Consider the following 66187-nt stretch of genomic DNA (forward strand, 5'->3'; position numbering starts at 1 on the left):
TCCAGCCCCAGCCTCCCTGGGCTGCAGCCACAGCACCTCCAGGCTGGTGCTGCTCCCCTCAGCCCAGCTCCTGTCCATCCTCCCCAGCAGAGATGGAGCTGGGAGGGTGGATGGTGGTGAGGTCCAGCCTCTTGCTTGGAGGAGAGAATGGCCAGTTGTGCCTCAGGCTCCCAGGCAGGGCACATCCCTGTGCTGCCTCCTGCAGCCTGGTCACTTTGTCACGTAAGACATGAGTGATGGCCCCACTGAAAACCACCAAACTTGTTCCATTTCTTACCCAACCAGCTCAAAACAAGTCTGAGAGGGAACAACCACGTGGTGGTTCCCCAACTGGGAGCTTCTGCCAGGCTGGTGGCAGCAGCCACATACCCACCACCTGCTCTGCCCACTCCAAAGCCACCCTGAGGTCAGAAATCACCCCTCAAGCTCTGAGGGAAGCAGGAACCTCCCACTGCAGCCACCAGCTGAGACACAATGGGAGAGGGAAAGTGTTTCCAGGTCTCTCAGGCTGTGTTTTAGTGACTGCACTCCATGCCAGCCAAGCACATACAGGCTCAACCAGTGACCTTCCCACTGCCACCCTCTTCCCAAGCTCAGGATCCCGGTGGCAGAAGCTTCTGGTTCAACCTCTGGCTGTGGCTGAGCTATTAACCCTGATATACAGGTCCTGAGATAAAGCCTGGTCCCACAGGCACCCGCCCAGCGAGATGAAAGGCAGCACCCGGCTGCCCCGGCTCTGCTGCCCAAGCCGAGGAGCAAAAACATTCCAGGTGAGTTGCTCAGCCCTGGCAGCCCTGGCAAAGGCCCTGGCAGCCCTGGCAAAGGCCCTGGCAGCATTGGTAAAGGCTGCTGCCATCCACCCAGGGGATGTTTTCTCCAATCAACTTGTTATTCCAAAACAGATGAAGAAACCCCAAACCATGGGCACAGGGAGGAGCTTTGGGGCTGCTGGAGAGAGGAACCAAAGCTCTGCTGGTGCCAGCACCTGGGGAAGAGGCCAGTGCAGGGCCAGCAAGATGCTGAGGGGCTGGAACATGTGTGTGAGGAGGAAAGGCTGCAGCCCTGGGGCTGTTCAACTGGGGAAGAGAAGCCTGAGCTCAGGGGGCCCTTCTCAGTGCCAGTGTTTGGTGTGTGGTGGCCAGTGGCAGGACAAGGGGTAACAGGCACAGGCTGGCACACAGGCAGTGCCCCTGGCACAGGAGGAGAAAGTCCTTTGGTGCTGAGGTGAGGGAGCCCTGGCCCAGGCTGCCCAGGGAGGGTGTGGAGGCTCCTTCTCAGGAGGTTTCCAACCCCAGCTGGACACGTTCTTGTGCCCCTGAGCCAGGGGAAGCTGCTTGAGCAGAGGCTGGATGAGCTCTGCAGGGCCCTTCCAGCCCCCCCCATTCAGGGACTCTATGACATGATCCTATGCCAAGGAGGGAGGGCAGCACCTCCCTCAGCCTCCCTTGACCTGTCCAAAGCTGGAGCCCCCCAAGCTGTTAAGCTGTGTATCTCCCCTGAGGTGGGTTCCCCATCTCCTGCTCTGGTGTCTGCCAGAGCAAGGTCCTGACACACGTCAGGGAGCCTCACTGCCTGCCCAGCCTTCCTGCCACAGAAAGAGGCAGCAGTTGGCAGCTGTTCCACATCACCCAGGCTCCAGCCATGCTTTCAGCAACAACTGTTTCCCTGAGAGGGGTGTCAGCCCTGTGCCAGGCTGCCCAGGGAGCTGGGGGAGTGCCCAGCCCTGGAGGGATCCCAAAGCCCTGGAGCTGAGGTGCTGAGGGCTGTGGGTCAGTGCTGGGCTGGGCAGGGTGAGGGGAGGGCTGGGACTGCAGCAGCTTCAAGGCCTTTGCCAACCCAAATGATTCCATGATCCCTCCTGCCACTCTGCCCTGGGCTCTGCCACAGCAGCTCCAGCCAAGCAGAAACCTCCCCCACAGCCACCTCTCACCCTGACACACAGCCCTGCTCTGTGCCCAGGCTGCCTGACCAGACCAAAAGTGAGGCTCATGGCACCAGCCAGAGCCAGGTCTTTGCCCCTCTGGTGCCTCTGCTGAGCTTGGCCAGAGGCTGCAGGTAGGTCACCACCCACACTGGGCACATTCTTTTCATTCTCCAAGGTCCAGTTCTGTCCCAAAGTGAGTCACAAACACACCTGGATATTTGTCTCTCCTTTTTTTTCTCTCCTTTTTAATTAGCTGTACTTTAAATAGCTTTGAAATACATTTTTCTCCCTCAAACATTTGTTTTTCCTGTGTATTATTCAAGCCCACTGATATCAGGCTGGTCCCTGCTCTGCCACACACACACCCACACAACCCAGTTCTGATGGCAACATGTTGAAATCCCCTCAGGCTTGAGCTGGGCAGGACTGCAACAGGGAGAGAGGGTGTTAAAAACATCCAAAAGATCAGGTCAGGATGCTTCAACCCTGCAGCCAACCACTCCATCATCTCAGTGGATCTGCTTTAGCAGGAAGGTTTGGACTAAATGATCTCTAAAGGTCCCTTCCAACCTCTACCACTGTGTGTACCATTGCTGCTCACACACCTGCAGGCACTGGCCACGGTGGAGTCTGATGCTCAAGAGCACATGGGAGGAGCTCAGATAAACCCAGCCTGGCCTGGGAGTAGAAAAAGCCCAAGCACTGGAGTCTCCAGAGAGCTGCTTTAGGCTGGAGTTTGCCTCAAATCATGCAGAACATCCTCCTTGGGCTGAAACGTCCCTTTATTTCACAGCAGTAATAATTTAAAATTATAAAAACCCCTTTTCAGTGTTGAGTAGCAGAAGGGTGAGGTTACAAAGAAAAAGAAACAGGGCTTGGATGAGGAAAGGGATGAAGGGAAGGGGAAATAAAAAGGCAAGGTTGAGAGGGAGGGGTCTACTTCCAGAGTTCATCTTTTCCTTGACAGCTATCGGCCCTCCCCAGCCTTCAGTTTTAAGACTTCCAAGTCTCCAGAGAAGAAGAGAGGGAGGATCTGAGGGGAGGAGGAGCAAAAGGAAAGGGGAAAACCAAAGAATCTCCAAATTCCAAACCATCCAAAAGCAAAAAGAACCTTTCCCCAGTCCCAACAGCACCTCGGGGGCCTCGGCCGCAGCCTCCCACGGCCAGAAGTCCACGTGGCAAACGGATGTTGGTGAGGGAAGTCAAACCCTTGCCCACCTTCCTCCCATCACTGAACATGAGGCTTCTCATCTCTGAAGGACCCAGAGTCTCCAATGTCTTCAGAACACAAGAAGGGCATTCAGGAGGGAAAGGGAGAGGGTGGGAGGGGGTTGTTTTGCCCCCTGCTCCCCCCCTGGCTCTGCTGGCGTTGGCTGGGGAGGGAGGGAGGAGGATTTGAGGGCCCCAGGGACAGAGAGAGGGGACTGAGATTCAGGAGTTGTTCGATGAGTTTTCATTACTTGGTGAGCTGGAGGAAGAGGAGGAGGAGGAGGATGAGAAGTTCATCCCTGTGAGTCCTGGGGGGTTTGTGGCAGTGTTTTGTCCACTGAGGCTTTTCCGGCACACGGGACACGTGTCGTGCTTTGGAGAGCAGACAAAACCAAAAGAGATGGGGGTTAGAAACACATGAGAGAGCAGGGGGGAAACAAAAAGGCTCTGAGGAAACTCCTGTTCACACTTAAGCTTCATCACAGAGGGATGAAAAGGTTTAAAAAGCAGGGGAAAAGTGAATCAGAGCAAAGCCCCAAGTTGATGTCAGCACCAACCTGTTCCAGCCAAGGGACGATGCAGCTGTTGTGGAAGAGGTGATTGCAGGGTAACTGCCGGACGTTCTCACCCACTGTGTAGTCTTCTTTACACACAGGACACTCTAACCCAGAATCTGCAGCACAAAGGGAAAGTCAAAACCCAGTTAAACCATCAAGGGGAGACTCAAAAGCACCTGACTCAAGGGCGTGCGGGGACAGGACAGGTGATGGATGCAAAGGGAAACAGGGGAGGTTTGGGTGAGACCTCAGGAAGATTGTTCTTCCCTGGGAGGGTGGTGAGGACCTGAGATAGGTTGCTCAGAGAGGCTGTGGCTGCCTCATCCCTACAAGTGTCCAAAGTTGGAACAGAGTGGGCTAGTGGAAGGTGTCCAGGCAGGGGGCTGGAACATGATGAGTCCAACCCAAACCAGTCTGGGAGTCTATGACCTGATATCCCATCACTTTTCCCTCCTTCCCCCACCACTTCTCCATCCCTGCAGAGATGAAAGCTTGGTGTTTGCAGCTCCTACCACCATCACCCCACCTCTCACTGCCTGGGGTTTCCTTCATTATTCCCTTCCTCTTTCCTTTTTGATCTCTGTTCACACTGAACTTCTCACAGCACTTTCCTTCCTGAGGGCAAATCCATCCAGTCTACACTGCTCCTCTTTGGGTGTGAGGATAACACAGCAACACTTCAGCTGTCTCCCCTCTTTGAAATGTTTTAGGCCTTGGAAGTACCAGCAGACAAAACCAAACTCCCAAGAAAACATTGAAGAGAGCTCTGAGTGAGCTCTGTGTGGAGCAGACACACACCTACGTGTTCCTGGGCGATCTGTACGGTGGGGAGGGCTTGGATCTTCTCCTTGTCTGCTGGTGGTGGTCCAGTGTTTTCAAACTGATTTAGTAACTGAGAAAAACAACATAGAATCATAAAATCACTTTGGTTGGCAAAGCCCTTGAAGCTGCTGCAGTCCCAGCCCTCCCCTCACCCTGCCCAGCCCAGCACTGACCCACAGCCCTCAGCACCTCAGCTCCATGGTTAGGAAGCTCCATGGCAGGGGCTGCCACTCCCCTGCTGATCCAAGCCAGGATGCCCTTGGCCTTCTTGCCCCACTGGGTATGCTGCTGGCTCCTGACACCAACTCCCTCAGGCCCTTTCCCTCCAGCAGCTTTCCAGCCCCTCTGTCCCAGCCTGGAGCGGTGCCTGGTCTTGGGGTGGCCCAAAGGCAGGATCCAGCACTTGCCCTTGTTCAGACTCATCCCATTGCCTTTGACCCATGGCTCCAGCCAGGCCAAGGCCCTCTTGCAGAGCTTTCCTGCCCTCACACAGCTCTACACTCCCACCCAGCTTTGTGTCATCTTGAACTTACTGAGGAGCACTCAATTCCCTCACTCAGATCATTGATAAAAGTCATTAAACAGAACAGTCTCCAACACTGAGCCCTGGAGAACACCAAAGACCACAGACAGATGAAGGCATCTCAGCAGCACACCAACTCCTCTTCATTTCCCAGTATACCCCAGTATAATGCCAATTTTACCTGTGTAATAATTGCATCCAAGCCGTTGGCACCCCAGGCATAGTCCATTGGATTTGAATGCAAGACTCCCCTTTGAAGAAGGACAACAATTACATTTGAGAGCAGGAACAACAACACTGTCACAAAGAGCAGCACAGCTTCCAACTCACCAAGGACCCAGTCCTAGGTTTGGTATTGTTGTAGGTGCAATAATTCCATTGACCAGCTGCTGGATGATTCTGAAAACCAAGAAGAGCAGGATTCTGTCAGAATTAGTGTCTGTGAGCTCTCAGCCCACAAACCTGACCTGCAGTGGTTAAACATGCTGATTGGTGTGGCATCAGCAGGGGAAGGGGACAAATACACTGCAGCAATTGCATCTTAGGAACTGATTATTCATTGCTAAAGAGAAGCTTTGATATTTTATTCATGGAGGGGGGTGATGGGATGAAGCTGGAACACAGAAAGTTCCATTTAAACATAAGGACAAACTATTTCAGTGTTTCAGTGAGGGAGCCCTGGCCCAGGCTGCCCAGGGAGGGTGTGGAGGCTCCTTCTTAGGTCTCAAAAAGCTACCTGGGCATGTTTCTATGTGGCATGATCTAGGTGGGACCTGCTTTAGCAGGGGGGTTGGTCTGGATGAGCTCTAAAGGTCCCTTCCAACACTCAGCATGCTGGGATTCTATGGCTGCAGCTGGAGCAACATCAGCTCCCTTGTTTTCCCTCATGTTGAGCATATTCTGGCAGCACCTGCTAAGGACCAGGGAATGCTTCCTCATCACAGCTTTAATAGCCAAAACTCCACATCCCATTGCCACCACACTTGTGTGAAACAGCCCTGAGAAACTCAAAGCAAGAGCTTGCCCAGAGCTGCAGGCCCATCAGCCTGACCACACATAGAGCCACGCTGGGAGTCGTCTGTAAGACCCCACTCCTCACTGAGAGCAAGGGATGGGCTGATCTGCAGCTAAATCACATCAGTGAAATAACAAACCAAAGCTCTGGGCTTTCTCCACAGGGACCTGGTGGTTTGTTACTCACCCCTCCAGCGTGGGAACCCCCTCGTGCCTGCCAGCGGCACGGCGTGTGGCCAGGCGGGCGCGCGGCTGCCTGGCGCTGTATCGGTGCCGGGACTGATGCTCCCGCTCCCGGCGGTTCTCAGAGTCCCTGTTGTCTTCTGGCTGCACGTTGGACCCAAAGGGAAACTCAAAGGTGTCATCAAAGATCCCAAAGGCAAACTGGCCATAGCCCTGTGGCAAGGTGAACAAGTGCTGATCCACGTTCTGGAGGGAGAGGGTGGAGAGGATTGGTTGTGACACAGAGGAAAACGGCTCTTGGGTTTCAAATAATCCCTGAGTGTGGGGCTGGAAGGGCCCTGCAGAGCTCATCCTGGCCCTGCCCCTGCTACAGCTGGTTCCCCTGGCTCAGGGGGCACAGGAATGTGTCCAGCTGGGGTTGGAAACCTCCTGAGAAGGAGCCTCCACACCCTCCCTGGGCAGCCTGGGCCAGGGCTCCCTCAGCTCAGCACCAAAGGACTTGCTCCTCCTGTGCCAGGGGCACTGCCTGTGTGCCAGCCTCTGTCTGTTACCCACTGGCCACCACACAACAAACACTGGCCCCATCCTCTCAGCATCCACCCTGTAGGGATTGATCAGCATTGGGAAGGGCCCCCTGAGCTCAGGCTTCTCTTCTCCAGTTGAACAGCCCCAGGGCTGCAGCCTTTCCTCCTCACACATGTTCCATCCCCTCAGCATCTTGGTGTCCCTGCACTAGCCTCTCTCCAGCAGTTCCCTGTCTCTCTGCAACTGGGGAGCCCAGAACTGGCCCCAGGACTCCAGATGAGGCCTCAGCAGGGCAGAGCAGAGTGGGAGCAGAACCTCCCTTGCCCTGCTGCCCACACTCTCCCTCATGCCCCCCAGGCTGCCATTGGCTCTTGCCCACGAGGGCACATTGCTGCTCATGTGTATTTGCTGCCCACCAGCACTCCCAGGTCCCTCTCCTGGAGCAGCTCTCCAGCAGCCTGTACTGCCCTATGGAATGGTTCTCACTGCTCACACCTGGCATTTCAGCAGCTGCCCAGTACAGCCTAATCTCTTCTGACCCCCAGCAGCTCCCCAGCCTTGGCTGACATGGGTGGCTCAGAACCCCCTCACAAGCAGCCCAGTGAGGAGCACAGACTGAGCCTGCATATGAAGGTAAGAAAGAACCCCAGCTTCCCTGGTTTCTCTTTAACTGCTGCCCTTTAAGCTGAGGCTACCACATAGCAACACAGCCAGACAGCTCATTAAACTCCAGCTTAGCCCCCTCACAAGCAGAACAAGCTACAGGTGATGGTCCTATTTAAAACACACACAGAGATTTCAGGAGCAGCACGTGGATGATGTTAATAAACCCCTTTCCCAGATTTTGTCATAACCTGGGGAACAGTCAAACAATGGAAAAAGCACTTTGTTGGGAGAGACAGAGGACATACCTCAAAAGGATGCCTGCTCTGGTCACTGGCTGATGTAGAGGAGCTGGTCTCATTGTCAGCATTCCTGTGAAGAATGGAGAGCAATGGTGAGCCTCAGAAAAGGTTTTCCCTGCAGAGGGGAGCGAGGGACAGGAGTCTGACAGGGAAAGCAGACACCTCAGGGGCTCAGTAATGGCACACAGAAAGCAACTGACTTCTTTTTGTGCAGAGCCAGAGGAAAAAGAGACCTGGGAGGTCTGCTCACCTTCCCTTCCTAGGGCAGGGCCATCCTCAGCTGTTGCTTTGCTTTGTCCACAGCAATGTGGGGCTTTCCCCTCCCTGCAACCTTCATTTTCCCTCATCTCTTCTTCCCCTCCTAGATTCTGACTTCATGAAGCTACAGAGAAGTCACTGAACCACGATGTCAAGCAAGGATTCCCTGCCCAATCCACCTCAAACAAACCTGCTAATCCTCTGGAGTACCAGGAAGAGGAGACTTAAGGTACAAACCCTGGTCTCCATGAGCCAAACATGCTTAAGTCTAATCTTGAATCAAAGGAAGTTCTCTATTGCAGAGGCACGTGACCAAACAGGACAGATGACTAGGAAAACTCTTAATGCTGTCATGCTTCTGCTTTTAGAGAGCTGCAGGAACATTTACTGCTCAGTATCCAGGCTTATGCTTTGACATTCATGGTGCTAAACCCCTCAGGTTCAGCAGTTACACGAGTCTCTCAAGGATGCAGCAAATCAACTGTATGTTGGGATTAGCCAGGACTGATTTTCAGCCTCTAAGGTTGGTGTAGTCAGACCAAATATCACCTTGTCAGCACAGAAACCTTGGTCTGTGAAGACCACTGCTCTCAGCATGCAGCAACACACTCCTGGCACACCCCCTGTGCAGCTCAGACTGTCCTGGCACCGAACACTTGCAGGCTGCTGGTCCCCCATGACACAGCCTGACATGTTTTAAGATATTTCTCCTCTCCTCTTGCCTGTTTTGACACTGCCAGAGAACAGTTCCACTACTGAGTCAGCAGTGAAGCACGTGAACACAGATCTCAGCTGCTCTCAGTGCAGAGTCCAAAGTCTCAAACTGCTTCAGAGTTATTCAGTTCTACACTCAAGCACATGTACACTCTCCATTCCTCAGATTCCTCCCTCTGAGGGTTATCTCTGTCCTGATGACTCAAAACCAGTTCAGAGCTACCACATGCCACAGGAAAAACTTCTCTACCATAGGAGTTTTTTTGTGTGTTTGTTTTAAATCAATCCATTCCTCCCCCACCCTCTGCAGCACCGTGGGACACTCAGCATTCCCATGGCTGATTTACCTCTAAGAGGCCAACTAGGCAAAACAAGCAATTCCTACCCCACAGTGACAAAAGATGAGCCAAATATTGGGCAGAAGTTATAAAAAATGGTGTCTTCAGTGTGAGAAAAAGGAGAAGAGCAAAGCAGACTGAGTTCACTGCAGGAACAAGCTGTGGGGCAACGTTACCTTGGCTCTTCAGGAAGTTCTTCAATGAAACCAGATTCACACCGTGGGCAAATATAATCCTAGGGGAGAAGAAATACTGAATGAGAGAAGAAAATGGTATGTAAATGCTGCCAAGAGTGACTTCAGGGTGGAAGTGTGTCTTCCAGCTCACTGTCTCGAATGCACAGTATCATTCCAGAGCCAAAAAGACCCCAAACCACTGATATCTGACTCCACCAGACTAGTGAGGCAAATTGTTAAGCCTGAGCTTGTTGGGAACTTGGCTTTAGAAAAGATCTGGATGACATTGATTCATCCTCAGTAGAGAGGGGGAAAAAAAGCATTTAGGGAACATCTGATGTAGTTCTGAGTGAAGTGAAAGTAAAACCACCTGCCTTCCCAGAAGAGCTTTTAGATAGCTGTGTGTTTTGGTGGCATTCCCCTGCCTCCCCCTCCTCCTGAGGTCAACCCATCGTGATGAAAGGAAGCAGGAGGGGCTAAACCACAGCATCAGCTTAGGAAGGGCTGAATGGAGAGCTGTTGCTAATGTCTGCTGGGGCTGACACCACACAGGGGGGTCAAGGAGACACAAGAGGGTCATTCTGCAGCACACAATAGCAGAGTTTGACACTCCCACGCTCAGTGCTCAGAGCAGAAAGCTGCTGCCACCCTTGTGGCTTTAACACTGGGGACTGAATGTGATGGAATAAACCCCCTGCATGTGCAGAAACAGGATTCCTCAGTCACTTCTCACAGTTCCTGGTGTCAGTGAAGCATTTACACTCCACAGATCATACCACCAGCTGTGACCCAAGATCCTGAAAGGAAATTGCTTCACTTTTCAGCTCTCTGAGAAGCAGCAGCACTGCTGAGGCTGAAGAGGAAGCAACAGACCCTGCTCAGCCACCAAGCTCAGAACCCTGTGCTGGCAAAGCCAGGCTCAGCATGGAAGAAATTTAAGAGCTTCTAAAAATAAGGCCACTTCACTAGTGCTCCCATTCAACTGGCACAGACCCTTAAACAAAGGCAATGCACTCCCCAAAAGAGAAGAGGGTGTCAGCCCTGTGGGTGTGCTCTGATAAGACATCTGGGATCACCCCAGCCACCCCAGAAGAACCTGATAAGTCCCCAGCAGAAGGCAGTGACCCACTCAGCACTGCCTCTGCCTGCCCAGTGAGATAAGGAAGCAGCAAACACCGAGGCTTAGAACCAGCCTAGAACCAGAAGCTGCTGCTCCCTTTTTAGGCACGGGACTCTAGACCTGCTGTTGTGAAACAACTGAGGTGTCTCTGCCCAACTTACACAACTTTTTGGTGTCAAGACCATTTCACCACCATCCAAACACTTCTCAGAGTTGGTTCCCAGCACATGGGAAGCCTCATGTTGAGCCATCAATCAATTGCCTCTGAAATGCCCCCTCCCTGGGTAAACTCTGAGGGCAGCCAGGCTCAGCAGAGAGCAACTTGCTCCTCTCAGCTCTATTTAAGGGAGGCTTTTGTGTGTGTGTGTGTGTGTGTGCTTATGGACACTGTGAACACAGGGATCAGCAAATTCCTCTGCAGCTGGAACAACACAAATGTCAGTTTGCTGCTTCTCAGGCTGTTTGAATCCTTCCTGTGCAGCGTGTGCCGTGGTATCTGCAGCAGCTCAGTCTGCAAGCACTAAGTGAAAACTGGATGAACTTAGACCACCCCAAAACAAGTTGATTAACTAACAATTAACAAGGCTTGAAGCAACAAAACCAGCTGTTTGCTCCCTGCCACAGCTCAGGGTGTTCAGTGCCAGATGTGCACAGCTGCCACAAGCCCAAAGCAGGGTGTTTAAGCAAAAACAAAGGGCCAACATTCCCAGGTGAGAAGCTTCAGGTCCTCAGCTGCTTTCTCCAGCTCTCCTGTGCATTGAGCAGCAATGTTATCAAGAGTTTTGTCCTCACAAATACAGGCTGTGAGATTGAGCAGCAAAAGCCTCACCTAACCAGTAAAGCCAACGGGGAGGGCGAAAGGACAAACGGCACGTCACAAAACCAAACTGATGGTGAAGACCAATGAGGAGAGAGACCAATGCTCACAACTGGGTGACTTCTAAGACTGAATAAACTGACAAAAAGCAATGCCTTAGTCCAATGGGACTCTGTAAAAAAGTTTCAGGTATGATCTTCCCAAGCAAATGTAACCTCTCACAGCACCTGGAAAGGCTATTGACAGAGAAACCTGCCTGTGGCCTAACACCACGTTTTAGGCAGTTCCTCTCCAGCTGCTAATGCTTCTTTTCTACCCACACCAGGAAGATATGACTCCTCACAAGCAGGGCTTTTCCTCATGTGCTGCACCCAGCCTACACAGCACTTCTGAAGCAAGGAGCAGAGACACCACGTACAGCTCATCTGTGCACTTGCCAACCTCCCAGAGTATCACCACAGAACCAAGGCAACCCAGAATGTCTGAATGTTGGGGGTGGGAAGGGCCCTACAGAGCCCATCCAGCCCCAGCCCCTGCTCAAGCAGCTTCCCCTGGCTCAGGGGGCACAGGAATGTGTCCAGCTGGGGTTGGAAACCTCCTGAGCAGGAGCCTCCACACCCTCCCTGGGCAGCCTGGGCCAGGGCTCCCTCACCCTTACAGTGAAGTAGTTTTTCCCTTATGTTTAACTTGCATCTTACTGAAAGAGACAAAAAAGAAACTCCCTCATTACCCAACCAGGCTTCAGAGAGCTCTGGATGAAGTGAGGTAATGGTGCAGGAGCCTGGGGGGTGGGAGGCCAGGGGACTGCAGATCTCTCTCAGGTCCATGCTGCAGGTCAGGACCCCCCCCCCGTCCCCAACCCCCCCCTGAGGCGGGGGCGCGGGGGCTTCTCCTTCCTCACAACGCGTCTGGAGCACAGGAACCACTGCGGCCTCCCAGCCAGACCTCCCCACCTCCCCGCACCCCAAAGCCGGGCCGAGAGCTTCTCCCCTCCGCGAGCTGCACCGGCCGCGCGCCGTTTCGGCCCCCAAAGGCCCCGTTTCCTCACTCCGGAGCCGACCCTGCGGCCCCTTCCAACCCCAACCGCCACACGCAGAACCGCCCACCCCCGCGGGGCCTTGGGTCCCACTCCTCCTCATGGCCCCGACCCGCACTCCGCTCCCCACCCCCGGTGCCGGCGCGGCCGCTCCTCTCCCCCCTCAGCCGCCTCAGGCCTCCCGGGGCCCCTCAGGCCTCACCCCCACGTGCCCCAACCCCCCCCCCACGGCCTCTACCCGCCTTATCCCCCCCCCTCCCCCCCGGCTCCTTCCACCGAACCGCTGTCCGAGCCCCCACCCCCGCTCACGGGCAGGCGAGGGGCGATCTCAGCCGAGCAGCAGTGGCAGAAGAACCGTCCCGGTTGCGGTGAAGCCTCCGCCATCTTCCCACCCCCCCCCCCACCCCTCCCCGCCCGCTGCCGCCTCACCTCGGCCGGCCCCGCCCAGCGACGCGCGGCGGCGCCCAACGGCGGCCGCGCACGGACAAGAAACGGCGGCGGCGGCTGAAACGCGCACTCAGGGGGCGTGGCTTCTGCAGTGGGTGGGCGTGGCTTTGCCATGGGTGGGCGTGGCTAAGGGAGGGGGCGTGGCTTAGCCTTTATAAGGAGGGCGAGCGCAGCTCCCAGCACTCAGCTCCAGCCATTCCCATTCCCATTCCCATTCCCATTCCCATTCCCATTCCCATTCCCATTCCCATTCCCATTCCCATTCCCATTCCCATTCCCATTCCCTCTTTCCCCCCTTTCTTATTTTTAACGTTCACCTCCAGGAATAAGCCTTTAAAATCTCAGCTCAGCAGTTCAATCATTTGGGGTGGGTTTTTTTTGGTTCCCCCCCCCCAAAAAAGAAACCTGAACCTCTACAAACCAAGACACCACATTGTTTTCCAGTTGGAAACCCAAAACGTGCTGTAAAATCACACCTGTCTGGTTAATTCAAGGTTGCATTTCAGAAAAGAGCCACCTCTCCCAGGTTGGGTGTTTGCCTCTGTTCTCTTGTGGGTGTTGGAGGAGGTTTTGGGGGGGTGGCAGATGAAATCTTTGGGGGGTTGAGGCTGCTCCTTCCCTGAGGCGACTCAGGAATGAGCTGGGAAATGTGTGGGAGATCTCACACAGTGCTGGGGTTCAAGCCTGGTCCCTTCCTGAGGCTGTGGCTTTTGGGGGGAGCATGGGGTTCATGTGGTCCTCACTCTGGTCCTTAGGACTGGGAGCTGTCAACGTGGTTTGGGGGTTTCAGAGTGGCAGGGCTGTGGGATTTGGGGGGTTTGAGGGTCGTGGGGCTGCAGGGGGTTGGGATTTCTGGGTGGTGAGGATAAGGGATGGATTTGGGGGTGGTAGGACTGTGGGGTTTCTGCATGGTGGGGCTGGGAGGCTGGAGAGTGATGAGACTGTGGGGTTTGGGGGTTTGGGGGTTCCTGCACGGTGAGGCTGTGGGATGCCCGGCAGGCTCCAGGGTGGCTTCCAGCAGGTGGCATCTGTGGCTCACGTTTTGCTACTCCGGCTTTACTCTGGTGATGCAGCTGCTGGGAAGGATTGGTGCAGCAGCTCAGGCGTCCTGGAAAGCAAACCCCAGGAACGCTCCCTCTAAAGGTCTCCCCGTGCCTTCGGGTGGGCTGGGACAGGGCAAAGGGGACGGGGGAGAGGTCGGTGAACTGGGAGCTGGTGGGAACCGGCCGGGTAAAGGCTCAGTAACCGGTCCCAGGCTTTTGGAAGGGGTTTGACCATTGTGTGCAAATTGCAACAGTGGGACAAATTTGCAGTCGTTTAGTCTCTGATTGATGATCCCAGCTGTTGATAAGACGTGTCAGCAATTCTTTACAAGCCATGAGGAAACCACTCCAGAGCCCTGCAACTCCCTTTTCTTTGGGAGGTGGGTCTAGACAGCCTGGCATGACCCAGCCCTGGAGCCAGACGGTGCAGAGCTGAGCCTCAGGCACTGGACTGGGCATTTCACACCTAGGAGGGAAGTTCCCTTCTATGCTGAGGCCATGGACTCGTTCCTCCTCACCTGCTTTCATGGTTGGGAGGACAAGTTGCCGCTTGATCAAATGGGTGCAGGGTGCCTGTGGGATGGGAGAGGGAAGGATCTGACTCCACTGACTTTGTCCCTCTGGAATTCCCTGACGCAGGAGCTCAACGTGGCAACACTCAGGCGGGATGCAAACGGTGGGAGGTGTCAGTGCACGTGCAGATAACCTCCAGCAAGCCCAGCTCCAGCATGCAGCACAGGAGATGGGTCCCCTGCTAGCCAGGCCTTTGGCTAATTGGGATGTGTTTGTGCAGAGAGAGGTGATCCAAGACAAGGACACTCTGCTAGGAGATCACCTTGTCCCTGAGCAGTTAGAAAGCTGCTTGTTAGACCTTCAGGTCTTCAAGAACCACCTGGGTATGTTTCTATGCAAGCTGATCTAGCTGGGACCTGCTTCTGCAGGGGGGTTGGGCTAGATGATCTCTAAAGGTCCCTTCCAACCCCACCATTCTATGATTCTATGACCTGTGACTGCTTCAGCACTCAGCCCATGCCCTGTTAACTGCAGCCTCTGGGCTTGCTCAGTCTGGACCTGGATGTCCACCCTCCACATTCCAGATGCTGAGGGTTAAGAGGGGATCCCATGCAAGAGCCCCTCTCCAGAGCCTGAGGCTCCCACTGCCCCTGGGCAGCTCTGTGTCTTCCCTTTATCCTTGGCTGCCATCCCTTCCCACAGGGGATGTGACAGTTCCTGAGCAGATTCCACCCCACCTCTGCCCTTGCTCTGGCAGGGGCTGCTCACCTCAGGAACTGAGTTTCTGGACTTGTCTGTCCCTTGCTTGCCCATTACCTCTGAGGGAGATGGGGCTGGCCAGGAGCAAATTTGAGTCACCCTGGGAAGCAAATAGCTGGGAGGATTTTCCCACGGTGCTGCAGAAAGAAGCAAACTGCACCCTCTCTTCCAAGAACACTGACGAAGAGGTGACACCTCCCAGACCAGTGTCGATTCATCATTAGATGGAGCCTGCTCCCCAGGCAGCTGGGCAGGCAAAGCCCCATCCCCAACAGGGAAAGCAGAAGGAAAGGAGGAGAATCTGGGCCAAGGGCACTAGAAAATACCTTGTGACCATCCAAAGGGACAGGATGGGGTGAGAGGCTCCTGCAGCAGCTCTGAGTTGGGTTGTTTTGTGGAGGGGGATGCAGGTGCCCTGCTGTGATGCCTGAGCTGGGCTCAGAGGTTCACCATGGGTGCTTCTGTGGGTGTTTGGGAGCAGCAGTTGCCCCTTCCACTTGGGGTTTGGTTAGGTTGGCAACTGGGGCTTTGCAGGAAAGGCAATAAACCCACCCTGCTGCTGCTCTGAGCTGTGCTGGTGTTCAGCAGGAGCCCTGTGGGAGATGCTGGAGGTCACACAGCCCAGGGTGTTGGCAGCAGCCTGTGTTGACATGGCAGAGTTTATTCAGGACCTTCTCCTGTGGCACCCACTGCTGCCACTCACATCACCCAGGCTCTGGGTGTTGGTTGATGAGCTCACAACCCAAGACATTACTTAATTCAGACAGTGCCACCGTGCCAGGTGCTGGCAGGGGGTGGCTGTGGGCTGCTGACAGGCCCTGGCATGGGTGGCTGTGCCCTGTGTGTGTGTGTGTATCTGTGTGTGTGTGTGTGTGTGTACCTGTGTGTGTGTGTGTACCTGTGTGTGTGTGTGTCCCAGGCACACAGCCCCAGTGGGACCCAATGTGCCATGAGGCCAGACTCACCCCATGGCATCAGCCTGGTGTGTGGGCACCACTGCAGATCCAGAGAGGGGCTGGTTCCCATCCAGTTCCCCTGCACAGCAGAGGAAGCTCATCACTGGGGTCACCCTGCCCAGCCCAGCACTGACCCACAGCCCTCAGCACCTCAGCTCCAGGGCTTTGGGATCCCTGCAGGGCTGGGCACTCCCCCAGCTCCCTGGGCAGCCTGGCACAGGGGCTGACACCCCTCTCAGGGAAACAGTTCTGCCTCAGCTCCAACCTCAACCTCCCCTGGGGCAACTTGAGGCTGTTTCTGCTCATCCTGTCACTTGTTACTGGGGAGCAGAGGCTGACCCCCAGCTCCCTGCAGCCTCCTGCCAGGGAGTGTCAGAGCATGCTGCTGTCTCCCCTCAGCCTCCTCTTCTCCAGCCTCAACACCCCCATTCCCTCAGCCCCTCCCCAGCCCCTTGTGCTCCAGCCCCTTCCCCAGCTCTGTGCCCGGCTCTGGCCACGCTGCAGCCCCTCAGTGTCTTTATTGCAGTGACGATCATGGAGGGATGGCTGGTAATACACTAAAGGATCTGGCTTCCCCAAGCAGTCAGTGCTGCACATGGCACCAGGGGCAGCCACCTCTGCCAGCACACCCTGGTGACTTTGGGTGCAGCTTCCAGCTCTGCTGCCAACTCCTTGGTGACTCGGGCAAGTCATTCCCTAAAGGTCTCGGCCTCTGTGGTCTCTGTAGCTAAAGCTGACTTGCTGCTGGGCTCTCCAAGCCCTGCTGTGCCAGGAGGAGGATCCAGGGGCAGCTCTGGGCACAGGTTCCATCCCATGCTCTGCCTTGAGCCCTTGAAAGCACAAGCACCTCCTGGAGCTAGAGCAGCTTCCCAACACGGTTCCTGCCAAGTGAGAAGAACTGGTGCAGCTGGTCTCCCCACTCCCCTCCACCCCACATTATATATAATTGCCTATTTTAATTAATAAATTGGAGGCCACTCAAAGGAAAGCAGCAAGATGAGCTCCAAACACTGCAGGGATTGTCTGGCAGCCCCGAGCCAGTCGTGTCCCGGCGGATTTGAATCGCTCTCCCTTTGAATTCCCTCACAGCCAGATCAGGAGATTTACATCCCCCACCTCCTCTCTCTGAGCTTTGCACCTCCAGGCTGCAGGTCCAAATCCTGCCCCAGCAACTTATCCTGCAGCTCCTGATAACCTGTGAGCAACGGGTAAGGGTTGAGCCCCATCCTCAGAGCCCAGGGAAGGGCTGGGGAGCTCTGAGGGCTGCTGGCTGAGTGCTCTGGGCTCTGGGATTTCAGCAGCAGGCTGGCAGGGGTTGGCAGGGACTGGCAGCAGTGTGACATAGTGCCCATGGCAGTGGGAAGCCCACCTGCCTCTGGGAGCAGCCATGGGGGGAGGTTCAGGGTCTCAGGGGGTTTCTTTCAGGCTCCACTAAAAATTCCCCCTTTTCTTCTGTTTTTTTTCTCTCCTTCTTTGGGGATTCTTTGGGGTTTGATTGAAACCATTGTTTTTCAAGGGCAGCTTTAATGTGAACAACATGTTTTGTTTCTCAGCTCACTGCAAGGCTGAGCTATGGAAGCAATCAAGCTCCTCACCCTAACGAGGGCTTGGGGGTGGCTGAGGGCTCCAGGGGGGTTCTGCCCTTCACTGCCTCCACCTCAGGCTACTCAGAGACTGGGATGAGGCTCCCATGGGGCCATCAGGCTGCTGGGGCTGGGTTGTCCCAGTTCAGCTCCCCTCAGCTTCAGCCCCAGTGGCTGTTGTCATCACAGCTCACAGCAGTTTCTCCTTCTCCTGCTGAGGCCTGGTGCTGTGAGGTCAGACTGTAGGAACAGTGTCAACCCACCAGCATCCATGGGACCAATGTGGGGGGGGACAGAGCCCTGGCCCAGGCTGCCCAGGGAGGGTGTGGAGGCTCCTTCCTTGGAGCTCTTCAAAACCCACCTGGACACTTTCCTGTGTGACCTGATCTAGGTGGGAGCTGCTTCTGCAGGGGGGTTGCATTGGATGAGCCCTAAAGGTCCCTTCCAACCCCCACCATGCTGGGGTTCTGTGATTCTATGACCAGTGCAGGATCAGACCCTCAGTTGGCTTCTCCCCTGACTCCAGGGGACCAGGCTGGGCCCTTGGTGGGGGGTTATGATCAGCCCTTCACTTATCACCCATCCTATGCCCTGCTGTGCTCAGCCACTTGCCTTTGCTTCCCAAACATGCTGCCCTCATCCTGGGCAGCCTCCCATGGGAGCCCTGGGCTATGTTCTGGAGCCCATCAGCCCCTGTACCCTCATGCCCTGGCTGCAGCAGCTGCATCTGGTGATGGGGTCAGCATCTCCCAGCCCTTCCCAAGCTGAGCTCTGCCTGTGATGAGTGCTGGGCTGTGCTGGATAAGACCCCCTTGGGCAGGGGTGTGCTGAGGTGTTACTGCATCCTCTGTCTGGTATCAGAGGAGGGTGACCAGGCCAGCACATTGCTCCTGGACCAAAGATCAGTAGGGCAGCCACTGCCCTTCCTGCTATCACTCTGCCTCCTCCAGCAGCAGCTCTCCACAACCTCTCTGAGGAGCCAGAGAAGCTTTAATGACCCAGGAGGTTTTAACCAGCTCTCAGCTCTGAACCCAGTTCAGCCCCACACGATTTCATTATGTTTTCCCAGCTCTGCCAGCTCTTCCCTCGAGGCTCAGTTTGGTCTTTCCTTCCTTCCACCGCTGCAGAGGAAGCATTTACACTGGGGAAACCACACACCCTGCCCTGCCTCTGACTCATGCCTTGTTTACACCATGGGCCCATGAAAGTTACTCAGAGACATGTCACACATGGGAGAGCTCAGCCATGGATGCCCAGAGCCCCCAGAGCCACTGCAGCTGACAGAGCAAGAAGCCATGCAGGTGATCCCATGGAGGTGCCTGGCACTGAGGGGATTCCTGCTGCAGCTCCTCTGGGGGTGCTTGGAGCATCCTCCTCCAGTGGGATGAAGGATATGATTTGCTCACTGGAGGATGGAGGTGCACTGCCACTGTTCCCTCTGCATACAGATACATGAGTTGCTCTCTTTCATCATCTTCCTCAGGGAGGTGTTCCCTTGTGTTTGGGAAGCACTTGTGTGGTGGGGAGTGACCCTGGTAGCAGTGCAGGGCTGTGTGGGGTTGTGTGATGCTGTGTGGGGCTGTAAGATGCTGTGTGGGGCTGTGTGATGCTGTGTGGGGCTGTAAGATGCTGTGTGAGGCTGTGTGATGCTGTGTGGGGCTGTAAGATGCTGTGTGGGGCTGTGTGATGCTGTGTGGGGCTGTATGGGGCTGTGTAGGGCTGTGTGGCTGTATGGGGCTGTAAGATGCTGTGTGGGGCTCTATGATGCTGTATGGGACTATGTAAGGATGTGTAGGGGTATGGGGCTGTATGATGCTGTGTGGGGCTCTATGATGCTGTATGGGGCTGTGTAAGAATGTGCAGGGCTGTGTGGCTGTATGGGGCTGTATGATGCTGTGTGGGGCTCTATGATGCTATATGGGGCTGTATAAGGCTGTGTGGGGCAGTTTAAGGCTATGTGGGGCTGTGTGGGGCAATGTAAGGCTGTGTGGGGCAGTGTGGGGCTATGTGGAGCTGTGTGGAGCCATGTAAGGCTGTGTGAGGCTGTGTGAGGCTCTGTGAGGCTGTGTGGGGCTGTGTGAGGCTCTGTGAGGCTGTGTAAGGCTGTGTGGGGCTGAGCAGCATCAGGAACCTTCACTCCCTCCCCAGTCAGAGGCATGTCCTGGGTGCAGTCAGCCCCTTCCCACTCCCCTCACAGTACACCCAGCTCAGGCTGGACCCTGGCAGGTGACTCAGGGCTCGTGCAGGTGTTTGGGGCTGCTGCCACCAGCCTCCCTGACCATAGTGGAGTCCTGCCAACCCCTCACCCCAGCTCCCCCCACGCCTGCCCCCCACGAGGCTCAGCCAGCCATGTGGGCAACAAGATGGTTTTGTAAGGAACTCATTAAGGCAGCTATAAATCTGTGTGTGCACAGAGAGGAGAGATGGAAACCAGAGCCAACTGCAGGCCATGGACAAGAGACATCTGTTCTTCCACTGAGAGGGGAAATGTGCTTTGTCAGACCCAGCTCCTCGTGGGCTGGGCAGCAGGGTCCTGCAGGATGGGACAGGATGGGATAGGTCAGGAAGGGATGGGATGAGACAGGACAGGATGGGATGAGACAGGACAGGATGGGACATCCCTGCTGCCTCCTGGCTCTGGCCACTGCTTTCCCACACCCCAGCCTTCCTGGTCTCTGCTTCATGGTGTTTGCACCTCCTGGCTCCACACACCACCAGCATTTCCCTGTCAAGGACAGAGCCCACAGCATCTTCCATGCAACACAGAGCAGAGCTGAGGACACCAAAACTGCAGCTATTTGGAAGAGAAGAAGTGTTAGATGAGTGTGGCTCTTGCTGGGCACAGCCAAAGCCCTGGAGAGTGGAGAGACATCCTACTGGACTCCCTGGCTGGGTGTGTGGAGGGGGCAAGGGCAGCAGAATAGCTCTGGGCTTTAGTTAAGCCTCTGACACAGTGCCTGGTGAAATCTTACCCAAATAATTCAATCCAATCAGCTGAGGTACAAGCACTTTCCCAACACACTGCCAACTGGCACAGAGACCATCAGCAAACGGCACAGAGTCAGGCTGGGGGGTGCTGCAAGACAGGACAGTGGGTGCTGCACCTTTTAAGCTCTTTCCTTCCAGCAGCATGGAAGCTCCTGAGGTAAAAGGTGTGTTAATTAGCTGCCCAGTTGCTGTGTTAGAAGCCAGAGCTGTGAAGGGAAAGGCACCACTGCAAGAAGCCATCTCACCAGTCCAGGTGTTCACAGGGTGCAGCCAGGGTGGCAAAAAGGCATTAGTGGGAGGGATCTGAGTTTGATCAGGAGGAAAACAAGCCTGGCTGATCAGATTTGGAGGGGCAGGTCTTGGGAAGATATGCAAGCTCTCCCACCCCCTTGCCCTGTGCACATGCAAGCTCTCCTGCCCTGCCCTGCCCTCCTTCATCTGCACAAGTGGAAGTGTCCCAGGAACATGAAACGATTACTCGGCGCGGAGAATCCAGCTCAGCGCTTCTTGGCATTAGTTCACGGCTTTTCATCTTCAAAGCTCCTCACAAACATTAGCTAACTAATCCCTGCAACCTTCCTGGGAGATAGTGCAGGATCAAGCAGAGGAGCATTATCTTTGCCGCAGCAGATGGGGAAACTGAGGCACGGAAGGGTGACGCTGCTGCCCCGGGGCGTGGGGCGAAGCTGCGTGTCAGCGCTGGGGGTGGAGTGTGGCCAGCTGGGCCGTGGAGGTGGGGATTGAGCTGCTGCACCACACTCTCTCCACAACACCAGGGGTGCAGCTGTGAGCCACAGGCACCTCTCCCATTTACCTGGCTGGAGCGGTGTGGATACAGCAGAGAAAATCCAGCCCTTGAGGTCAGAGCAGCCCCAAACCTTAAGGAGCAGCCTCAGACCTTGAGGGGTAGACCTCAAACCTCAAAGGGCAGCCCCACAGACCTCAAAGGGCAGCTCCAGACCTCAAAGGGCAGCCCCAGACCTTAAGGGACAGCCCCACACCTCGAGGAACACTTCCCCATCAGGGCAGAGGCACCACGTGCCATGGGGCTGCTGCCCCGATGCCACCCACAGCACTGGGGCTGTGCCTCCAGCTCACACCTTGCACCAGCCACTCACCCACGTGCTCTGAGGGATGGAGATTGAGGCTCAGGTCGAGCTTCTCCTGCTTGCTGGTTGCACACTGTGCCCTAGGGCTGCCCCAGATCTCCAGCTGGCCCCACTGCACTGAGCACAGGTCCCATTCCTGGGGGTTCCTGTAGCCCTGTGGCAGTGGCTGAGCTTGGGCAGCACTTCAGGCTGTGGAGCCCATGGGGGGATGGCAGCATCTGTGCTTGCATGAGAGAAACTCAGGCATCTTGCTGTGCCAGGGGGTATAACAGGGCTGGGATCACTGCTCTGAGGGGGGAATGGAGACCAAAAGACATCCAGGGGCCTGCCCAAGGTCTGCCAGTGAATCCACACCATCAACATGAGTCCTCTGCTCTCCTGCCTGTGCCCTGACCCTGGGCTCTGTGAGAAACACTTCTCCATCGAATGCCTTGCTGCAAATTGCAGCTCTAATTGCTTTAGCAGAGTTTAATTAGCCTGAAGTGATGAGAGAGATGAGATTCCCTCTTTAAAGAAGCCCAGCAGCTCAGGAGGAGAGGGAAGCAGCCAGGGTTTGATGGGGGGAGGATGGTTGGCTCTTGATCCTCAGCCTGTTTCTTGCTGCCCTGGCAGGACATCGCCTGACCCAGCACAATACCAGCACCCAGACCGAAAGGTCAGATGTGAAGCTGCCATTCACTGCCACTGCAAAGGGCTCCTTTGTCCCCACTGCAGCTCCTCCCGCCGCCCCCAGCCCCCTGCCCAGCCCACAGGCTGCTTTGATTCTCCTCTAAGCCGTTGCAGGGCTGGTTTCTCTGTGCTTCCCAGCCTGGCTCCTGTCCCAGCTCCCTCCACGGCTGCTGCCGGGGCTCAGTTACCGCCCGTGGGAGCAGCGGGAGCAGGGAGGGAGCATCTCCCTGCCTGTGGCAGACTGGTTGGTGGGGTTTTGCTCCCAGCTTTGCTTGACAATCAGCCTCTGTCCCTCCAGGCAAATCACTTCCCTGCCCCACTGGCAGGATGGTGATTCCCAGGGCTGCCTGGACCGGAGCCGGGGCAGGAGACAAGCAGAGCCCCCGGCGTGGCTTTGCTGGGAGCGGGGTGGCCTCGCTGAGGCCCTGAGCCCCCAGGCACCAGCAGGCCTTTGCAGATTTGTGCTGGCTTGGCTGGAGGGAAGGAGCCCGACTTTGCTTCCCTCTTGGCCTCCAGGCTCCTCCTGCCCCACGTCAGGCGGAGCAGAGCCCGGCTGCTCCCTTCCAGATGTGCTGCAGAGCGAGGTCCGACCCCTTCCCTGCCAGAGCCAGCCAGTTGTGCAACGCTGCTCCAAGCCAGGGAAAATCCCTCCCTGGCCTCCACAAGCTCCTCTTGCATCCCAGAGCATGTGAGTGAGTGCATCACCACCCGCTCCCTCATTGAAATCCTACCGAGGGATTTGGCTCCCCAGCCCTCTGCCCTTACATGGGCAACGGCTCCGAGGCCAGAGGAGTGATCCAGGGTTCAGGCAGCCCAGGACCTGGGATGGGAGCAGTGCTGCCCAGCCCTGGGGCCAGCAGTGTGCCAGGACTCTGCACAGCCAGGGGCTACCAGCTCCATCCTTCCCCAGTGGGACAGCAGACTCTTTGTTGGCCCTCGTGGAGGGGCTCCCTGTACCACACACATGCTGCCCGGAGGTGCTGTGGCACTGCAGGGCCTGAGGGCTCCATGTGGTTGACACCAGTGCCACCTGGGGTAAACACAGCCCTTCCTATTGCCATCCCCTCCCTGGGGGTCTGTATGGGGAAAAAGGGGGGAGAAGATCCACCTTGGTGCAGGGCCAACTCGCTGCCCTTCCCTGGGACTCATCCTTAGGACAGAAGGAGGGACGTGGTGGTTCCAGCAGACACAACTGCTCTGCCTGCACTGGCTACTGGCATCACACCCTTTGCTCCCTCTGCTCCTGACCCTGGGCTGCTGCATGTCTCACTGGACCAAAGCTGCATCCAGGCCCCATCCTGCGCCAAACTGAGCTGCTCACGCTGTGCTGGCACCAGCTCGGAGTGAGGAGGCTGCTGCTGGGCTGGAGGGGTGGTGCAAGGTTCCCAGGGGCCTTCCAGCCGGGGCCCCTCTCCTGAGCCAGCCTGCCTCAGTCCTGCTGAAAACATGACCTCAGCTGAGGCCAGTGCAAAGGGTAAAACGCTCCTCAGCTGCACAGCCAGGAGACAGACGGAGTTCATGGGGCTGGAGAAGGCTCCTGGGTTGTAGCAGGAGGAGCAGGGACATGCAGAGAGCCTCATGACCCCAGCACTCTGCCCAGGGAGCAGGGTGATGGATGAAGGGCCCTGCCTGTGTGCCCTGGAGCCCATTTGCAATCTCTGTGTGGTGGCATTGAGCAGGGAGCAAGGCCAAGTGATGTCAGGGAGCCTGAGCTGCTTTTCCCTGTGCTACCTACAGCCCTGTACTCCTCCTGCCCACCCCCATCCTCCCAGGAACCCCCCAAAACCTGGCAGAGCCACAGTTCTTCAGCCCAGGCAGGGCTGGTGAAGGGTCTGGCACATGTTTGGGAGCTGGGATGGAGACACCCTAGTGGCAATGGGGATGTGTGGAGAGGACAGTGACAACGTGCACCATAGGGGAGGACATATCCCTGCCCCCCTGCCCAGTTACTTTCCTTCACCTCCTTGCCTTGCACAGCTCACCCAGACAAGGGCTCGAGGAAGCAGTGCCCAGTGATGCCTCAGTTTCCCCTCTGGGCAGTGTGGGTGATGCTGGGTGATGCTGGGTGATGCTGGGTGATGCTGGGTTGCCCGTGGAGCTGTTTGGGGAGCAGAGATGAAAGGAGCCACATGGCACTGACCCCACGGTAACCGCTGCCAGACGGGGCTGCTGCAGGGAGGAGGAGGAGGGTGGGAGGAGGCAGACAGAGGGTTCACTCAAGGCTGGATGGGTGCAGAAGGAGCAGCCGTGCAGGATGACCAGGCTCGGGCAGGGGGGTTGCTCTGAGCAGCACCCAGACCCCAGAGCTGTCCCCCCTACCTGGGGGGTCCGGCAGGACTCTGCTCCCCCCCAACCGCAGCCTTTCTTCTGCTGCTGAGCCCTCTCCGAGCTCCAGAGGCACCTCCAAACCTGCCCATCCCCATCTCCACCGCAGGGCTGCGGGGTGCCAGCCCCTGCCCGCTCCGCACGCACCAACGCATCCCTCCCCCGACCCTCCGCGACGCGCAAAGCCCCGCTCCCGCACTCCCCCATCACCCCTCCACCCTTCCACCTCAACCCGCGGCCCCCCATCCCCTCACCCCGTCCCCTCCCGCCCCGCTGCCCCCGCCCCCGGCCGCGCTCCCCCCGCCGCCGCCGCCGCCGCCCCGCCCGGTGATTCACGCGGCCCCGCCGCTTTATAACGCCCCCGGCCCCGCCGCCGCCTCACAGGCAACAGGTCGCCGGAGCGTCCCGGCCCCGTCCCGGCCCCGTCCCGCCGCCCCGGCCCGGCCATGCCGCTGCGGCTGGCTCTCTGCCTGCTCGCCCTCTTTAGCCCCGCCGCCGCGCACGGTAAGTGCCGCCCGGGGCTCCCGGGATGGGGGATGGGGGGAGGGTCCCGACGGCGGAGGGGGGAAGCTGAGGGTGGGGGTCACGTCGGGGGTACCGGGGGGACCCGCCCGTCGCTCCGGGCCGTCGGTGCCGCCGCTCCCCGTCCGGCCCCGCTGGCAGGTGCCAGGACCCCCACACCCACCCCGGGCACCGCTGATGTGCCCTCTCGCCCCTCCCCGCAGCTCCCGGCAGCCGCTGCCCCGAGGGGATGGGCTCTGGGGGGCAGGAGCCGGTTTAACCGGGAGCTGCTCGGTGCCGGGCGTTAGCGGAGCGGTGGCAGCGGCTCCCGCCCGGTGCCCGCCGGTGCTGTCGGGTGGTCCCGCTGGCCCTCCATCAGCCTCGAGCGGGAGCCCCGGGTCCCGCACGGCCCCATCGCCACGTCCCGCGTGGATCCCGCACCTCGCTGTGCTCCGGGATGGGGACAAGCCACAGCCCGGCCGGCGCCGCCACCCTCGGGCTGGGGCACGGGGGGAAGAGCCGAGCTCCGGGGCTCCGTGAGCCGTGTGGGAAGAGCTGGAAGCGGCGGCCGGTTCGTGCTGTGGGTGGGGAGTTTGGAGCTCGAACCCCTCCCGCGGCCGCCCGGGAGCCGGCTCGTTGCCGTCCCCTCGCACGGGAACTGCTGCCGGTGCCCGGGTCCTGCACGACCCCAGTCCCACAGCCCTGCCCGGTGCAGCCATGGCTGCTGCTCCCTCCCAGCTGTCTGCTCTCCCTCGAGTTTCTGCCATCCCTCTCAGGCTGTGCCATCTCCATCCCTCCCTGCCAGCTGTGCTCCCCAAATAGCTGCAGGTCGGGCTCCCCCCCTCCAGGTCCTTCGTGCTGCAGTAGCCCCTGGCATCGTGCTTGGCATCACTCCAGCCCGTGGGATAGCCATTTGTGGCTTCACAGGGTCGAGTACAAGTGGTGGAAGGCCATGGGTAGGGACATGCTGGGTGTCCCTGGGCATTGCTCATGTCCTCCAGCTGTGCTCAGCACAAGGTAGCTGCATCCTCACAGCTAAAGCACCAGGGAAGCCCTGAGGATGGGGCACCTCAAGATTCCCTCCCTGACCCCTCCAGCCCAATGCCACCTTGCTGCACTCATGGGGTAGCTGGGCTCTGTCTCCCTGCCTGGGGCTTGTCCCTTGTGCTGACAAGTCCACACACACCACAGTGGCTTGGGAAGTGGTGGGTGCCCCACTGCTGCTGTGGATGTGTCCTGCTGTGGGTGGGATCCCTCTGTGCCTGGCTGTGCCCATGGGCTGTGAGGTGAGCCCAGTCCAAAGCCAGGACACAGCTCTCAGGGAAATGGGGCCACGGGGTGTTGGAAAAAATGGGCTTGAAAGAGCAATTGGACAAAGCCATGGAGGATAAACCCACCCATGGTAGAGGTGTGGTGGCCTGGCTGATGCTTCTAGAAGTGTCCAGACTGTTAATTCCCACAGCCTGAGGATTTGCCCCATCCACAGCTGCAGCTGAGCTGGGAATCTCTTGTTTGGCTGAACCAGAGTCGGGTGCATGGGGCAGAGCAGGGGAGGGGGATACCTGAGGGCTGAGGCACGTGCTGGCTCCTCTTTGGGGCCAGGGTGAATCACTGCTGTAGAGAGGAGGGACTGCAACCTGGCACCAGCAGCATCTGTCCCTTCCCCCATCCCTCCCTCCCTCCCCTCTTTAGCCATTTACCAAACCTCAAAGGCAGCTTGAGGAGAGCACAGAGCCAGAGCAGCGTCAGGAGAGGTTGGTTACAGGGGCGGAAATTGCAAAGGAATCACTCACAAAGACCAAAAAAAAACCACCCCAGAGCTAGAACTGATTTGTTCAGAGGGGTTAAAGGAACAAACAGGCTTTTGACTCAGAGGGATCGAGTGCTGCTGGGCTGGCCCAGTCCCAAGGGCTGTGGCAAGTGCCCTGTTCTCCAGCCAGTGGCTCGGATGCTCCCTGCAGAGGCCATGGGTGTTGTGCCCCTGCACTGTGGGGATCGTCTCTGGACCTCTGTGGGGTTACTGAGGGATTCAGCAGAGTGGGTGCCCACCAGCCCTGCTCTGCCCACCCTCCCTGGAGCCTCCCTGCTGCAGGGTCAGGCAGGAGTTAGGCAGGGAGGGCAGGGCAAGGGGGCAGGCTGCAAGCTCAGCTCCTGGCCTGACATCTGAGCATCTCCCAGAGCATGGCTTGTGAGTGCTGAGATAAATGGTGCATTCCTGTGGTCCCACTGCTGGGTTTGGAGCCTGTTAGCCAGAGGACCTGGGCTACCAGGGTGCTGGGGCAGCAATGTTGGGTCCATGGGGCACAGCCCTTGTGCCACAAGCAGAGGTGGCAGCCAGCATGGACCACCAACTCATCCCAGCCCAGCCCTTCCCAGGAATCAGTGTGGTCCTGGTGCCTCTGCCCCACAGATGGCTCAGCTGTGTCTGGGGTCTTGCTGCCCCTCATGCAGTGGCCCAGTGCAGCAGAGACCCCTCACCCTCTGCCCTCTCCACAGGTGGGATCTGTTGGCTGCAGCAGGGGAAGGAGGCCAAGTGCACCATGATCCTGAAGACGGGTGTGACGTGGGAGGAATGCTGTGCCAACGGCAACGTGGATGTGGCTTGGTCTAATTACACCTACCCAGGCAACAAGATCAGCCTGCTGGGCTTCCTGGGGCTGGTGACTTGCCACCCCTGCAAAGGTGAGCAGGAGTGGGGTGAGTGGGCTGCTGAGAGGCCGAGCTCCACGTGGGGAGGATGCTCAGAGCCGTGGGGAGGATGCTGGGAGCCCTCAGCTCTGGGGGAAAGCAGCAGCAATGGGGCTGAGCTGTCCCTCCCCAGGGCTCTGAGCTGCCCTCCTGGGCTGGCTGGGACATCCCAGGGACACAGGGGATGACTGACTCAGCCCTGCTGCTGCAGCTCCAGGATGGATGTTGCCATGGGGCCAAGGTTTGTGGGACAGCCTCTATCCCCTGGCAGCTCTCATTCTGTGTGTATTTTGTTGCTCCCCCTGTGGAGTGGGATCCATGACCTGTGCCTTGGCTGGCTGGAAGGAGCCCATCTGGTTGCCAGGAGAGCTCTGCTGTGGCTGGGGCCTCCTGCCCTGGCCAGATCTGCTCAGAGGGAAACTTCTGAAGGTTTCAAGGGGGAAAAAAAATAGATCTATTTCTTCCCTTCTGCTCCCCCCCCTCCCCTTTCCTCCTCCCAGCTCGTGTGTGAGATGGTTTTTATGCAATGGGCAGTTCCAGCAGTGGAAAGGCTCCAGCTGTGAGTTCCAGCCCCACCAGATGTTTTGGCCTGAGCCCGAGGAGCGGATCCCCCAGTCGCACTTGCGTGGCCCTGGGAGGACGTGCTGGAGGACCTGCTGACCTCTGTAGGCAGGAGCAGGTCTTTGGAAGGTCATGTTGTTATTTGCTTAAAGGAGAGATGATAAAAAAAAAGAGAGAGAGAAAGGGTGGTTAAGAAAAGCACTTTTTCCATCCTCTCTGCACAGCCCTGCTGCTGCCACTCTGGATGCTGCTCAGCCCCATCCTGGCACTGCTTGGGCTTGCACCCTGTGCCAGATGAAGTCTGAGTGAAATCTTTGCCCTTGGCTGCCTGCCTCCACCTGCCATGGGATGCTGGGAGCATTGAGACCCTCTCCAGGGACTGGTTGAGGAGCTTCCCCCGTGCCCCAGGGGAAGAGACGTGCAGCACCCGTCCCAGGGGTCTGCCCTCACCTCTGTGGGGAGGCTGAGAGGGGCTGTGAGTGGCCAGGGACCACGGTGAGGGCTGCAGCTCCTGGAGATTCATCTGGGTCTGGGAGCAGGACCTTTGCTGAACAGGCCAGAGAGCCCAGCCAGCACGTCCACCACAACTCCCCACCCTTCAGAAAGCCCCTGCCTGTCCCATCCAGATGGAGCTGGTGCTGCTCCCCACCGGGCTCCAGCAAACTGGAGGCCTTGGAAAAGGGCAGCTGAGCTGAGCTGTGCTCCTGCTCCCCAGGCTGGGAGAGGTTACTCCAGGATAAAGTGGGCTGCAGCCACCAGCCCTGCAGCAGCAGCCAGAGCTGCTGAGCCCTGGGGGAAGGTGCTGGCCAGACCCCGGGGGCTCTGTGATGGGTCTCTGGTGGGGAAGAGAAGTTCTTGGCTCTGGCTGCTGGGGACACAGTGTCCCTCCCACAGACCTGGCCCAGGGTGGGAGAGCTGGGGTCAGGGTCACAAGCACATGGGCCAACCACCTCCCTCCCTCACTGAGACAGCCCCCCATGGGCAGACCCTGTGTGCCTGTAGCCACGTCCCACAGCAGAGGGTGAGGAGGGTCCTGCTTCCTCCAGCAGCCCCAGGGTCGTGTCCTTCTGTCCTGGGGTCTCACCACTGAGATGCTGCCTGGCCTCAGCCTGTTGTTCTCCCCTTCCCTTGGCCAGGCCCCAGCTATGGAAATGAGGGAGCAAACTGGGAAATTGTCTCCCACCAGGGAATTTCCCCTGGGGAGAGCTGGGCCAAGCACAAGGGGAATTCCCCCTTCCTCAACCCCCCCCCCCACTGTCTCCCAAAGTGACCCATTTCTGCAGGGAAATCCCCCTCTGCACCTCCCACCAGCTCCCAGCACACACCCTGTCTGTGGGAATCCCTCCTGCTCAGGGTGAATCCCCAGCTCAGGGTGCTGCTCAGTCCTGCTCTGCTCCTCCCCACAGGGGCTGATGGGTTCCTGTGGCCAGAGGCAGCCCCCCAGCTCCCAGGGGACAGAGAGTCCCTTTGGGGTGAGGGCTCTGTGTGTGCTTTGAGAGGGGTAAGAGCCTTCCAGATGCCTCAGGCAGAGCCCCCATCCTTGCCTTGGTTTAGGTGCTGACCCTTTTCCCTCTCCCTGTGGAGACACCAGCATCCAGGATGGGCCCCTTTCCATCCCCACTGATGTGGGCACAGCCCTGGGCACTGGCAGGACCCCTGAACCCAGTCCTGTGCTGGCCTGGGGGCAACTCATGGGACAAAGCATCCTCCTGTCTGAGGATCTGGGCTCAAGTCAGTGAAACAGGGCTGGGTATTGTGTGGTGGGAGCTGAGATCTTGATTGCCCAGACACTGGCAAAGCCCAGTTCCTTCAGCAGGAGCTGAGGCCTTGCAGAGAGAGAGAGGAGAGAGAGAGAGAGGGTTTTTTTACATTGCACAAGGAAAAAAAAGAAACTTCTCCTTCCAAAGAAATAAACAGCTAGAAGTGAGCTGGTGCTGAGCAAAGGGCTGGGGCTCTGCCTGGGGCAGGCACTGCATGATCACACAGAGCTCCAGCCAACGACCTGCTCCTTGCTGGAGCTGAGCAGATCCAGATGCTGAGCAACATCCAGCTCAGTGTTGGGCTGTGTGCTGGGAGCTCTCCTCAGGAAGGTGATTTTAGACCCTCCCCTCCAAAGGCTGATGTTGGCCATCTCCCAGCTGCTTGCCACCCTGCATGGCTGTGGGGTTGGGGTGCCAGGCCCCAGGAGTGGGTCCTGGGGGGTTGTGGGGAGAGGGGCTGAGGCATCTTGTCTGTCTGACAGCTCCCAGGACCAGCCATGCCCTCCCAGCTCTGGGGGCAGGGTGTTGGGGGCCCCTCAGCCTGAGGCAGGGCACGAGACCCACTCTGCCTGTTGCTGAGGGGAGTCACATCCCTGCAGGCTCTACAAGAAGCCCCAGCACCTCACTCAGCCTCTTGCACTGGCAGCTTTTGCCTAGCTCAATAAAACCTCAATCCCAGCCCTCTGTCCATTCACCTTCCCTCTCCTCCCCCTGCTCCCCCCTTGCAGCCCCCAACTCTGGGACAAGCTTGAGCTGCCTTGGACCCTTCCCTGGTGCAGCTCCCTTATGTGCTCTTCCCTGTCTGTCCCCAGAGAGCTGTGAGGGGGTGGTGTGTGGCCCTGACAAGGTGTGTAAGATGAAGCATGGGCGGCCCCAGTGTGCCTGTGCCCCCGACTGCTCCAGCCTGCCCCGCAAGCTGCAGGTCTGTGGCTCTGACGGCTACACCTACCGAGATGAGTGTGACCTGCTGACAGCCAAGTGCAGAGACCACCCCGACCTCGAGGTCATGTACCAGGGCAAATGCAAAAGTAAGTCCTTTTCCAGCCATTCTCATCCTGTCTGTGCCCTGGGCTGGGGTTTTCTCGTGGCTCCAGTGCTTATCAGCGCTGTGTGAGCTGCTCTGGGGTGGAGGGGAGAGTGGCCACGTGTGTTGTGCTGGCACCAGTGGGTAACACTCTCCCCAGTGTGAAGTCAGGCCTCTCCCCATGGGCAGCATGTCCTGTCCTGCCCCAAGAACATGCTGTTCCTGTTGCCCCTGAGGCTGGCAGCTCCACCAGCATGGCACAGATGGCTTCTAACCAATGGCCAGCTCTGGCCATGCCCAGGGAGTTCCTGGCACAGGGCTTCAGCAGCTCAGCACTGAGGAGACTCCACAGTCCCCACCTCACAGGGTAATCACCATTGTCCAGGCTGTGCTCTGAGCTGGCACCTGCCTGGCTGGTACCTGCTGGGCACCCAGGGCTCTGGCTCAGTCACCCTGAGGGATGTGGCAGCTGAGCTGCCTGTGATGCCAATGCAGCCCATCAGTGCAACAAGGGGTTTGCCTCATAGAACCACAGAATCATTTGGGTTGGCAAAGCCCCTGAAGCTGCTGCAGTCCCAGCCCTGCCCTCACCCTGCCCAGCCCAGCACTGACCCACAGCCCTCAGCACCTCAGCTCCAGGGCTTTGGGATCCCTCCAGGGCTGGGCACTCCCCCAGCTCCCTGGGCAGCCTGGCACAGGGGCTGACACCCCTCTCAGGGAAACAGTTCTGCCTCAGCTCCAACCTCAGCCTCCCCTGGGGTAACTGGAGGCTGTTTCCCCTTGTCCTGTCACGTGTTACAGGGGAGCAGAGCCTGACCCCCAGCTCCCTGCAGCCTCCTGTCAGGGAGTGTCAGAGAGTGCTGCTGTGTCCCCTCAGCCTTCTCTTCTCCAGCCTCAACACCCCCATTCCCTCAGCCCCTCTCCAGCCCCTTGTGCTCCAGCCCCTTCCCCAGCTCTGTGCCCGGCTCTGGCCACGCTGCAGCCCCTCAGTGTCCCTGTGGCAGTGAGTGAGGGGCCCAGCACTGAGCACAGCCCTGGAGCTGCAGCCTCCCCAGCAGCGAGTTCTGAGGAATAACAGTCCATAAAATGTCACTTACAAACACTGAGCCCCTTTTTTGTGTTGTTTTGTTGAAGAGAGCAGCAATCCTCCCTGCCCTGCCAAGAACTGTCAGAATTATTATGGTTATTTTTGCCAGCCCTCCTCTCTGAAATGCTTTGCCTGTCAAGCTCTGGATTGCACAGGGAAATGTGGGGCAAGAAAATGTGAGTTGTGAGCTGGGAGTTGCAGATGCCAAATCTCCTTCCAATCCAGCAGGGGAAGGGAGGAAGGAGGAGGGACGGCCCTGCAGAGTGTTTACGGTGTCCAGGGAGCTCTGTGGGTCCTGCTGTGGGATTGTGCCAGGGTGAGGGGTCACAGAGCCATCAGGCTGAGCAGACCCTGAGGTTTTGGTGTGGGATGAGGGTTGTGTGAGCCTCAGGTCTGTGTCAATCCCACAGAGCCCTGCACAGGGTCTGATCCTGCTCTGATGAGTCCTCGCTGCTGGGGCTGGGCTGAGTCCAGGGTGACCCTGCCCTTCTCCTCTCTCTGGGGTGTGCAGTGTGGCTGCTGCTAGTCTGGCTGCAGTGGCCACTGCTCCCCCTGCCAAGGCACCTGTATGAGGCTGCTCACCACAGCCAGGTCCCACTGCCCCGAGCTGGGCTCAGCCCCAAGTCCTCAGGCTCTGCAGCCCAACAGCAGCTCCCCCTGCGTGGAGAGGCTCCGGGTGAGGCCGTGCCCAAGTGTGCTGGGGAGGGGCTGAGGGAATGGGGGTGTTGAGCCTGGAGAAGAGGAGACTGAAGGGAGACAGCAGCACTCTCTGACACTCCCTGCAGAGCCACATTGGCCTTTGCACCCAGGACATCACCCCCTGCCAGCTCCCCTCCTCAGGCTCAGAGGCAACGGGGGAGCTTGGCACTCTCCAGCTCCATTCCACCACCTGGCAGCTAAAGCCATGAGGGGAGCTGAGCTACCTGGGCCAGTGGCCACTACCCCTTGGACTCACAAGAGCTGCCACATCCCCACACCCACATTTATCCCTCCCCACAGAGTCCTGCTCCAGCGTGGTATGTCCCGGCACCCACACCTGCGTGGTCGACCAGACGGGCAGTGCCCACTGTGTGATGTGCCGCACTGCCCCGTGCCCAGAACCTACCAGCTTGGATCGTGCCCTGTGTGGCAACAACAACGTCACCTACCCCTCAGCGTGCCACCTCCGGCGGGCCACGTGCCACCGCGGCCGCTCCATCGGCGTGCGCCACTACGGCAGCTGCACGGGTGAGCTGAGGCTGGGTGGGTGGGTGAGTGGGTGGGTGGGTGAGTGAGTGGGTGGGAAGGGGAGAGGGATGACACCTACCCAGCACCTTCACACCTTCCTCACCTCTTCTCTTCCTCCTCTTCACTCCATTTGCAGCTGTGGCCAAGTTCTCCCCGGAGATGGACAACGCAGAGGAGAACTACGTGTGAATCCTCCCTGGGTGCCAGGCTGGACCCAGGAGACAGGGGCATTATTGTGTATATTGTACAAACCATATACCTGATATTTATTAAGATAAAGAAACAAAAAAGAACCTTATTTATACCTGTGTATGTTATGCAGTCGTAGGAGGGGCTGATTCCCAGCTGGGCAGCAGGGGAGGGGATGCTCTCAATGCCCACCCAGTGCCCTCTCCCAGCCCTTCCTCACCACTGAGGGGCTTTTGGGCTGCTGCACATTGGGCCCCCCACCTCCCCCATCCCCCCCCCAACGTGTCCTTTGGCCAGCAGCCCTGGGCCTAATTATTTTTGGATTGAATTCTTGGTACTCTGCTGATGTTCCTGGCTGGGAGCTCGAGGTCTAAAGGGAATCTGTGCTTTGGATCTTCCCTGGAGGGGCTCAGCCTCAGCTGCCAGCAGCAGGGAAGGCAGCACAGTGCTGCATCATCATACTGGAGACAGATATCTATTGATACATATATATTAATATATGTTTTGTTCTCCTAAAGTTTCAGCACGTGGATGTTCAGAGGGATTTTAGTTCAGATCAGGCTCCCACCCACCTCCAGAGGCGATGCCAGGGCAATGGTGCCACTACAGCCCATGGGAGCCTTGGCAGGGGGGCACAACCATCCCCACAGCCCCCCCTCCCTGAGCCCACCGCTGCTGCAGCTGCCCATCTCCAGCTTGCACAGAGCCTTCTTCATCCCCTTCTTCCCAAACCTCTTTGAAAGCAGCTGTGTGCTGCTTTTTGAGGGAGGCTCAGCTCCCAAATCCACTTGTGGGGACACAGGGCCAGGATGGCAAAGGGGGACAGGAGAAGAGTGATGGCCCTGGTTGGCCCCCAACAGCCCCACTCCCCCTCACCAGTGTGACCCAGCCCCTTCCAGCTCTGTCCACACCCTCTGTATTTATTTTTACTTCTCATGTTGTGTGTTGTCACCTGTGTAAATACCATCTCATCTCTGACACTGAGAAGTTACTGCCTTTATATAAATATCATATATATATTATATATATATATATATATAAATACCCTATTTTCTATTTTTGTATGGTTGCATTCTGATCCCTGAGGCAGATGCTGTGGGAACACACACATTTCCTACTGCATATTGTTGAGGGGCATTTTACAGCTGTGTTACAAATGTGGATTATAATTAAACCAAGAATAAACAGTGCTGTGGGGCTGCTTTTGTTCAGCAGGTTTGGGGGGTGTGATGCCTATAGTGTGGTTGCTTGGCCTCTTGCTGGGGAGGGGGGGGGAGTCCAAGGGTTCAGGTATGTGTGGGGAGGGGGAGACCTGGGGTGGGAAGCTCCCAGCAGCAGGTGAGGAGCTCTATCCCACTCCTGGGCTGTGTTTGCTTCATCTTGGCAACTGGGGTTTTTCCAGGCTGGCTGAGGTTGCTCCTTTGGAAAGGGAGGGAGCAGGGAAGAGCAAGCAGCAAAGCAGATAAATCTGTTCCCAATCTCAGGCCATGCCACGAGAGTTTGGTATTTCACAAAACAATTCCTGCCATTAATTGGGTCCTGATGTGTGACACTTCCCCGGGGGTGGGAGCCCAGCCTGTGGCTTGGAGCTCAGAGCTCAACGGGAGCTGCTGCTCTTCCTGTTGTGTGGGGAAGGGAGGGAGCTGGCACGATGCAGCCCCCTGACCCCCCTGAACTTCAACTGGGTCGAACCCTCCTCAGGATTTGCTGCATGAATGGGCTCCAACACGGCCCTGAGAGCAGCAGGGAACTCCCAGAGCCAGGCTGGCTCTGATAGAGCCCCCCCTAAACCTGGAGGAGGGGTTAAGCAGGGGAAACTGAGGCACTGTGAAGCACTAAGAGACCACTGATCCTGCCCAGCAGCCAGCACTCTCAGCTCTCCCTCTGGTCCAGGAGAGTGCTGAGCATCGTACAGGATCTGGCCTGGTTTGAACCCAAGCTCAGCAATGCCCCCACTGGCTTTTGGGGATGGGTGTAAAGCCAAAAGGCTGCCCAGGACTTTCCCTGGCACCAGCCTTTGCCACACGTGGTGGTGCAAATGTCATGGTTGGGCAGGAAAGGCCAGGAGAGGGGAAATCTGGGAAAAACACCCTCCCTTGAGACAGGCAGCAGCTGCCTGGGCACTGTGGGGATAAGGATCAGCCCCCCTCAGCTTTCCACCGGCTCAGCTGCCCACCAGGACTTTAAAGGAGGCTACAACCCACCCCTGCTTCTGCTGGCTCGCAAGGCAGGTGGCTCTCAGGCTTGCATTTGAGCTCCCTGGGGCAGGATCAGAGTGCCTTGGGTTGTCTCTCCAGCCCTCCCGCAGTGTCTTCCTCCCCAGGGGCTGCTCATCATCCTCCCTCCACCTGCCCCGGGCCGGTTCGTCCCCCGCAGCTCCCGGCGAGCCGTGCCCCACACGGAGCCTGCGGGCACGGGCTGAGCTGTCAGCTCCTGCCGATGAGCGGGAGATTTCGCCTTCCAAAACACGGCCGTGAGTCAGGCGCCTCCTTCCCACCGGCTTTTGGGTGGTCTGGGACGAGCCGGGACAGGCGGCGGCTCTCCAGGCTTCCCGGCAGCAGCCCCCGGGGTTGGCAGCCCTGCCCTGGCATCCTGGGGGGATACGTGCCCCCCTCCCCCACGGGCATTTGGGGCTTCCTTAGAGCCTGGCGGGGGTCTGTCCTGTGCTTGGGGACCCTCATACTGTGTCTGCAAAGCCCCTGAGCTCCCCAGCACAGCAACCACAGAGGCTTTTTGGACGGGGGTGTCTCTCAGCGCCCTGGGGAGTGTCTCTCAGCCCTGACCTCCATCCTCCCTGGCAGAGCCCTGGAGGAGCTGTGAGACAGCCCGTGCCAGACTCTGCGGTCGGCTGCAGCCTCCTGCGGGATGCCCTGGGCAGGGAGGGCGGCTGAGCCCCGCGCCCGCGGCGTGCCAGCAATTTACAGATAAAACAAACAACCGGGAGCGGAGAAAGTCTGAGGCTGTCCCGGGAGACGGCCCCGACGTCGGGCAAAGCCGCGAGCTGCCCGTGTGTCTCAGCCGAGAGCCAGCAGCAGCTCTGCACGTCTTTCCCTCGACCGGCACAGGCAGCTCCCGGGCTGGGGCTCGTGGTCACCCCGTTCCCTCCGGGGCAAACACCCGTTGGAGCGCCCGAGCGAGCCGGGGAAGCGGGGGAGGCTCTCGCCGGGCTCCCCGCGGGCTCTGCCGCCCGGCCCGGAGCCCATCTACCCCCGGGAGCTGTCTGTGGTTCCCCTGGCTGGGGGGAGGGTCCTGCGGAGGGGTGGGGAGGGCGCGGTGTGTGGGACGGGATGGGACAAGCCGAGATGGGATGGGATGAGACGGGGTGGGACGTGGGATGGGATGGGGAAGCCCCACCCCGGCGGGGAGGCAGCGCCTGGATGCTGATCTTGCTTCCCTGGGGCAGGGGCTGGTGTGGAGGGAGGGATGGGGCTTCCATCTATCTCCCTGCAGCCCCTGTTTCATCCACTCCAGCCCAGGACAAGCCAGGGGTCTGGCTGGGGACCAGAGCACAAAGGGGAGCAGCGGGACAGCCAGAGAGGGGGATCTGGGTCGGGCAGGGAAGGCCAGGAGAGGGGAAATCTGGGAAAAAACACCCCCCCTTGAGACAGGCAGCAGCTGCCTGGGCACTGTGGGGTTAAGGATCAGCCCCCCTTAGCCCTCCCCAGGCTCAGCTGGCCAGCAGGACGTTAAAGGGGGCTACAACCCTGCTTCTGCTGGCCCCCAGAGCAGGTGGGTTCCAGGATTGCTTTTGGGCTCCCCATCATGTCCCTGGGGCAGAACCAGATTGGGCAGGGGCTGGTAGGGAGTGAGAGTCCCTGGAGCTCCTGCTTGCCCCAGAGCTGGGGGCTGTGGCCCCACTATAAGGGGGGAGTAGAGGGAAGGTGAATAGACAGAGGTCTGGGACTGAGGTTTTATTGAGCTAGGCAAAAGCTGCCAGTGCAAGAGGCTGAGTGAGGTGCTGGGGCTTCTTGTAGAGCCTGCAGGGACGTGACTCCCCTCACCAACAGGCAGAGTGGGTCTCGTGCCCTGCCTCAGGCTGAGGGGCCTTGAGCACCCTCCCCCCAGAGCTGGGAGGACATGGCTGGTCCTGGGAGCTGTCAGACAGACAAGATGCCTCAGCCCCTCTCCCCACAGCCCCCCAGGACCCTCTCCCAGCCCTGGTTAGGGCTTTGGCCACCCCTTCTGCTGGTGGTGCCCTCGCACGGTGTGATTCACCCAGGCGATGTAATTGGAGATCTTGGTGTAGACGTCGGGGTACCGACGGTCCCCACATCTCTCCCCAGAGAACGAGACGATGCCATAAACCTTCCTCTTGAAGATCAGGGGTCCCCCAGAGTCACCCTGCAGAGGAAATAGGTGGGAGGGAGATTAGCAGGTCCCCTGGAGGAGGGTGGCTTGAGGGGCTGGGAGCACACTCACCGCACAGACACCCTGCAGCGTGGCGTTGGGACTGGCCCCACACAGCATGTTGGGGGACACTTTGCCCCTCCACAGGGTTCGGCAGAGGCTCCTCTTGATGATGGTGGTGCCAGTCTCCATCAGCTCCGTGGGCTGGTCGCCGTAGCTGGAGGTGTCCCCCCAGCCCATCACATGGCAGACAGTGCCAGGCTTCAGGTCGACGTGTGGCGGGGGCAGGCGGATCCGCTTCACGTACTTGTTCAGCGTTGCAGACCTGTTCAGCTGGTGGGGATGGGGAAAGGGGCTGTGGGTAGCAGAGCCCCTCACCTACCACCGCCTGAGCCCCCCACACTCCATCACACGCCCACCCCAGCTCCCTGCTCATGCTGCCCCAGCCCTGCCTTTCTGTCTATAGCGGCCAGTCCCCCGCTGCACTGGTCCCAGTCTGCTCTAGAGGCTGCGTGGCCGGGCTCGGTGTGTCCTCAGCCGCTTCCATCGCACCCCAGGCGCGGTCCCGCTTCTCCAGAGAAGCACTGACACCTAGTGTCGGCTCGGGGCTGCGTGGGCATGGCAGGGGCACAGGGCATCCATCCCACCTCCCAGCAGGCAGATCCCCCGCAGCCTGCGGGACTCACCCGGAGCAGACGGATGTCGTTGTCCGCGGAGCGGGGGTTGTAGTGCGGGTGGGCGATGGACTCCGTGATGCTGAAGATCTGTTGGGACTCCTCGGGTTCCTCCAGCCTGTGGGCACCCAGAACCACCCACACCGAGGGGCTGCGCCTGTGGCAGAGGGGCTCTGAGTGGGTGCTGCCCTGGGGGACACCAGGGAGGGGGAGAAAGGGGCTGAGGGTGAGAGGTGGGTGGGAGAGGGCGTTGCTCCAGGACTGTGTAACCCCCTGGGATGGGGGTATCTGTGTGGATGGGGCTATGCCATGTCCTGGGGGGTGGGAAGTGCATGGCCTGTGTGGGAGTGTGGCTCACCTGGGAATGAGGCAGTGGGCTGCTGTCATCACCCACTTGGGCCACACCAGGAAGCCCCCACAGACGTGCTGCCCGTCCATCTGGATGGAGGCGACGAAGGGCCGGCTGTGGGGCGCCACCGCCTTGCCCCCGATGATCTGGTTCCCCTGGGTGCCTGGTGGGTGGGTGAATGGATGGGTGGGTGGGTGCAGGCTGCCAGACAGCCCAGGGACAGCTCATACCTGTGTCTGTCCTGCTCCCAGCTGCATCTCCTGAGCCATCCAGCATTACCCATGGGTGCTGGGGAGCAGCCAAGCATCAGCTCTGGCCAAGGAGGGCTAAAGCATGGCAGGGCAAAGCCTCCCCTGCACCACAATGCTCCAGCCAAGGTGTCCATCTCCCACCCTGGCTGTGAGGACCAGCCCTGCATCCCTCTCAGCCCCAGCTCTCCCGTTACCTGCTGGGAGCAGGATGGAACCTCCCAGGCTGAGGATGAACAGCCCAGCCATGACCATGCTGGTGCAGAGCAGGCTGCTGTCACCTCCTCTGGGCCACTCGAAGGTGAGGGCTGCTTAAACAACCCTGGGGGCTGAGCCTCTGCCTGAGTGCCAGTGGGTATCTCCCTCCTGCTTCCTCCTCTCGAGGTGCTGCTGCCTTGAGCAATTTCTGTGGGGTGGGGGCACTGGCAGTGCAATGCTGCAGTGGGGGCACATGCAACGTTGCAGCTTCCCTTGAAGCAGCTGCTTGCCAGGAGGAGAGCAAATTGGGGAAGGAAGAGAGAAAGCAGAGCAGCTTTCCAACCTGGTCCTGACTCCTCTGGTGCCTTGAGCTCATCAGGATGAAACCCTTCTCCTCTTGGCAGAGAGGTGGGAGCAGCACAGCCCCACCATGTCCCAGAACACCTCCTGAGCAGTGGCAGTGTCCCTGGAGCTGGCTGGCAGCCTGGTTGCTGTGGGTCACACGGGGACTGACTGTGCTGTGCTTGCATCCAATGCATCTTTTGGCCCCTTCAAGGCCACACTGGCTCTGGGCCAGTGCTGTGTGGGGTTTGCTCCCTGTGGGCTGCAAGAAGGGCTGTGGGGTGTACTGGGCTGGGGGTATACAGGAGTGGGGAGTTGGGGGCCCCGTTGCCAGGGTGACCTGCACTGCAGAGCCGGGCTGGCTCCGGGGCTGAGCTCTGCTCACATTTCCTAACGGCTCGGTGGTCGGAGGCCGGCTCGGGGCTTCCTGTGTCAGTTGCCAGCGTTTGCCCAATGCAACCGTTGCATTGGGAAACGGAGGAGCAGAGAGGGGCCACGCACAGCCCGGGGCCTCCCATTTCTCCATCCTCTCCCCCGGCCGCCCCTTTGCACCGTCAGGGGCTGCTGCAGGCCGGGGACACGGAGGCAAGGCCATGGAGGGGAGCGCTGAGCTCCCCACGGAGGGGGTGGGAACCCTCCAGGGAACGAGGAGGGGTAAGAGGCCGGCAGCACCCGAGGCTCCTCCAGCTCCCCGCGCGGCTGAGACGCTCTTTGAGCCCCTCCCGGGGAGAAGCAGCCGCGGCCCCGGAGCGGCGCGGCCCGAGGCCGGGTGAGGGGCGGCGGCAGTGGCGGGGCGCGCCCGGCAGACGGAGCTGTGCGGGAGGCGGGAGCAGCGGCGCGGCCCCGACATCCCTGCGCATCCCGCAGCCCCGCCGGGGATGCCGCCGCCCGCCGGGCCCTGAGCGCCGGGACGCCGGCGGCTGCCGGCCGCGCTCCGCCGCGCCTCCACCGGCCCCGACCCCGACGGAGCCGCCGCCGCACGACCCGCCTGGAAGATGGAGTGAGTATCGGATCCGGCCGTGCCGCCGCCGCGGGACCCCGGCCCCGGGCCCCCGCTCCCCACACACACACACACACAGCGAGCGGCCGGGGGGTGGGCGGCTTCCCGGGCTCCGGGGGTCGGGACCCCCGCAGTGTGTCCGCGGGAACCCCACACGATGGGCTCCCAGAGCCCACAGCGGGGGGACTCATCTACTCCTCCCCTCCCCCCCATGCCTGGGCGTGGGACCCCCAAAACCTTGGGCTCGCATCCACCTGATCCTGGGGACTTAAGGACGCCAATACCGGGGGGCTCGCCTCCCCCCGATGCCGACGCTTGGCACCCCAAAAGCTGGGGCTCAGCACCCTAATGCTGGGGGGCTCGCTTTGCCTTAAGGCTGGGGCTGGGCAGCCCGCTGCTGGGGGTCTCGCGTCCCCCCGATGCTGCCGCCCGGTGCCCGCGCTGCCGGGGGGTGCCGAGGTGGCAGCTCGGGGGGCAGCAGCCGAGGCCCCGGAGCAGGCGCGGGGGCTGCGGGGAGCGAATCTCCGCCGGCAGCGGGAGGGGGAGTTGAAGAGGGTGGATGGGGAGGGCGTTTATTTTCGTGGTTTAAACCTGTTGTTGCTGCTGCGTGTGGCTGGGCTGGCTGGCGGGGTGGGTGGGTGGCTGCGAGCAGCCGACCCCTCCCTGCATGCACATCCCAGCCCTGTGCCGAGGGACCCGGCTGCCATGGGGGTGTGGGGAGGGGGATGATTCTCACACCGGGTCCCCCTGGCCTTGTTCTTTGTGTGCTGCTGTGGGGCCCTGCCCCGCTGGGTCGGTGCCTGGGGAAGGGCTGGGAGCGGGGCACGGCGCTTTGGGGGCGATGGGGGAAGGAGGGAGCAGGTGGAGGGCGGTAGTGGGGACAATCCTGCCCACACACACACGTTTTGCCCCTCAGGAACACCAGCAAGGTGCTGGAACTGGGAGGGAATGGGGCTGGTCCCAGTGGCAGCAGCAATCTGGGTGGGCCCCATCTCACTCAGGCCTTTCCTTTCCTCTGGTCCCCACCGTGGCAAACATGGAGCCCCCCAGCATCTCCTGGCTTTGGGTTTGGGGGCTTCCCACCAGCCCCAGGGTCAGCTACTCTCCACTCATCCCAGGCAGCTCCCCTTACACTGATTAACTGGCCACCTGCTAACGAGATGCTGGTGCTCAACAGGTCCTGCTCACCACTGTCTGCCTCCCACGTGGGGAGCCCTGCAGAGCTCTGGGGTGTTGAGGGGGGACGAGGTGATGGTTTGCTGGGGTGGGTTATGGCTTCCTGGGGACATTTCAGGGGTCAGGGCACAGCATCTGTGGGCTTGGGGAAGCAGAGCAGCTCCCTTTGCTGCTGGAGGGGCTGGGGGCTTCATGGGGTGAGAACTCCCCAAGGCAGGTCCATGGCTTTGGGCAGCTGCTCCCTGTGTTGGTCCTTGCAGAAAAGTGTCTCTTTGGGGAGGAAAACAGGCATGTAATTTGCCAAAAGGCAGTGAGGGAAAGGGCAGAACTGAGTGAGGGGCATGTTGTGCCCTGGGGAGTGGGATGAGGAGCTGCAGGGACTGGGCATGGGGTCTCCTGACATGGAGACATCAAGGGATGTGCTTGAAGTGGGGGCTGGCATTGGGCAGGATGGCAGTTCGTGCCACAGGGTCCCCCCATGCTGCTTTCACCCTGCTCTGCTCTCCCCCTGAGCTCCTCCACAGCTCTGGACAGACCCTCCCAGTGAGGGCTGAGAAGCCTGTGGAAGGGTGCAGGGGGCTTCCCTCCCACCAGCTCTGTACACTGAACCTGTTGATGGCTCTTTCTTTTGAGTGAAACCCCTGGAGCAACCCCAGGGCAGGTGCTCACCCCACCAAACTGTGAGAGCAGCTGCATCTTCCCTATAGTCCTGTCTGGATGTGCAGGGCACAGCTGAAAAGCAGAACAGGGGCACTTGTGGCATCTGTGTGGGCAGCACTGGTGCAGCCCCTCCAGCTGCAGCCCTCCAGGAGGAGGCTGCTCAGCCTTTGTGCTGGAATAAACATGCACAAGTTGTTGGTGGTTAAAGTACCCAAATGTACTTCCCTGGGTGGGTCTGCAGCTTCATGTCTCAGCAGGTCAGTCCTGCTCCCTCAAATCCAGAGCATGGTTGTGGGGCTGGAGGTTTAGGAGAGTCCCAGGGTGGATGGAGACACAGCTCTGCAGCAGCCCATGGGTGCTGGGCAGCGTGCTGCTGGCCTTGCTTTGCCTCCTGCTTTGCCTTGGCAGTGGCTGCAGGAGGGTCCTGGCAGCCTGGAGCTGCTGGTGCCCAAGGAGGTTTGGCTGAAAGCTTCCAGCTCTTGTAAAGGCTGTGCAGGTCCCATTGGGGTTGCTCATCTGTCCTCTGCTCCTGCTGCCACTGATGCTCTTGAGCAGCTGGAGATTTTGCATCTCCCACACCTGGCTGCTCTGGTAGTTTGTCTCAGCAGGTCTCTGCTCTCACCTCAGGGTCTGGGGTCTCCTCAAAGCAGGGACTCTCCTGGTCCTGCCCTTCCCTCCATGCCCATCCCTGACCTGAAGCTCACAGTCACACCCAGGGGAAGGAGGGAGGTTTCTGCCTGGGAGCCCTTTGGGAAGGGGCTCTAGACCCTGCTCTCCACCTGGGAAGAGCAAAATCCAGTTGATGCTCCCCAGGCTGGACCATCAGGTGGCTGCAGGGAGCTGGAGGGTGTTGGTCCCTGTGTGTAGCTGAGGGGATGGCAGCTGAAGGGATGACACTACCACCTTTATCAGCTCTCCCAGAGGATGCCATAAATCTCCACTGCTGTCTGCTGAGCTGCTCTTGGGCTGGTGCATCTCAGGGTTGAGAGTTCAGCCACCTCTGCAGGATGAGGCCTCTCACCCAGAGCTGTGTGGCTGGGCAGGAACTGGATTTCCTGGGAAGCTGCTAGTGCTGGAGTTCCTGCTTCCTGGCCAAAAACAGCTCCTTTCCCCACTCTGGGTCAGTGCTTCATGTGTTCTGTGCTGGGTGGGCCCCTCTCCAGCAGTGGTGGAGGTGAGGAAGGGCCGGAAGGAACATTGAGGAGGAGACGTGCAGAGGGGCAGAGCTGGGTGGAGGCAGCAGGCTCAGGGCTGCAGGCACAGGCTCAGGGCTGGAGACACAGGCTCAGGGCTGCAGGCACAGGCTCAGGGCTGGAGACACAGGCTCAAGGCTGCAGCAGGCTCAGGGCTGGAGGCACAGGCTCAGGGCTGGAGACATGGGCTCAGCGCTGCAGCAGGCTCAGGACTGGAGGCACAGTCTCAGGGCTGCAGCAGGCTCAGGGCTGGAGACACAGGCATGCACAGGAGCTCAGTTTCCTGAGTCTGTCTTTACCCCAGGCCCCAGACAGCAGAGACAGCAGAGCCCAGGAGGTGAGAGGAGCTGGAGTGGCTCCTGTCCCAGCCAAGTGCTTCCTGCTGGAACATGGCTGGATGTGGGCTGAGCCCAGCCCCATGCTCAGTGCCAAGGACTGAGCTCCCCATGGCTGCCTGTGGCTCACAGGGATGCTCCAGGCAGGAGCCACATCCTTGCTGGCTCCTTGGAGCCTCGTGTGTGCTTGTGGTGGTGTGAGAAAGGCAGGATGCCCTGTGTGAATGAGAACCCAGGGACTGAGTGATGCAGCTGAGGCCACTCTGAGGTGATGGGGAGCCTGGCACCGTGTCCTGGGCCAGTCAGTGCTCCCAGGCATGGGGAGCAGCTGGCTCCACTCTCATTCATAAATTGTAGGGGAGTTTCCTGGTGCAGCTCTGCTCCTCTAACTGGAAGGGAGCTGGAAACCCAAGTGTTTGGAGGGCACTTGAACCATTGTTTGAAAGATCTGTAATTTTCCAATCAAACTCCCTCCCCAAGCCTCTGTTCATCAAATATTCATGGGATCCATTTTCTCCTGGCACTCCCAGCCCACGTCTCAGCCCAAAGAATCAATCAGGCAGCTCAGCTTGCTCTAATGCATCCTGCGTTTGGGAGCCTGGGGCTGCCATCTCCTCCTCCCCCCATCTCCTCCCTGTCCCTGTCTCCTCCCAGGGCAGCAGTGTTGGGTGAGGCTGCACAGGCAGTGGGAGCACAGGGAAAGCTCATGGAGAGGGAAGGAACAGGATTGGGGTGCTGCAGCTGCCTGTGGGGTGAAGGCAGCCAGCACCATGGGGCAGGAGCAGCCCCTATCTCATCAGAGCCCATGCAAGTGGGTCAGACCTTGTGCCCAGCAGCCCTGGCACTTGGCTTTCTGGCCATCCCAGCCCCTGGGCCACTGTCTTTGTGGTCAATAAGTGGTGGCCCCAGGGCTGCTGTGGCTCCCTCCACCCCCCCCAACACTGCCAATGAGGACGTTCAATAGTGTCCCTGCTGCTAATGGCTCTTTGTGGGCTCCCTCCAGCAGCATCACAGGGCTCCCTCCAGCACCCACAGGGCTCTTGGCATGGGAAGGATGGTGTAAATCAGTGCCAGTTCCTCCAGTGCTGCCGTTTCCAGGGGCTCTGGGCCTCACACCCCCATCTCCCTGGGGTTGTGGGGAGGGGTCTGGGCCACGGTGAGCCCGTGCAGGACTCTCTCCTGGGCTCAGAGCTGGTGGAAAGGGAGCAGAGGTCAGGGGAGCAGAGGAGCAGCCTGAAAGGGCTCCTCGCACATTTGGATGAGCTAATGGGAAAAAACCAGAGGAAGGCAAATAAACATTATTGTTTCACGTGGGGTGGGGAGGAGACAAAAGGTCACGGGCTTCCCTTGTGATGGGAGGGAAAAGGCAGCATCAGCAAGGGCTGGAAAGAGCTGGAGAGCCAAAGGAGAGTGTGGGTGCACGCACAGGGCACGTGTGTGCTCACGTGTGTGTGTGTGGGGGTGTGTGCCTGTGGGTCCTTTGCAGGTGGGGAGTTCCCAGGGTGTCATCTCCCTGTGCCACCTGCATCCCTGGTCCCATCACCCTCAGCTCTTGTGCCACAGCCCATGGCTCTTGCTGCCACGCTGGAGGAGCTGCCCTGGGCTTGGCACACAGCCTGAGCCTGGCACCCGGAGCTGCTGGGAGCGGGTGGAATGAGGTGGGACAAGGGCTTCTTGGGGCTTTCTCTGCTGGGCTGATGGTTCCTGAGGGGGATGATGAACCTGGGCTTTGCTTTCACCCCTCCCCAGCACCAAGGAAGGAGCCTGAGCCACCTCTGGCATCGCCAAAGCCTCGGGGGAGGCTCCGGTGATGCTGCGGGGGGGGGGGGAGGGGGCTGCCCGGGGCTCTGTGTGTCCCCCCCAGCCCTGTGCATCCCCCTCCCGTCCCCTCCCGGGCTCGCCCGTTGCCGTGGAGCCGTTGCCATGGAGCCGTTGCCGGGGAACCGCCGGCGCTCACCGGCGCCGGGGCTGCGGGGGGCTGCGGGACCCCGGCCCGGGATCACACCCCCGCGGCGGGATCGGGAGCATCAGGGGATGGGGAGGAGCTGTGAGGCTGCTCTGGGTTGTGAGGAGGGTCTGAGGTGGCTCGGGGCAGTTCCTCTGTCGTGGTCCAGCCCCGGGGTGTTGCTGCTTGTGTCCCGTCCCCTCCCCCAGCTGCAGGGTCCTTGTTGAGTGCAAGCAGACGGTGAGACCCGGGGGCTGTCTGGGGACAAGGGACCCCTCCACCTCTCCTTCCACCTCATCCCAGTGAGCAGGGACCTGGAGGCACCAGGGTTGTCCCTTCTCTCTGTGCCCCTCTTTCCCCAGGGTGTGATGGGGATGGATGAGCCTCCCCCTACAGTGATAGCTGGGGTTGGACCCCACAGCAGGGCTGGGGTGCACAGGCTGCTGGGGCTGGGAGGGTGCAGGGAGGAGCATCCAGCCTTGCTTTGCACCTCTGCCTGGGCCAGGAAGATTCCTGGCATTTGACCCGGGAATGTGGAGACTGTAGCAAATAATGGAAAATAAAGAGGTTAGAGGAGGGGGGAAAAGCAGAACAGAATGGCTCAGGAATGCTGTAAAAGCTTGGATCCATGGAACAGGGCAAGATCCAGAAGAGAAACAGGCCCTGGGCCAAAGCCTTCAGAGCTTGAGGTGCCAAGAGCTGAACTTGAGGGGATTCCTGGCCCCAGAGAGGGAAGGAGCCCGTGGCAAAGGGCAGCCCTGGCACTGTGGAACTGGTGCCAGCCTGTGTCCCCAGCTGCTGCTGCAGCCCTGGCATGAGGCAGGGCACAAGGGGTGTGTATGGGGGAGAAGCCAGTTCCTCCCTTCAACTTTTGCCCATAATCTCTGTCTCTGCAGAGCTGTCCCAGCTGCACACAGTCCCAGGGGGCTCCTCGCTGCTTTGGAGCTGGTCTGGGGAGGAAAAGGGGAGGTTTCACCCCTTGGGTTAGAGCCTGGGGCTGTGATCCCTATGTCAGGGCTCTGCATCCCCACAGCCCCCACACCCATGTGCTGGGGGTGTCCTGTGGGGGGCTGATGGCTCCATCCCCATCCCCTGCACAGCTCCAAGTGTGTTCCTCTTGAGGAAAACAAACTTGCCCTGTGTCCAGAGCAGAGTCAGAACCCAGCACAGGGCTGGGGTAAGGGCAGACCCTCCTCATGGCCTTGGTGGGTCAGCAAAGGAGCTTTCCCTCAGCAAACTTACTGCCCCTGACCCTTCTGCCTGCAGGGTGGGGGGAGGTTTGCAGGGGGCAGCTGCTGCTTGGGATGGAAATGAGGGGTTGGCCCCTCACCTCCCTTGTTGTCCTTATGCTGGGTGTTGCTACTCTCACATCCCCCAGTGCCAGGCAGGGAGTGTCAGGGGGGATGGCAAAGGGACTCACAGACATTCTGACTCTCTTTGGGTTTGTAATGATTTAATTCCCATCCAGGGAACACACAGAGACACACACACACACACACACACAGGAGCTGGGAGGGGTGAGAGTGCGCCTGCGCCTGCAAAACACTCACAAACAGCACAAAAATAACCTCCCCACAGCCACAGCCTTCCCCTGGCTTGTTTTTCTGGCCTGGATTTCAGGCAATTCCCCCTCCCCAACCTGGGATCCCGGCTTGTGGGGAGGGGTCAGGGGAGGCCGGGCAGCTCTGAGCAGCTTGCTGTTAATCGCTGCCTTGCAGGAGGTGTCAGGTGGAGGTGGGAGGTGATTTCAGCCTCCCAGAGCCTCTTTGCAAAGCCCAGCTCTGGGGAGGACTTGTGCAAGGACTTGTGTGTGCAGGGACATGTGTGGCAGGTGCACAGCTCAGGGGGATGCTGGGGACGGGGGGCACAGCAGCTCTTGCCCATCCCATGTGTAAAGCAGCTTGGGCAAAAGCCCTTCCTGGTAGTGTGGAAATCTCCCACCCCCACTACCCTCAACCCTGAGCCATCTGTGGATCCCTCCCTGGGAAGCAGATGATGCAGCAGGTTGGGGAGAGGAGGCACAAGGAGCAACGTGGGGTTACAGGGTTGGTGGTCCCTGGCTGGGGTACCTGCTGGGCAGCACCTCAGAGTCTGTGTGGCCTCCCAAAATGAGCAGCCTCCAGCTGATTGGGGGCTGCTGGGGAGGGGGCTGCCTGCCCTGGGCTTCAGCTTGGCTCCTGCTGTGGTTGGTGCTGTCTGAAGCTGGGGATGGCTTCAACCTGTGTCAGATCTGAGCTGCTGGGTGCCCATCAGTGCACAGACATGGTGAGGTCGGGGTCTGATGGAGCTCTTGGCACTCTCTCCTTGCTAATGGCTTTTCCTGCTGTGCAGCCCCTCCCCAGTCCCCCTCCCCTGGGCTGGAACTGCAGGTGCCCATGTAGCCACTCCTCTCCCCCCCTCCAGCCCCCTGGGAAGGAAGGGGCTGGCTGTGTTCTGCTTTAATTGCTTCTTTCAAAGCCCAGCCAGGCATGTGGGGATGGGGCTGGGGAGAGGTAGATGTTGGGGGGCATCCCAGTGCCAGCCCCATCAGTACAGGAGCTCCTGGGGGCTGCCAAAAAACCGATGTGTGCTTATCCTCCAGCACACCTGAAGCCCAAGAGCTCTCCACCAGCTCTGGACTGGTGAGTGAGGATCTCCCACACCAGTTTCTCCCTCCTTCTCACCTCGGGCAGCACACACGCAGCCCTGGGTGTGAGGGAGAGGAAGGGCTGAGCCTTGGGAACTGGAGGCCAGACCAGTGTCTCTACACTGGTGTCTGACTGCCTTTGCAGCTGCCTCCTTGCAGGCTCTGCTGCCCCTTCCTCTGGGAAGCAAGTGGCAACCATCCATCCAGGGCCAGATGATACCTCGGTGCCTCCCACCTTAATTACTGTCACAGCTAAGCACGTCGTTAGCAGCGTTTGGGGAAGAGCCAGTCAGCTCCCTGCAGCACCAGAGCATCCCCAGTCCCAGCTGAGCCCCAGGCAGCTGCCCTCAGCCCTGCTCTGCAGCTCCTGGCTGCTGAACCTGCACCTGAGGCTTCGTGCACTGGGGGATCTCGTTGGGCTCCATGAGGCTGCGCTGCTGGTTGGGCTGGTTCAGGATGAGGAAGGGTTGGGTGTGTGGGCACAGGGCTGTGGGGAGGTCAGGGCAGCAGTTCACTGAATCCCTGAATGCTGAGGGTGGGAAGGGCCCTGCAGAGCCCGAGCCCCTGCTACAGCAGCTTCCCCTGGCTCAGGGGCACAGGAACGTGTCCAGGGGGGGTTGGAAACCTCCTGAGAAGGAGCCTCCACACCCTCCCTGGGCAGCCTGGGCCAGGGCTCCCTCAGCTCAGCACCAAAGGACTTGCTCCTCCTGTGCCAGGGGCACTGCCTGTGTGCCAGCCTGTGCCTGTTACCCCTTGTCCTGCCACTGGCCACCACACAACACACACTGGCCCCATCCTCCTGACACCCACCCTGCAGGGACTGATCAGCACTGCTGAGATCCCCCTGAGCTCAGGCTTCTCCTCCCCAGGCTGAACAGCCCCAGGTCTCAGCCTTTCCTCCTCACACACACGTTCCATCCCCTCAGCATCTTGCTGTCCCTGCACTGGCCTCTCTCCAGCAGTTCCCTGTCTCTCTGCAATGGGGGAGCCCAGAGCTGGCCCCAGGACTCCAGCTGAGGCTTCCCCAGGGCAGAGCAGAGGGGCAGCAGAACCTCCCTTGGAGCGTTTCAGCCTTGGTGCAGGGGCTGGAGCCCACAGCCCAGCTGGAGCCCACAGCCCAGCTGGAGCCCACAGCCCAGCTGGAGCAGAGCCTGTTGCAATGAGTCTGTCTGAGCACACAGCCTGGAAAGGTCACTGTCTGGGAAAGGTGTCAGCAGCCAAGAAATGGGCTTGGAATGGAAAGTGTGAGGCAGGTTGAACCACAGGGGCAGCCAGAACCGCTTCAGCCCCTCTGTGGTCACCATTTCCATCTCCATGGTCAGGAGCAGGTCTGGCTGTGCTGGGTGCTGGGCAAGGGGGGTTGGGCAGAACAGGGGGCTGAGGGGTGCCTGGAGGAGCTGTGCAAGAGAGGAGCACTCAGCTCTGGGGTGACAAGGGCAAGGGAAGAGTCCAGCCTTTGTCCCTCTGCTGTGTCTGGTTCAGCAGTGGCACAGTGTCCCCACTGACGTGCTGCCCCTGCCCCTCACGCTGCCATCTGCTCTCTTGCAGGGTTGTGGAGACCAGCAGCAGCCTCCAGCAGGACAGGCTGCAGGCCATTGCGGTGAGTCCCCTGCCCTCTGCCCCTCCACTGTCCCCACATCCCCAGGCACTGGAGGGCACCAGTGCAGGAGCTCGGGCTTGCAAAGCTACTCCAAGGCTGCAGGCAGAGGCTACAAGAGCCCAATGTGATCCCCAGCCTCAGGCAGGGGGTCTCCAGTAAGCAAAGGACCTGCAGGAGCCTGTGCCAGGCTGTTGTGCCCTGTGGCAGCTCTCCCTGGGCTGCAGGGTGTGGTGGGGCTTGGCTGTGCTGCTGGAGCAGAGACAGAGCGAGAGGTTTAATTAATGAAGCAGTGCCTTGAGGAGCCCCAAGCCAGAGGGAGATGAGTGATGACTTCCCCCACACCCCTGTCAAGGGAAGGGCTGTGCAATCCAGCCTGGCCTGCTGTGAGCACTGGTAATTACATTCATTAGTGAGCAGCCAGGGGCTGTGCTGGGCAGCCCCCCCAGCACGGAGCAGAGCACTGGGATGGTGTTAAAGCCCATCACTACCCCATAGCAGCCCCTTTTTGCCCTTCCCTGAGCTGCCAGTGGCCCCAGCCCAGCTCACTGCCACCCAATCTCTGCTTCACAAAGGGCAAATTGTTCTGGGCCAGAGCAGAAAGAAAGAGGGTGACGCTCCCTGGGCTGGGACTGGCTGAGCTGAAGGGATCTGGAGCAGCCTCAGGAGGTGCAGCGAGGGGGGGACAGGCAGAGGCTGTGGGGGCTGGTGCCTCACTCAGCAGGGCCAGCTGAGGGAAAAGGGATGTTTTTGAGGTGATGAAGAGAGTCCAGGCTCTGCTGGGATTTCCCTGCACCCTCTGTGCCTCAGTTTCCCCGCTGTGAGGGCAGGGATGTGGGGTGAGCTGTCCCCAAGGCTGGGCTCACAGCTCATATTCCTGTGTCAGACCCTCTGGAGCCTCCCATCTCCTGCTCTCTGTGCCTCCCTGCTCTGGGGATGCTGCCCTGGCTAGGAGGGAGCTCCCCCCAGCCTGGCACTGACCCCCCACCCCGTGCCAACCCCCCTGTCCCCACGCTGACCCTGCCTCTGACGCTCTGATCCCTCCAGGAGAAGCGGAAACGTCAGACAGAGATCGAGAACAAGAGGCGGCAGCTCGAGGATGACAGGAGGCAGCTGCAGCATCTCAAGGTGAGGATTCCCCCGTGCCCCCCAGCCTGCCCCGTGCCAGGGATGTGCCAGGGACCCCCAGCTAGGAGAATGGCACGACCCTGACCCCTCCTTTCTGCTCCTCAGTCCAAGGCTCTGCGGGAGAGGTGGCTGCTGGAGGGAGCCCCAGCCTCAGCCTCCGAGGAGGACGAGGCCATGAAGAAGCAGATGCAGGAGGATGAGGTGAAGACCAAGGAGCTGGAGGAAACCATCCAGAGGTAATGGAGGTGATGTGGGCTCAGGGGGCACCTGAGTCCTGCCAGAGACCCCCTGGGCAGACAGGAGCCTGAGATGCAGCTCGGTCTCATGTGCTGGGCACGAGGCATGAGGTGTGGGGCATTGCTTGGAGGAGAGCAGCTGCTCTGGAGCTCCTGGGAGCAGAACCAGAGAGTCACAGAATCATTTTGGCTGGCAAAGCCCTTTAATCTCTTCAAGTGCCCCCCCTCCCCTCACCCTGCCCAGCCCAGCACTGACCCACAGCCCTCAGCACCTCAGCTCCAGGGCTTTGGGATCCCTCCAGGGCTGGGCACTCCCCCAGCTCCCTGGGCAGCCTGGCACAGGGGCTGATACCCCTCTCAGGGAAACAGTTCTGCCTCAGCTCCAACCTCAATCTCCCCTGGGGCAACTTGAGCTGCCAGTGAGGGCTCAGTGCTCTCACCAGCACCCCTCTGTCAGGGAACTTGCTGGCATTAGTCTGGGGGCTGTGGCTGGTCCCTGTGCCTGCCTGGCACCGTGGCCCCTCTCTGCCTGGGACATTAGTGAGAGCTGTGGGGCTGGGGAGCAGGACTTGTGCTGGGGGCTACTGGGAAGGCTCCTGGGGATGGCTACTCAATGCCCAGCACCCTCCCTGCCTCCCCAGGACCATCTGTCTCCGTTACGGTGCCTCAGCCCCTGAGGAAGGGGCACAGTGGGAGGTTGTGGGGATGAAACCTCAGCCCTCTCCTTCCTGAGCTGCTGGAGGCAGTGAGGGACAGGGAGCCCCATCACAGAGGTGTCCTGGCAGCGTGGCTGCTCTGCAGGAATGCGGCTGTGCCGTTAATTGCTGGTGCAGGCAGGGGTCAGGCACGAAGGGGCCTTTGTGTGGGGCTGGTGGCGCGAGGAGCTAAGGGAGGGGGGTGTCTGCCAGGGGTTTTGTCACCACGCTGGCAGAGGGGCCCTGAGTGACACACACATGAGCTGTGGGGACTTCTGAGACCTCCACTGTGTTCCAGCACAGGCTGCCCAGGGAGGGTGTGGAGGCTCCTTCTCAGGAGGTTTCCAACCCCAGCTGGACACGTTCCTGTGCCCCTGAGCCAGGGGAAGCTGCTGGAGCAGGGGCTGGAGCAGCTCTGCAGGGCCCTTCCAGCCCCACCACTCAGGGGTTCTATGGAGTCAATCCTGCTTCTCTTCCATCTGCCCATCAGCTGCTCTGGGTGCTCAGCATCCACAGAGCCACAACCACTGTCCTGAGCATCACTCACCCTGCAGCACCTGGGTCAAGGGCTGAGGGCAGCTGGGCAGAGCCCCTGGGCTTATTCCAGCACACACCTTTCCCCAGCAGAGAGCTGCTGATGGCTGTGGCCAGGGGCTGGCTGGTTTTCCCTCTGCCTCACCAGCCCAGGGGCTGCTCTGTGCCTCCCCTCTCCCCTGTTCCTTGTCCCCAGAGCTGTGGGTGCAGCACAGCAGCTCCCCTCAGCCCCAACCCTCTCCCCAGGCTGGAGAAGGAGCTGGAGACGCTGGAGAACGGCAGCTCAGCAGCTTCCACCAAGGAGAACCTGGCAGAGGTGGCAGCAGCAACCAAGGAGGAGAAGGCAGAAGCCATCCCCAACACACAGAAGGTGGGCACAGGCACTCTCTGGGGGCAGGTGAGGGGAGAAAGGGGGTGCCTGGAGGTCAGGGCTGGGTCTCACTGCTGGGTGGTGGTGTGAGATGGACAGAGGGGCTGAGCAAGGGGCACTGAGGCACTGCTGCAGCCACCTCACGTGTCCCTGTCACCCTCAGAGCCAAGGGAGCCGTGCTGGGGGTCCCCCACCCCTGTGGGTGGGTGCATGGGCAGCGGGTGCACGGTGACTCCTGGCAGCTCCTGACCTCTCCCTTCTTTCCACAGAGTCCCCTGGGTGCAGTCAAGGGTAGGTGTTCCCCACCTCTGCCACGGTTCCCACACTCTCAGGGGGCAATGCCCACCCCCCCTACACACCCCCCACCCCTGTCCCCTCCTCGGGGAGCCCATCCCAAGGGCCACATCCCCCCTCCCCGGGGCCCATCCCACGGGCACGTGGGCAACCAGGCGATTCTTTTGGCTCAGGTGGTCGCCTCTCCTCTCCGTCTGCAGCCGAGAAGAAGGGCTCCAGCAGCCCCATGAAGGCAGTGGAAGGCACTGACATGATGAAGGCAGGTAGGTGCCCATTGCCAGGGAGGAGAGCTCCTTGCCAGCCGCTTCCCCTGTCCCTGGCTGCCCCGCAGCTCTGCCGCCGCCGCTCCTCGCCGCTCGATGCCTTTCCAAGCCCCAGGCACACAACAGCAGCAACTTGCAATCACAGGGGTTTGTTTCTGCTTCCACCCCATGCCTGGGTCATGGTTCAAGGTCCTTCCCCTTCACCCTTTGGCTCTGGGTTTCATCCTTCACCTCCTGCTCTGTCTGTGGCTTCTCGGAGCGCCGGCGAGGGACGAGTGGCAGCTGCCAGCGTGTGCCCGTGGCCACGGCGCCGAGGCTGGATGTGTGGGGCTGAGCCGCCCCAGCTGCGCTGCTGGAAGGGTTTGCTCTGCTTTGGGGGATGGCTCAGACTGGGATGTGGCACCAGCACCGGGCAGAGCTCGTGTTGGGGTCTTCAGAGCCCTCTGTGGGTGATGCTGCCTGACACGAGCGTGAGCCAGCACCAGTCACCAGGCAGCCAGACGGGCTCAGCACCTCCTGCCACGGTGCCACCAGAGCCTGGCTGCGCCCCAAAGGCTGTGGAGTTAAGGTGAGGCAGCCTGGCTGGGATCAGCAGTGGGGTGGCAGCAGGAGCAGGGCAGGGATTGTCCCCTGTGCTGGGCCCTGGGGAGGCTGCAGCTCCAGGGCTGTGTCAGTGCTGGCCCCTCACTCACTGCCACAGGGACACTGAGGGGCTGCAGCGTGGCCAGAGCCGGGCACAGAGCTGGGGAAGGGGCTGGAGCACAAGGGGCTGGGGAGGGGCTGAGGGAATGGGGGTGTTGAGGCTGGAGAAGAGGAGGCTGAGGGCAGACAGCAGCACTCTCTGACACTCCCTCACAGGAGGCTGCAGGGAGCTGGGGGTCAGGCTCTGCTCCCCAGTAACAAGTGACAGGATGAGCAGAAACAGCCTCAAGTTACCCCAGGGGAGGGTGCTGGGCATTGAGTAGCCCTCCCCAGGAGCCTCCCCAGTAGCCCCCAGCACAAGTCCTGCTCCCCAGCCCCACAGCTCTCACTAATGTCCCAGGCAGAAAGCATCTGTGTTCAGAGGGGCCACGGTGCCAGGCAGGCACAGGGAGCAGCCACAGCCCTCAGACTAATGCCAGCAAGTTCCCTGACAGAGGGGTGCTGGTGAGAGCACTGAGCCCTCACTGGCAGCTCCAGTTGCCTCAGGGGAGGTTGAGGCTGGAGCTGAGGCAGAACTGTTTCCCTCAAGGGTTGTCAGCCCCTGTGCCAGGCTGCCCAGGGAGCTGGGGGAGTGCCCAGCCCTGGAGGGATCCCAAAGCCCTGGAGCTGAGGTGCTGAGGGCTGTGGGTCAGTGCTGGGCTGGGCAGGGTGAGGGCAGGGCTGGGGCTGCAGCACCTCCAGGGCTTTGCCAACCCAGATGATTCCATGACAACGCCGCCAGCAGTGCCAGGACAGCTCCAGCCCCGTGAGTGCCCGTTCACAGGGCTGTACCTGGGGTGTCTCACCCGCCTCTGCCCTTCTCACTCCTCGCTACCACCCGCTGCCTCGCTACCGCCGCTGAGCACCGCTGAGCACCGCTGAGCACCGCTGAGCACCGCTGAGCACCGCAGCCGCATCCCACCGCTCAGCAGGGGCCGAGGGGAGGGCCGGGGCGGCCGTAACTCGCGCTGTGCTCTTTGTGTCTCAGCCATGTACTCGGTGGAGATCACGGTGGAGAAGGACAGAGTGACTGGAGAGACCAAGGTCCTGTCCAGCACTACCATGCTCCCCCAAAACCACTGTCTGCAGGGGGTCAAAGTGTACGAGGATGAGCTGAAAGGTACGGCCCGTCCTGCAAGCGACTGGAGCGAAGGGCAGGGGATGAGGGAGCAGCTGCCCGAGCGTCCCCGTGGGCATCAGGGCTGGGAAGGGTCAGGGCTGCTCCCTGCCCTGCTCACCAGCTCTGGAGGGAACACAGCTCAGGGTAAGCCCTGGCCAACCCCACTCCTGTGCCTTGGCCAGCCCGGTGTGGGATCCATCCTGGCATTGTGGTGTAGACGGTCCAGATGGACCGGCCTTGGCTTGCACGTCGTGACCTTGTGCTGCTGGAGAGTGAAGATGAGGATCTGCTGTGTCCAAGGCTCAGGAGCGTGTCCTGGAGATGGAGAAGGTGGCACTGCCACTGCGTTGGCCCATCGTGCCCAGGCTGGTGGCAAGGAACGTGGCTACCAGGTGGTAGGGACTGAGCTCTGCCTGCAGCCTCTGCTTTTGGGAACCTGCTTCCAAGGGTCTGGTGAGGCCCAAGGGATGGCTGTGTCGCTGGCAACAACCACAGGGCACCGTGGTGGCCGAATGGATCCACCCCTTCTCCAAGGAAACCACGCTGATGGCCTCATTCAACACCCAACCGTGCTGTGCCACTCTGCCCTTCACCTCCACCAGCCCCCCCAGCTGCTCCGAGACCCCCAGCTCCAAAGCCAGCCGTGCCACGGGGCAGTCCTGCACTGGTGCCAGCTGTGCCAGGGCTGGTTGTCACCCATCACTCCATCAGCTGCCCGTTGAACCGTTGCCCCAGGTCAAGTGGAAAGTGCGACGAGCCGGGCGCCGCTCTGCCTGTGACCAGCATCTGCTGCCTCCAGCCCTGCCAGCGGCCAAGGGACCTGTGCCAGCGGCCCAAGAGCCCCGGCCCCTCCTGGGCACGGGGCCAGCGGGTGCCAGGGGCAGCGGGACACGGCGGGGTGCGGCAGCACGCGGTGTGGCAGCGCCTGCTGAGCCCTCACCGGGCTCTCACCGGGCTCTCCCGGGTGGCAGAGCGCCGTGTCATCGCCAGCTGAGCTGGATGCCATCCTGGCGGGTTGTTGGCAAGCTGGCAGCGAGCCACAGCTCACACACGGGGCTGGCTGGGTCTGAGGGTGCCAAGGGCTGGGAATGGCTCCTTGTGTCGTGCTTTTGTTTCAGCCTCCTCTGCGTGGGGGCAGGGGATGCTGGGGGGCTCTGAGGCGGGTCGTGGTGCTGCCAGGGGGTCCTGGCCTCAGTGGCTGTTGGGGAGGGGAGGGTGCTGCTCCCTGGCTGCACAGGAGCTGGGTCTGAGTGGATCACGCCAGCAGGAGCCTTCCCAGGTGGTTCTGTGCTCCTGGCACCAGCCCCCTTGACCCTCCCTGCTCTTGTCCCCGCAGTGGTGCACGCGCTGAGCGCCGAGGACGGGGCGCTGCAGAACGGGGCTCAGCCCCTCAGCTCCTCCGAGGTTGACGAGCTCCTGCACAAGGCCGACGAGGCCACCCTGAGCGAAGCCACCGCGGCCAAGGCCGGCGAGGAGCCCGGCGGGGGCAGCCAGAAACCCACCCCCAGGAGGGAGATCACGGGGCTGCAGGCCACGGCCCGGGAAAGCCCGGCGGGAGAGGGGACGGAGCCGAGCCAGGAGCAACCCGTCACCATGATCTTCATGGGCTACCAGAACGTAGAGGACGAGGACGAGACCAAGAAAGTGCTGGGGCTGGAAGGAACCATCAAAGCCGAGCTGGTGGTGATCGAGGACGCCGAGAGCAAAGCGGAACCGGGCGGCAAAGACCACCCACCGCCCAACGGCACCGCGGCGGAGCCGGCGGCCGCGCACGGCCTGGGCCACGAGGCTCCGGCAGGGGAGAAGCCGAGCGCCAACGCCATGGAGGCCGCCGAGCAGGACACGGACGTGAAGAAGCAGCGTTGCAAGTGCTGCACGGTGATGTGAGTCCCCCCCCACGCCGGCTGAGCCCCCCCATCCCCCCCACCCTGCCCCCCGCAGAGCCCCCTCCAGCCCCCCGCTCGCCAAGGCCCCGGCGCAGCCGCCCCGCCGCACACGGACCCTCCTGCGAGGATTTGGGGACATCCAAGAGGAAGCCGCGGCAGTGAGAGGCGGCCACGGCACCGCTCGCCCTCCTCTCCCCCATCCCCATCCTCCTCCTCCAGTGCTGCCTGTGATATTTATTAGAGAACCCACCCCACACCCCAACCCCGGCCCCCTCCCGGCCCCACGGAGCGCCCACTCCCACCCGTGAGCCCGCCTCACCCTGCCGCCTCCTCTCACCAGCAACTCCCCAGCGCTGCTGGGGGACGGAGCCGGCGCTGCTGGGGGGTCGGAGGATGCTGCCGCGTCCGTGGATGACTCCCGGGGAGCCGGTGACCCTGCGGTGGGCGTGGAGCCGGCGCCGTGCCAGCTGCTCTCCCTGCACCCTCCATCACCCGCTTGTCCCTGCAGGGAGGGGCTGTGAGCGCTCCAGCCTGTGTCCTTGTCCCCCTGAGCGCCCTCGGGGATGGAGCGTTGAGGGTGGCATCCTCTCCGTGGCTTGGGACCTCTCAGGGGGCTGGGGGTTGTCCCCAGAGCTGGGGGTGGGAGATTCTCCTCTGCTCCCCCAGCTCCTCAGCCTGGTGGCACTGGTGGTGCAGGTGCCACGTTGGCATCGCTGGGTCCCCACCACCCGGGGCCGTGTCGGGGTGCCCGTGTCCTGCCGGGGGGACAGGGATGGTGATGGCAGTGTGGGGAGGGGAGCTGGGGGGGTCCATCCCTGTGGGGATGGGGATGTGACCCCTCTGCAGCACAGCCGCTTTCTGGGGCTCTGGGCTGCAAGGTCAGGTCCCCCAGGCGAGCGGGGCAGCCCAGTTCAGGCCAGGCACTGGGACTGGGAGCTACTGGGGAGGGTCAGGGGGTCCCACAGAGGGCATCCCCAGGACACTGTGTCCCCCCAGCCCACACCCCAGCCCTTCAGTGGGGATTTCACCACCAGCACCAGCGTTTCCTCCCCACTGAGACCCACTGGGGCAGGTAAGTGGGGGCCCACGGCAGCACCCATGGGTGCTGAGCCCTGCCCGAGCCCTGGGTGCTTCTGCCATGGCAGCTGCCACATCTTACGGGCATTGGGCTCCCTCTAAGCCCACACTGTGGGGCTGGGGCTGCAGTCCTGCCCTGCCTGGCATGGGGGCTGCCACTCTGGGGGGGGGTCCCATCTCCCACCAGCCCTGTCCCACACGTGCTGGGGCTCAGAGCTCCACGTGCCAGCAATGGCCACGGGTTGTTTTTGGTGCTGGCTGCCCACATCAGCTGTCTGTGAGCTGTAGCCAGGCTGGCAGTGCCTGGTGCCCGTGCCCCAAGGGTACAGGAGCCTGTCCCAGGTGCCAGCCTGGCAGCACAGGGGCTCCTTATTTGAGTACAAGTCCCTGGTGCCAAGAGCAGCCAGGTGAGACCCCAGGGAGCCCCCCAAGCCCCCAGTGAAGCATGTGGGGAGCAGCCAGGGCTGGGGCTTCCACCCCCAAGGCCTTCCCTTCCTCAGTGTGAGCAGTGACTCCCCCATGACATCCCAGTTGCCCCCCAGTTACCACCCAGGCTGCAGCTTTTCCCCCCAACAGAGCCAATGGATAAGGGGGGCTGAGGGCTGGAGGCTGGGGGTCCTCCCGTGGGGAGCCCAACCCCGAGCCCCAGATGGGCACTGGAAGGAGAGGCAGAGCTGGGGAAGGGAGGGGGGTCAGGGCTGGCACCCCCGGGTGCAAAGGGGAGCCCCTCCTGCCTCTCCCACAGACGGGCATCGCCCCATGGCTGCGGTGCCACAGGGCAGGGGGCTGGGGCTGAATGCCACGGGGCATCTGCCCCATCGATCCGGGGGGGGAGCTGGGTACCCAGCAGGGACCCACAGCACCTCCTGTCACCCCCTCGCTGGGGACCAGCACCACTCACCCCATCCCATCCCCCCCCCGGGTCCTGTCATCCCCCCATCCCACCCCCAGCACCCCTGGTTGGCTTTGAGCCCAGTGCCACGTCCCCGGTCCCATCCAGCCCCCGTGGCCGTAGGGAGCAGGATGAGGCCCCCGGGGCCGGGGCTGGTGGGGGCCGAGCAGCAGCAGGCGAGCAGAGGAGCGCTGCTCCGAGCCCCAGCCCCGCGGCGCCCTCCCGCCCCCTCCCCGCCTCCGCTGAAGTGCACTTCCCGCTCTCCCTCTGCTTTCCCCTTGTGCCCGAGCCGGTGGAAGTTTTTCCCTCCTCCCCTCCCCGCCCCTGGCCCCTCCCCGTTGTTTGTAAAACACCCGAACTGAGCAAATAAACTGTGTGAACAACCAGCGCGGTGCCTCCAGCCTCTGCCTGGGGAGCGGGGTGGGCACCAGCACCCACCCCCTGCACACACGGAGGAGGGGAAGGGGATGGGATGGGATGGGATGGGATGGGATGGGATGGGATGGGATGGGATGGGCATGGAGGTGCTGGGGATGAGGACACTGGCCATGCTGGAGAAGGGCATGTTGGAGATGAGGATGAAGGGAGGGGGATGCTGGAGGTGAAGAGGATGGAATGGGGATGCTGGAGATGGGGATGGGATGGGGATGATGGAGATGGGGATGCTGGAGAAGGGCATGTTGGAGATGAGGATGAGGGGATGGGGATGCTGGAGGTGAAGGGGATGGAATGGGGATGCTGGGGATGGGGATGAGGGGATGGGAATCCTGGAGATGATGGAGATGAGGATGTTGGGAATGGAGATGAGGGGATGAGGATGCTGGGGATGCTGGTGATGAAGAGGATGGAATGGGGATGCTGGGGATGGGGATGCTGGGGATGGGGATGAGGGGATAGGGATGATGGAGATGGGGATGATGGAGATGAGGATGCTGGGGATGGGGATGAGGGGATAGGGATGATGGAGATGGGGATGCTGGAGATGAGGATGCTGGGGATGGGGATGAGGGGATGAGGATGATGGAGATGGGGATGATGGAGATGAGGATGCTGGGGATGGGGATGAGGGGATGAGGATGCTGATGATGAAGAGGATGGAATGGGGATGCTGGGGATGGGGATCCTGGAGATGATGGAGATGAGGATGTTGGGAATGGAGATGAGAGGATGGGGATGCTGGTGATTAAGAGGATGGAATGGGGATGCTGGGGGTGAGGATGAGGGGATGATGGAGATGGGGATGAAGGGATGGAGATGCTGGGGATGAGGATGATGGGGATGGGCCCTGCTGCCCCTTCACTGCCTGGGCCCTCCTCTTGTCCCTGCCCTGAGGCTTCCCACAGCTTCAGGTGCAAGAGCCACGTGTGGGAACATTTGTGCTGTCTCAGGGGGTGATAGCCCTTTGCTCAGCACCTCTCCCCTGCTGCCTGGTGCCCAGCCTCATCTCTATCCCTCACCACCACTCACCAGCCCTGGCAGAGCCAATGCCAGCCCAGCAGGCAGCACATGGGAGACATTCAGCTGCACCTTGCCATGGCAGGTCTTTGGTGCCAGCCTGGCTCTGGGATGATGGATGTGTGGGGTTGTGCCAGAGGAGCAAGGAGGAAGAGGTGGGTGGGAATCTGGGAGGAAAGGGACACAGGAAAGGGACACAGGCATGATGCTGGTGAAGGTGAAGGGGACATGGCAGCCCAGATTTCTGCTTGTCCCAAGGGGCAGTGCAAGAGTTGAGACCCCACAGGTCTCATCACCACGTGGCTGTGGGTCTGCCCAAGCTGCTGCAGGTCCTGCTTCTGCCAGGGCTGCTTCCTGGGGTGATGGGGCTCTGGCTCTGCTCAGTGCCAGCCCTGGCAGCCCAGCACACACCCTGTCAGGGTGTGGTGGTGCTCCCAGGACGCTGCCTGTGGACTTTGTCTCAACCCTGCGGTAAAAGGAGCTGCACTCTCCTGCCTGGAAACACAGAGCTGCCTGGCAGCCACGCCAAAGGCAGCAGCACAGAGACACCAAGGGCACCAAGAGGCTGGGCAAAGGGTAAGTGGAACCTTCTGGGCTGCAGAGGCTGCTGGGGCAAAGGGGGCTCTGGCACCATCGCCACACTGGGAGTTTTCTGGCAGGGGTGGGCTGCAGTGGGGAGCAGAGTTGTCATGGTGGAGCAGAGGGAATGAGGACAGAGACCTCCTGCCCTGGGCACAAGCACAGTGAAGGGCTGAGCATCCTGGCACAGCATCACCCACTCCTGTGGCAGGAGGGACGGTGGCTCTGGGTACCAGGCTCCTTGGCCTGGCACATACAGGCTGCCAGATGAGACACAGGGGCTTGTCCCTGCTGGGAAGGGGGGTACTCTCATCCCCAGGGCAGGAGGGAGCTGCCCTGGGGCTGGTGGGGCTGGGGAGGGCACCTGGTCCAGCCCTCCCTGTGCAAATGGGGTTATCAGGCAGCTGGGCACAGAGAGGCCCCACGGTGTAAACAGGAGAGTGCTGGCTCCTGCCAGGGCTGCTGCCAACCTCAGAGCCACAGGCTCCTCCATGTGTTCCCCAAATGCCACCCCCAGCACTAGGGCACTGGGGACACTTCCAGCAGGGACTCAAGGGGCTGCCTGTGCCAGGGAGCAGCTCAAGATCTTCTCAGGAACAGATGAGCCCATGTTTGTGCTCAGCCATGGGGAGAACTGAGCTGGGGACAGGTTGTACTGAGGGGCAGGGCTGGGGCAGAGCCAGACACCCCAGTTGTGTCCAGATCTGGGCTCCCCAGCTGCAGAGAGACAGGGAACTGCTGGAGAGAGGCCAGTGCAGGGACAGCAAGATGCTGAGGGGACGGAACATGTGTGTGAGGAGGAAAGGCTGCAGCCCTGGGGCTGTTCAGCCTGGAGAAGAGAAGCCTGAGCTCAGGGGGAGCTCAGCAGTGCTGATCAATCCCTGCAGGGTGGGTGTCAGGAGGATGGGGCCAGTGTGTGTTGTGTGGTGGCCAGTGGCAGGACAAGGGGTAAGGGGCACAGGCTGGCACACAGGCACAGGAGGAGCAAGTCCTTTGGTGCTGAGGGGAGGGACCCTGGCCCAGGCTGCCCAGGGAGGGTGTGGAGGCTCCTTCTCAGGAGGTTTCCAACCCCACCTGGACACGTTCCTGTGCCCCTGAGCCAGGGGAAGCTGCTGGAGCAGGGGCTGGGGCTGGAGCAGCTCTGCAGGGCCCTTCCAGCCCCCACCTTTGGGGTGTTGAATGATTCCATGACCCTGGCTCTTGTCAGAGCCCCAGGCTGTGGTGTCCATGGAGAGGCAGAGCATGGCTGCAGGAAGGCACATGGGTGCCTTGGCACGTTGGTGTATGAGCCCTTTGTCCCGTGGCTGTGCTGGGACACTGGTGTGTGCCACAGGCTGGGAGCCAAGGGCAACCTCCCAGGCGTGGGAGCCCACTGCAGCGGGGGCAGCGGCGGCGTGGGGGTGTCGGGAACAGGTCATTGAACCCCAGCCAGTGCTGAGCCCAGGGCTGGTTCTTGGAACTCCCCATAGCCTCAGGCTGAGCTTATCAGAGCCCTGCAGCTGCCCCGGCCCCCGCTGCCGCTCGCCAGCCCCACGGCTCAGCCGCAGCTCCCGCACCCCGACGGCTCCCCGGACAGTGAGTGTGGCACAGCCGGGGTTGGGGGGCTCGGGGTGGCCGTTCCCTGTGGCCTCAGAGGAACCAGACCCCACACAGGTGCTGGCACAGCGAGGGGGGTGAGTGGTGGGCATGGGGAGGGACTGGCACGGCCAGGGCAGGCGCAGGGCTGGAGCAGCCGGGGCTGTTTGCACAGGGGGGTGGACACAGAGCATCTGCAGCTCAGCACAGCAGCCCTGAGCTGGGGGCAACCAGCAACGCTCCCTGAGTGTCTCCTTATGGTTGGGGGGCTCCAGGCCAGGCTGCAGCTCCCTGTGTGTGGCTGGACAGGAGGGATGAGCCTGGGAACCCCTGGGTGCCGGGCTGAGCCGGTCGGATGTTTGTGGGTTGGGAGGGGCCGTGTCACTCGGCACGGTGGGAGCCCTGATAAGAGCCCCCACGGGTTTCTCCCCTCCTGTGCCAGCCACCAGTGAGGAGCTCCCCTCCCAGCAGACACCTCTGAGCCCTCCAAACACAGTAAGACATGTGGGCAGCGTTTTCACTGCCCAGCTCATCCAAGAGCTACAGGTAGGAATCCGGAGGGGCTGCAGGAGCTGAGCTGAGTTCCAGGTGCTGCAGCAGGGAGGGAGCAGCCTGGGTGGGCAGTGGGCGAGCGTGGCCACAGAGAAGGAGGCACACGCAGGGCACAGTGCCCTGGGGATGAGCTGAGCTGCTCCAGGGGAGCCTCAGGCCAGCCCTGCCAGCAGCAGTGACGCAGGAGCCGCGGCTACGCCCGGGCAAACGGCAGGTGAGGGTGTGCTGGCAGCCCGTGGGCACGCCTGGCGCGCCGGGGGCATGGCGTGTGGCTCCCTGGCACAGCAGCCAGCCCGGGCACGGCCTTGGCTCTGCCGCCCCACGCCGAGGTCGGGGCGGTTGGCAGCCATGGGCTGTGACACAGGGGTTAAAGTCTCCTCCTTTTTATGAGCCATGAAACCGTTTTTATGGCCGGGGCCGTTTCTATGGCTCGGCTGTTTGGAGCCTCCAGACAAGGAGAAATTCCAGGCAGGGGTGAGCCCAGCACGGCCTCTGGACCCTCCCTGCATGGGAAGGCGCGAGGGCAACCCTGAGGGAGCTGCCCAGGGTGGTGGCAGAGGCCGGTGGCATCACCCAAAGCCCCGTGGCTGTGGTCTCGGTGCCCCGCTGCCCTCCTGGTGGCTGCCTGTGGCTTTGCTGGCTCAGGGCAGAGGTGGGAAGGGGGGATGTTGGCTTTGGAGTGGTCCCCATTGAGGCTGGTGCTTTGTGCTTTGGCTGCTCCTGTTTGAGACTGTTTCCCAAGCTCTGCTGACTTTAATAGCTGCTCTGCACTCCTTGCAGGACCAGCCACGTCCTGCTCCTCGTCGCCAGGTGAGCCACCAAGGCTGAGCTGTGTCCCCTGTCCAGGGTGAGATTGGCAGAGGGTTGAATGCTGACTCTTGCCAGGAGATGGACAGAGTCACCAGGCACTTGGTCTTCCAGCACCCCCAGCCCTCACTCAAGCAGGACTTTGGTGATGCCCAGCAGACGGGCCCGTTTGCAGAGCACAGAGCTGACAGCGACGACGACGTCTTTGGCTCGTCCCAACACAGCAGCCAGAGGGTGGAGAATGGCTATGGCTGGAAAACGAGGTCGAAATCACCCTCCTATTTTCTGGATGGTGGAAAAGATGCCTGGACTCCATCCCTGGACAGAGAGTCCAAGCTGGAGGTGGTGAGGTCAGGAAGCCTGTATGATCTCAGGGCTTACAGAGGTGAGAGGAAACCCTCAAAGCTTTATGACGAGGATGAGATGGAACAATACAGGGTCCCTCCACCAAGCATCTCCCCTGAGAAAGCCAGAGAGCTGGAGGATGAGAGGAGAGAGGTCATCCGGAGCCAGGCGTTGAAGAAGAGCTCCACCATAGCTGAGAAATGGAGCTCCTTGGATGAGCTGAGCTCCATAAACAGCAGCATGGGCAGCCAGGGTGAGGGCAGGCACACGGGCAGCTTCAGCAGCAGCTTTGCCATGCACTTTGAGAAGCCTTCCCCAGGGAGGGCAGCGACACCCATTGACCCCGAAAACATCGACACGGAGCAGATCAACTTCTCCGCTGCCCGGCAGCAGTTCCTGATGCTGGAGAAGACCAACCCAGACTCTTTCTTCAGCCCAGGGCAACAGGCCATGTCTCCAAAGCCAGAGTCGATGACCAAAGTCTCTAGGCAAGAGTGGCACAGCCCTGAGGTGGCCCCAAAGGCTGCGAGAGGTTCCAGCAGTGCCGGTGCCTCCAGCCAGAGCAGGACGGACAAGATCCTTTCCCAGAGTTATGATGTGTCCTATAAGACACCTGTGAAGGAGGTTTATGCTCCCAGAAGGGCTGACACTGAAAGGTCATACGTCACTGGGAAGACTCTCATCCTGACTAAAACATCTTCCAGAGAGGACCTGGACTCTGGCTTGGGCGAGATGTACAACGAAGCCAGCGCAGGTTACGCCAGCGATGGAAGCGCCTCCAACGAGAACTTCAGCGGGCTCGTGGGTCTCAGGGCCAGCAGCAACGGCCTGGAGAAGGACACAAAGGTGGGCAAGGAGACACCCATCGAGAGGGAGATCCGCATGGCCATGGAGAGGGAGGAAAACCTGTGGAAGGAGAGAGGGATCCAGCGGCTGACCTCCAGCAGCGAGCTGGTGGAGATCCAGACCAAGCCTCTCCTCAACATGCACGCCTCTCCCGGGCCAGGCAGGAAAGGGACAGACAAAGGCCGAGCTTCCCTTTATGTCCAGCGGGAAATCGAGCAGGAAACCAAGCGTGAGGAAGATCTGAAGAGGCAGGGGAGGCTGCTGGGGACGTACGACAGAGGGACGCAGCAGGAGCTGGACGAGCGCAGGAGGGTGTTTGAGCAGGAGGAAGCCCCCCCGCAGAAGCCCCCTCCCACGAGGCAGGCAGACGAGAGGAGGGCTTGGGTGAACGACTTTGTGGTGCAGCAGCCCACCAACCACAGCCCCTACGCTGCAGAAGACCCCAGGGCTGCCAGAAACCTTCCCAGCTCCGGCGCCAGCATCGCACACTTCCAGCTGTCCCAGCCGCGCTTCGCCGCCAGCGAGAAGAGCCGGGACCAGCCCCTGCTGTCCCAGCACGTTTCCATCAGGGAGGTTTCCAGGGGAGGAAGGTTTCCCAGCTCCACCCCCAGC

The 66187-nt window shown here is 60.5% G+C and overlaps 5 protein-coding genes across 8 annotated transcripts in view; 3 read left to right on the top strand and 2 right to left on the bottom strand.

The window, feature by feature from the left end:
• Nucleotides 1–2685: 2685 nt before the first annotated feature.
• Nucleotides 2686–12514, bottom strand: RNF126 (ring finger protein 126). The gene is made up of 9 exons (XM_062015052.1): nt 12431–12514; nt 9149–9207; nt 7669–7732; nt 6237–6478; nt 5366–5434; nt 5217–5286; nt 4489–4582; nt 3691–3806; nt 2686–3505 (listed from the first exon to the last, which is right to left on the bottom strand). Exons 1-9 carry the CDS (start codon nt 12503–12505, stop codon nt 3356–3358), a joined length of 939 nt encoding a protein of 312 aa, XP_061871036.1. The 5' UTR covers nt 12506–12514; the 3' UTR covers nt 2686–3355.
• Nucleotides 12515–24888: 12374 nt separating this feature from the next.
• Nucleotides 24889–34730, top strand: FSTL3 (follistatin like 3). The gene is made up of 5 exons (XM_062015008.1): nt 24889–25017; nt 27511–27696; nt 30836–31051; nt 33134–33361; nt 33498–34730. The coding sequence occupies exons 1-5, from the start codon at nt 24960–24962 to the stop codon at nt 33548–33550; spliced, it is 741 nt and encodes a 246-aa protein (XP_061870992.1). The 5' UTR covers nt 24889–24959; the 3' UTR covers nt 33551–34730.
• A 2971-nt stretch (nt 34731–37701) lies between these two features.
• Nucleotides 37702–39482, bottom strand: PRSS57 (serine protease 57). The gene is made up of 5 exons (XM_062015176.1): nt 39366–39482; nt 38930–39083; nt 38584–38728; nt 37970–38230; nt 37702–37891 (listed from the first exon to the last, which is right to left on the bottom strand). Exons 1-5 carry the CDS (start codon nt 39421–39423, stop codon nt 37712–37714), a joined length of 798 nt encoding a protein of 265 aa, XP_061871160.1. The 5' UTR covers nt 39424–39482; the 3' UTR covers nt 37702–37711.
• A 1105-nt stretch (nt 39483–40587) lies between these two features.
• PALM (paralemmin) lies at nt 40588–59802 on the top strand. Its single transcript, XM_062015123.1, has 9 exons — nt 40588–40708; nt 50192–50243; nt 51288–51368; nt 51474–51604; nt 53080–53203; nt 53473–53494; nt 53671–53760; nt 55430–55561; nt 56898–59802. The coding sequence occupies exons 1-9, from the start codon at nt 40704–40706 to the stop codon at nt 57446–57448; spliced, it is 1188 nt and encodes a 395-aa protein (XP_061871107.1). The 5' UTR covers nt 40588–40703; the 3' UTR covers nt 57449–59802.
• Nucleotides 59803–62965: 3163 nt separating this feature from the next.
• Nucleotides 62966–66187, top strand: part of MISP (mitotic spindle positioning) — a 5872-nt gene continuing 2650 nt past the window's right edge. Inside the window, exons 1-2 of one of the 4 annotated variants that reach the window (XM_062015088.1) lie at nt 62966–63123; nt 64358–66187. The exon at nt 64358–66187 is cut by the window's right edge and continues 307 nt beyond it. In XM_062015088.1, coding sequence (XP_061871072.1) covers nt 64466–66187 — 1722 coding nt within the window. In that variant the 5' untranslated portion in view covers nt 62966–63123; nt 64358–64465. Of the gene's footprint in view, nt 63124–63415; nt 63572–63625; nt 63792–64357 lie in introns of those variants that run through there. The other 3 variants (XM_062015089.1, XM_062015087.1, XM_062015090.1) reach the window with 3 other exon arrangements.

The sequence above is a fragment of the Colius striatus genome, chromosome 25 (assembly GCF_028858725.1).
Source record: "Colius striatus isolate bColStr4 chromosome 25, bColStr4.1.hap1, whole genome shotgun sequence".
Taxonomy (NCBI): domain Eukaryota; kingdom Metazoa; phylum Chordata; class Aves; order Coliiformes; family Coliidae; genus Colius; species Colius striatus.

Excerpts from the sequence above, each read along its gene's own strand:
- FSTL3 (XM_062015008.1), top strand. The coding sequence starts at position 24,960 with ATGCCGCTGCGGCTGGCTCTCTGCCTGCTCGCCCTCTTTAGCCCCGCC. Across the intron at positions 25,018-27,510 it reads TAGCCCCGCCGCCGCGCACG|GTGGGATCTGTTGGCTGCAG; the intron begins GTAAGTGCCGCC and ends CCCTCTCCACAG. Across the intron at positions 27,697-30,835 it reads GACTTGCCACCCCTGCAAAG|AGAGCTGTGAGGGGGTGGTG; the intron begins GTGAGCAGGAGT and ends GTCTGTCCCCAG.
- RNF126 (XM_062015052.1), bottom strand. The coding sequence starts at position 12,505 with ATGGCGGAGGCTTCACCGCAACCGGGACGGTTCTTCTGCCACTGCTGC. Across the intron at positions 7,733-9,148 it reads GAACTTCCTGAAGAGCCAAG|GAATGCTGACAATGAGACCA; the intron begins GTAACGTTGCCC and ends CATTCTTCACAG. Across the intron at positions 6,479-7,668 it reads AGAGCAGGCATCCTTTTGAG|AACGTGGATCAGCACTTGTT; the intron begins GTATGTCCTCTG and ends CTCTCCCTCCAG.
- PRSS57 (XM_062015176.1), bottom strand. The coding sequence starts at position 39,423 with ATGGTCATGGCTGGGCTGTTCATCCTCAGCCTGGGAGGTTCCATCCTG. Across the intron at positions 38,729-38,929 it reads GCCCACTGCCTCATTCCCAG|GCGCAGCCCCTCGGTGTGGG; the intron begins GTGAGCCACACT and ends CCTCTGCCACAG. Across the intron at positions 37,892-37,969 it reads CGCTGCAGGGTGTCTGTGCG|GGTGACTCTGGGGGACCCCT; the intron begins GTGAGTGTGCTC and ends TTTCCTCTGCAG.
- PALM (XM_062015123.1), top strand. Across the intron at positions 50,244-51,287 it reads ACAGGCTGCAGGCCATTGCG|GAGAAGCGGAAACGTCAGAC; the intron begins GTGAGTCCCCTG and ends TGATCCCTCCAG. Across the intron at positions 55,562-56,897 it reads GTACGAGGATGAGCTGAAAG|TGGTGCACGCGCTGAGCGCC; the intron begins GTACGGCCCGTC and ends TTGTCCCCGCAG.